Source organism: Carcharhinus amblyrhynchos, chromosome 15 (assembly GCF_965287045.1).
Source record: "Carcharhinus amblyrhynchos chromosome 15, sCarAmb.v2.hapA, whole genome shotgun sequence".
Lineage (NCBI taxonomy): Eukaryota > Metazoa > Chordata > Chondrichthyes > Carcharhiniformes > Carcharhinidae > Carcharhinus > Carcharhinus amblyrhynchos.
In genome coordinates this window covers 47718480-47790568 of record NC_137338.1, presented here as the reverse complement: position 1 = coordinate 47790568, position 72089 = coordinate 47718480, and the positions used below count along the sequence as shown (strand labels likewise).

Here is a 72089-nt window from a genome sequence, read left to right as displayed (position 1 = left end):
TTTGCCTGCCACCCTTCTTAAACAACGGCGTAACATTAGCCGTTTTCCAATCTTCCGACACTTCCCCGGAATCCAGCGACATTTGGAAAATAACCACCAAGGCATCCACTATCACCTCTGCCATTTCTTTCAGAATCCTCAGATGCATTCCATCCGGTCCTGGGGACTTGTCCACAATCAGCCCCTCCAGTCTGTCGAGCACCGCCTCTAGTAACAATAATGTCATTGAGACCCTCTGGCCTACTCCTACTCCTATTTCTTATGTACATTGAATTAGGTTTGGAGTCAGCATAGGAAGAAATGATAGGGAAACATGGGTTCAGGGTAAATGTAGGGGCAGTGAACTGATTTTTGCAATTTTTGAAATGATTTTCTTGCACCTGTTGAGGTGAAGATGGGAGATATGTGGTTAAGGAGGCCATTGGTATTGGATAAAAGGAGCTATGGATTATTCTAATTCTCCAGGAGTAGCAAACAATTTTGTGGACTGAGTACTAGAGTTTATTCAACTTGTGGAAGAATGGCTAAGCTGTTTGTACAGCTGATAGTCAAGCTTATCATTCTTATACAATTTGGGGGCATGAAGAAGGCCAAAGCAAGGAAAACACTGGGATGAAAGATCATAAACTTTAATGGCAATTAAGGTACCCAAAAGGTTGAACAAATTAGGTGCAGAAGTATTGCAAAAATTATTCAAAAGTTAAGATTAGAGAATAGCCCAGAAGAGAACCTTTTCCAGGATGGATACAAAAGCAAATAGATTGGAAAGGGGATGGGTGTGGTGAGGAATACAAAGCTTTATTGCAGGTAGCTTTGACGGTGAACGAGGCTGTGGAGTAGAGAGGCCACAGGAGTTGTTAACTTTAAGGTTGTGGCTGTAAATATGAGTAGGACAGTATATAAAATGAGATGTGAAAAGGAGGATTGAGTGATGAAGTGAAGGGAGAGATGTGAATTCATTCCTCAGTCAGAGGCTGAGGGAGGATATTTTGGAGAAACCAGGTGGCATTGGAGAACGCTTTTAGACAGGGAGGATCATCATGAGAAGGAAGAGAGACTAAGATGAGTTTTTGAGGACTGCATTGTGACCATAGTTATATGTATCTAATGTAATTACGTCAAGATCTTTGTACACTAAACTCACACCGTACTGTAAATTGTGGGGGGGGGGGGAGTAAATTAGAGTCTGAGAAATGCTTAGTTAAAGGACTATGACCTATTTTATGCCTGAAATTGAGATGCAAATCAATGATTTTCAATTCAGCAAAGTTTCTTTAAAATTACTTGAAATCTGCAGTAGCCTACAAGTTGGAGCTGTTTGCCCACTTTAACAGATGGGACTGTAAATACGTAAATTCAAATCATGCTGCTTGAAAAACAAATATTGTGTTAGAGTTGATTCACTGAATTAAAATAAAAACAGAAAACACTGGAAAAGTTCAGGTTTGGCAGCATCTGTGAAGAGAGAAAGCATTAACATTTCAAGTCTTTACAGGCTCAACATTAACTCATTCTCCACAGATGCTGATTGACACGCTGAGTTTTTCCAGCTTTTTCTGTTATTTCAGATTTCCCAATCTGCAGTATTTTGCTTTTATTTAGTTCCTAAATTACAGCTTTTGCTGAGAAAGGTATGAGACATGTTTTTTTTTAAAGAGTTGGGACTTCAAATAATAATTCCCAATTAAGTCAATCCATTGAAGGGCTGTGGAAGAGATGTCTCTTTAAAATAAAAGGAGTCTATGTTTCCAGGCCCATGTTTAGTGGCATAATATTGAAACTACTTACTTGACATGAAAATAGCTTTAAGTTAAAGTTTGTTTATTAGTCACAAATAGACTAACATTCACACTGCAATGAAGTTACTGTGAAAGTCCGGTAATTGACACACTCAGGTGTCTGTTTAGGTACACTAAAGGAGAATTTAGCATAGCCAAAGCACCTAACCAGCACACATTTGAACTGTGCAAGGAACCCAGAGCGTCAAGAGGAAACCCACGGAGAACGTGCAAACTCCACACAGACAGTGACCGAAGCTGAGAATCGAACTCAGGTCCCTGGTGTTGTGAGGCAGCAGTGTGCGCTATTGTGCCACTTCACCAGAATCATGAAGCAATTTTTACTGGAAAAGGCTTGCTGAAAGGTGGAATCCATTTGTGTTAAATTGAAATCAGATCTGTGGAAGAGAAGATCAAATGTGACAAGCTAGATTGAGACTTTGCTTCTTGGAGGCTCTACTTAATCTATTTAAGGTCCTTCTCAGATTCCAAGATGGATTGCATGAAGCAGGACATGTCTGTTATCTTGGCTTGGATATTATTTCATTGCAGTTGATAAAATATACTGACACCAGATACTATAAAGAAATGACTTGCATTTATATACAAACATAAAGACTATGAGCAGCAATCGATTGTATGACCACATAGATCTACTCAGCCATTTAATATCTGGCTGATTTGCTTCAACTCTCATTTTTTCACTGACTTGCTTTATCCCCATGATTTCATGACACCCTAAAAATCTGTCTTTCTCGGGCTAAATCTACACTAAGATGGTGCATCCACAACCTTCTGGAGCAAAGAATTCCAATGTTTCTCAATTTTTGAGAAGAAATTGCTCCTCAGCACTGAATGATTGACCCCTTATGAGGCTGTAGATCTGTGTTGTAAATTCTCAGAGGAAATAAACTCATAGAATCCGCACAGTGCAGACAAAGGCCATTCGTTCCCACCAAGCCTGCACCAACAATCCCACCTGGGCCTGCAAACCTACATATTTACCTTGCTAATCCCCATGACACTAAGGGGATATTTAGTATGGTCAATCAACCTAACCAGCATATCTTTGGACTGTGCCTACCCTGTCAAGCCCCTTCAGAATATTGTGTGTTTTTAATGTGATGATCTCACATTCTTCTAAGCTCCAGGGAGTAGACACCCTTTTTACTTAAGCCCTCATCACAAGAAAAACCTCATCCCAGGCACTATTCCAGTAAACCTTTGCTGTACCACCTCAAAGGCAAGTGTGTCCTTTAGATTTGGAGAACAAAACTGTACAGTACTCTTGTGTGGTCTCACCAAAGCTATATACAATTGTAGCAAGACCTTGGAGCCCAATTCCTGTATAATTAAGAGAGGTTTACTGCATGGAAACAGGCCCTTCGGCCCAACTTGTCCATGCTGCCCTTTTTAATGACTAAGCTAGTACTAATGTCCCGCCCTTGGCCCATATCCCTCGAAAGCAATCTTACTCATGTAACCGTCTAAATGTTTTTTAAAAGACAAAGGGGAGAGTTACAGAACAAAGAGGTCTAGGGGTATATGTTCATAGCCCATTGAAAGTGGAGTCACAGGTGGACAGAATGGTGAAGAAAGCATTCAGCATGCTTAGTTTCATTGATGTGATACCCGTGACTCCACTTTCAATGGGCTATGAACATATACCCCTAGATCTCTTTGTTCTGTAACTCTCCCCAATGTCCTACCATTAACTGAGTTTGTTCTGCTCTGGTTTGATGTACCAAAGTGCATCACCTTGCGTTTATCTAAATTAAACCCCATCTGCTATTCATCAGCCCACTGGTCCAATTGATCAAGATCCAGTTGCAATCTGAGATAACCGTCACTGTCCACTATGCCAAAAAAAAGACGCAGTTGACGCCTTTTGTGCTTGTTGGACACCGCAGGGGATGGGGTGCATTATTGACCTGAATAATCACATTTTAATTTGATGCATCTTAAGTTTCCTTTGTACTTTTGTTTTTGTTAGGGCTGTTCCCCTTTTGGGGAGCTGCCCCTTTTACTTTGTCCTAATTTAACTCGAGTTTGTTTAATTGGTTTGTCCTTAAAAGAGGACCAATCTTGGTGTCATCTGCAAATTTACCCATTAACCAATTAATTAAGGCCAATATGTTATTTGCCTTCCTAATTGTTTGCTGTACCTGCATGCTAACTTTGTGTTTCTTGTACAAGTACAAGCATGCTAATATGTCGCACTCCAAATTACATGTGCCCTTGCATTTTGACCATTTTTATGGCATCACCTTGAATGCCTTCTGAAAATCCAAGTATTCTTCATTTACTGGTTCCCTTTTACCCTACTAGTTATGCCCTCAAAGAAAAATTAATAAACTTATCAAACAGAATTTCCTGTTTGTAAAACTACGTTCATCCCGATAATACTATCATTTTCTAAGTGCATTGCTAAGACTTTCTTAATAATAGATTTCAGCATTGTCGCAATTGATGTCCAACTAACTGGCTTGTAACTCCTTTTGCTACTCTAGTGCCATTCACAATCATAGGAACTTCTCAGTGCTTTACAGCAAATTAATCACTGTTGAAGGAAATAAGCACTTAAAGCACTGATGTGCAACCTAGGCCAGTGAGTGGGCTGTATGAGTGTCTTCTTCGTCTCCTCACTGGGTCACAAGATTGAAATCAGACTTGTTCACTAACCATGTCCCCACATATAAGATTAAATATGTTTAATACATGCCAAAATATTTCATAAGTTATAGAAAATGTTTATTTATCAATTAATTGTATTCTCATCAACTTCAAATGGTTAAAAACAAAATTAATATTTACACTTTGAAAGCACAAGGAGTGCATAGCTCTCAGCAAGCACCTCACTTCACTTGCCCTTGCTTTATGGACGGCACGGTGGCACAGTGATTAGCACTGCTGCCTCAGCTCCTGGGATCTGGGTTCAATTTGAGCCTTGGATCACTGTGGAGTTTGCATGTTCTCCCTGTATCTGCATGGATTTCCCTTGGGTGTTCCTGTTTCCTCCCACATTCCAAAGATGTGTGAGTTAGGTTGATTGGCTGTGGTAAATTGTCCCTTAGTGTAAGGGGGAATTAGCTGGGTAAATACATAGAGTTACAGGGATAGGATCTGGGTGAAATTGTGTCGGCGTAGACTGGATGGGCTAAATGATCTGCCCTATGGGTTATAAGAACTAGGCACAGGAGTAGGCCATCTGGTATTGAGCCTGCAACACCATTCAGTAAGATTATGGCTGATCTTTCCATGGACTCAGCTTTACTTACCTGCTTTAAATTTCTTTACTGTTCAAAACATTTACTTTGCCTTAAAAATATTCAAAGTAGTAGCTTTAACTGCTTCATTGGGCAGGGAATTCCACAGATTCACAACTCTTTGGATGAAGAAGTTCTTCCTGAACTCAGTCCTAAATCTACTCCCCCTTATTTTGAGGCCATGCCGCCTAGTTATGGTTTCACCAGTCAGTGGAAACAGCCTCCTTATATGTTTCTTTAAGATCCCCGCCTCATTCTTCTGAGTTCCAATGAGTATAGTCCCAAACTACTCAGTTTTTACTGTTAAGCCAACCATGTCAACTCTGGAATCAACCTAGTGAATCTCCTCTGCAACCCTCCAGTGCCAGCATATCTTTTCAAGTAAAGAGACCAAAACTGTACACAGTAGTCCAGGTGTAACCTCACTAGCATCTTATACAGCTGCACCATAACCTCCCTGTTTTTAAACTCCATTCCTCTAGCAATGAAAGATAAAATTCCATGTGCCTTCTTAATGACGTGCTGCACCTGTAAACCAACTTTTTGCGATCCGTGCACAAGGACATCCAGGTCTTTTTGTCCAGCAGCATGCTGACAGTTTTTTCCATTTTAATAATAGTCCATTTTGCTGTTATTTCTACCAAAATGAATGATCTCACATTTACCAACATTGTACTCTTTTTGCAAGACATTTGCCACTTGTGTAAACTATCTATATCCCGTTGCAGACTTTGTGTCCTCTGCACACTTTGCTTTATCATTCATCTTAGTGTCATCTGCAAACTTGGACACACTACACAGTTCCCAACTCCAAATCATCTATGTAAATTGTAAACAATTTTGGTCCCAACACTGATTCTTGACGCACACGATTAGTCACTGATTGCCAACCAGAAGAAAAACATTTACCCCTATTCTGCTTTCTGTTAATTAATCAATCCTCTATCCATGCTAATATATTACCTGTAACACCATGCACCTTTATTTTATGTAGCAGTCTGGCGTGGCACCTAGTCAAATTCCTTTCTGGAAATACAGATACACATCCACTGGTTCCCATCATTCATATTGCTCATAATGTCCTCAAATATTCCAGTAAATTAGTTAAACATGACCTGCCTTTCATGAACTCATGCTGCGTCTTTCCAATGGGACAATTATTATCTGGGTGTCTCGCTATTTCTTTCCTGATGATAGATTCAGCATTTTCCCCACTACACAAGTTAAGCTAACCAGCTTATAGCTACCCTGCTGTCACATTTGCTGCATTCCAATCTGCCAGACTCACCTCAGAGTCCAGCGAATTTTGGTAAATTACCACTAGTGCATTTGCCATTTCCCCCATCATCTCTTTTAGCACCCTGGGATGCATTTTGTCAGGGCCATGAGACTTGTCTACCTTTAGCCCCATTAGCTTGCCCAACACTATCTGTTTCATAATAGTAGTTTCTGAGTCCTCACTTGCCATTGTCTTCTCTTCAGTTATGAATATCATTTCAGTCATACAGGTAAGAAAAGAGCTATGCAAACAGTAAGCAACAGAACATGGCATCCCTGTGAGTGAGTAATGATCAACGAAATGTTTTGTGCGCTGCACTCAGAATCTAGATGAGCCAAAAGTGACTGAAAGGGTAAAATGCCTGAAAGATTCAGGAGGGATAATAAATTTTCATTCTTCTAGTCTGGCTGATGTATGTACAATACTGTTGGAGCTTTTCAGAGACTAAACATTAAACTCGACAAATTCCTAAAAACCTTTGAATTTTCTGAAATTTATGTTCCAGTTTAGGCATGGGAGTTTTTCTCTCTCTATTTCAATGCATTTTATTATATGCAGACGTTTGCTTCTCACAATAGTTACAGCCAGTGATCCCTGGATAGTCTTGCCAAATGGTTCTCACACTAACCAGATTAAATTAAATTTATGTTGTGATTTAACCTTCAGATGGGACATCTACAAGCTACAACATTAAGAAATTAATCCTTACAGAATAAACAAGGGAAGAATTTAACAACTGGCTAAATACCACAAGATTTTAGTGATTACAATATACATTTTAGTTAAAATGGGGTACACTTAATAGATATGAAAATAGGTCATCAGAGTTATCCAGCAGTCTGAATCATAAATAAAATAAAGTTGTTTTAGCAATTCAGAATATTATAGAGCAGCACTGTAGACACTGAATATTAATTAAAGCAGTGATCAAAATCTGAGTTTATTTCAATTGATGAAATTATTTAGGGATACACCCTTAGATTACTGAGAAGTCAACAAGTTTGAAACCAGGTTATTGGATAGATTATAATTTCAATATTGGCAATTAGCAATATTTCAAAATAAACACAAACTTGTCTTTATGGGCAACGTGGTTGAGTCTGTCCCCTGGAACACAAGTGTTAAATTCTGATATGATAGTAACCACCTTTTGGTAGCGGTTTATCATTCCGTTTGGATTGTCAGTTCAGGTTGAACTCACTTTGCAGAACATAGACAATATCTGAAGAGACTTTACTGTCACAGTTCTCTAATCTTGTACCTTTATGTGACTGGATAGTACTGCTTCAAAAGTTAGTTAAATATTTCAATCCATGCATTAATATGTTGTACTCATAGAGATAACCCTGCAGCTGCTTGGTAAATAATAAAGACCAGTCAACTAATAATGCTGTAATTTTTATAAAGACAAAGAAAAATCTCCCTCAAAGTTTTCTACAGATTGTCTACCACTGCTGAAAACTGATTACCCACTACTGAAGGCATGCAACAGCTACTTTAAATTTTAAATAGATTTTAGAACATTTCTTCAACAAATCTCAAAGCTACCCTTCCAGAAAGGTAAACTTATGTACAGGCACTGTTCTTACAGACTCAGACTCCCAACATGAGTCATGGTACAAGAGAAAAATGGAGAACGCTGCAGGAACTGGGTTACAGTACTTCCAATTCCAGGCTTGAAGGGCTAGGTGGCCTACTCCTGCTCCTATTTCTTATGTTCTTGTGTTCAATTCATTAGTCTTGTTTGGATTTGAACCAAATGAAACTGCTGAGAACACAACAGTTTATTTTGCTGTAGGCCTTGCCCATTTAGTCTATTTCAAATGAAATCATCTAGATCCTTACACTGCCAATGTCTAAGAAGAGGCTTGTGTCCTGATCTAATTTGTGAGTTCCTTAAACATAGCCTGTAATCATTTCCTTCTGTTTGTATGTTGAGCAGTTTTACCTGAGTTTAAGGATTAGAACAACTGATCCCTGATGTTTCTTCTTTTGTCCAAACACACTATGTTTTGTACCCATCAGGAAGCAGCTTCCAGGCACAGGGAATTTAAAGAGATTAAAGTAACGAGAGTCTTGCATTTATATAATGCCTTTCATGACCAGCAAACTCCTCAATGTGCTATCCCAATGTACTTTGAAGTACGGTTACTGGCCAAAATGTAGCAAATGCTTCAGCCAATTTATACACAATCAACTCCCACAATCAAGAATGTGATAATGTCCAGATAATCTGTTTTCCTAATGTCAATGGAAACAAATATAAACCAGGTTATCAGGATAACTCCCCAGCTCGTCTTTGAAGTAGTGTCTTAGGGTCTTTAACTCCACGTGGGAAAGCAGATGGAATGAATGTTGGTTTGAAGTCTAATTTGGAGGACAGCACCATCGACACAACAACACCCACATCACCAAACTGGAGTGAAAGCCTCGATATTTCCACTCAAATCCTAGGGCAGGACTTAACCCACAATCATAGAATCCCTACAGTGCAGGAGGAGGCCATTTGGCCCATTGCACTGACAATAATCCCACCCAGGCCTTATCCCCATGACCCCATTACCCTGTTAATCCCCCTGACACTAAGGGGCAATTTATCACGGCCAATCCACCTAACCCCCACATCTTTGGACTGGAAGGAAACTGGAGCACCTGGAGGAAACCCACGCAAACACAGGGAGAATGTGCAAGCTACACACAGTGACCTGAAGCTGGAATTGAATCTGGGTCCCTGGAGCTGTGAGGCAGCAGTGCTGACCACTGTGAGTGAGTTCATAGAAATCATAGAAACCCTATAGTTCAGAAGGAGGCCATCTGACCCATTGAGTGCACTGACAGCAATCCCACCTAGACCCTATCCCCGTATCCTCACATTTATCCCACTAACCTATATATCCTGAGACACTAAGAGGCAATTTAGCACAGCCAATGCACCTAACCCGCACATCTTTGGACTGTGGGAAGAAACCAGCGCACCCAGGGGAAAGCCACACAGGCATGGGGAGAACGTGCAAACTCCACACAGCTGGAAATCTAACCCAGGTTCCTTGGAGCTGTGAGGCAGCAGTGCTAACCACTGTGCCACCGTAAATTATCAATTGAGCCATGGCTGACACAAGACCAGGCAAAATCCAGGACAGCAGAAAGAACAGATAATAACAAATCAGACTGTGCAATGGGAAGTGGGTGAGCAGATTGGATTGAGAACAGAAAAAATATTTTGAAGCGTTTGAATTTCTACTACGTAGTAGAGAAGTTAGATGTTTCCTTACATTCATCAATTGGATTTTTATCATGGGGTTGTGATTGTGTATTATATGGAGCTTCTAGTAAATTCAAATTAGTTGTCAATGTAATTTTTTGCATACTTATGGGATGTGGACATCGCTGGCTAGACCAGCAATTATTGCCCATTGTTAGTTGTCTTTGAGAAGAAGATGGCAAGTTGATTTCTTGAACTGCTGCCGTTCCTGAGGTGTTAGGGAGGGAGTTCCAAGATTTTGACTGAGTGACAGTAAAGGAATGACAGTATATTTCCAAGTCAGGATGGTGAGTTCCAGGTATTTGTTGTTCTCATCCTTCTAGATAGTAATGGTTGTCAGGGACCCAGGTTTGATTCCCAGCTTGGATCAATGTCTGTGCACAATCTGCATATTCCCCCTGTGTCTGTGTGGATTTCCTTCCGGTGCTTTGGTTTCCTCCCACAGTCTGAAAGACATACTGGTTAGGTGTGTTGGCTGTGCTAAAATCTCCCTCGGTGTACCTGAACAGGTGTTAGAGTGTGGCAGTTGGGGAATTTTCACAGTAACAACTGCAGCTATCTGTGACACTAATATATAAACTTTAAAAACATGCCCATCGAAGACTTCTGTTTTCCCTTTTATGTTTGCTCATTTATATCATAATCATCATGAAATCTTGTCATACACCCCAACTTTTCTGCTTCATCTATCCATCACCGAGTGAGTTCTCACTTTAGTTACCTTACTTTTCCCTCTTGTGGGAATATACTTCAACTGTAATTGAATCCTCTCCTCTTCAAAGGCAGCTCATTGTGTCTTTACTATTTTGCTAGTTAATCTTTGATTCCAATTTACCTGGATAGATTTTTTCTCATCCCGCTTGGCCCTTCTCCAATTAAATATTTTCTTGTCCTTTTCAATAAATAATCTAAACCTTATTGTATTATGATTACTGTTCTCTAAATGTTTCTCTACTGACTTCATCCACTTGACCCACCTCATTCCCATTAGCAAATCCAGCAAGATACCCTGGTTGCGTTGGAAAGATACTGATCATAAAATTCTTTTGAACGCATTTCAGAAACTCTCTCCTCTGCCCTTTGGATTACTATACCAGTCTATATTAGAGTAATTAATAGCCCCATTATCACGATTACATAAATTTTTGCTTTTATAATTTTCTTGCAAATATGCTCTCCTATATTTTCCCCACTATTTGGTGGTTTATAGAATGTACCCAAGTCTTTTTTTATATTCACCTGTGGGACATGGTGTCATTGGTTGGCCAGCATTTATTGCCCATTCCTAGTTGCCCTTGAGAAGGTGGTGGTGAGTTGCCTTCTTGAATCGATGCAGTCTATGTGCTGTGGGCTGACCCACAATGCCATTAGTGAGGGAATTCCAGGATTTTGACCCAGCGACTGCAAAGGAACGGTGATATATTTCCAAGTCAAGATGATGAGTGGCTTGGAGGGGAACTTAGATGGTGGTGTTCCCATTTATCTGCTGCCCTTGTCCTTCAAGATGGAAGTGGTCATCAGTTTGGAAGGTGCTGTCTAAGGATCATTCGTGAAGTATTGTAATGGTAAATATTGTTTCTTAACTCAAACCAAATTTATTATGTCTTTGACCCCTCCAGCACTATAAAATTCAGCTTAATCAATATGGCCATACCTTTCTTTCATTCTCCATCTTTCATGAACACCTTCTATTCAGGAGTAATTAGTAACTATCTTGTATATTTTGTGACCTAGATCTTCACTATCGCTGTAACATCGCATTCCCACATGGCTATCAGTGCAACCAACTTTATTTATCACAATTCCTGCATTTACAGACACACACTGTAAACCCTTTTCTTCATCTTCATAATTAGGTGGGGTTAGATTATTTCTTACTCTAATGCTATCAATATCTCCCAATGCTACATACGCCTTGTTTCTCCTTTCTAATACTACACCTTGATGCCCATCCTCCTGTCAAGTTAGTTTAAACCCTCTCCAGTACTATTTAACTGTCCTGTGTGAATATTGGTGTCAGTTCTTTTTAGGTACAGACAGTGTGGCCTGTACAGGTACCACCATCCCCACAATCAATCCCATTTTCTCAAAATCAAAAGGCTCCCTAGGAATCTTACCTGCCTATCATCTCCACGTTATATACAACTATCTGCTCCATCTTTCTACTTCTCTATTCACTTGCCTGTAGCAATGAAAATTCTCTGGAGATTACCAGCTTTGAGTTCTCGCTTCCTTCTTTGCTCCTTAAAATCTGACTGACGGACTTCATCACTCATGTTGTTGGTACCAACATGGACCTCAATGTCTGTGTTCATCTCGCCTCTTCAGAGTGCTTTACAGCAGCTGAGTAACATCCTTGACCCTAGCACCATAAGCAATATTCCATCCTGAATTCACATTTATGATTGCAGAAATGCCAGTCTGTTGTCCTAAAGAATTCCCTATTATTGCTTATCCAAATCTCCTTCCCCAACCACCTATATGGTGAGGCAACCATGGTGACATGGACTGTTGCTGGTTGCACTCCCCAGAGAACCCAACACTCCAACTTCTGTTCAGAACCAAACAGCGGTTGGAGAGCAAGATGTTGTTACACCATCTTTCTTGTCTTCTTTGACTTTCTGGCAGTCACCAATTCCATCTTTGCCTGCATTCTCTTAACCTGGAGAACGATCCAGAAACATGCTACCCACAATGCACTGCAGTGAACCCAGCTACTGCTCAAGCTCCAAAACAAAACTCCTCCAGCTAATGACACTTGCTGCTCATGTGTTTGCCCAGGACAAGTTTCCACAAGAAATAGGATATGCATTTCAGGGCACTGAGGTGTCCTGTCATACCTTTATTTATCGACTAATTAAACTAACAGAAATAAGCTACAAGTGTATTGGAGAGTAATATTTTTAAAAAACTACCAGCTGATCCACCAATCAGTACCTTCCCATGTGCTGACAGCACTTTAGAAAAAAATTGTGCTCCCTGATGCTTGTGCTTCCTCCGGGCTCTGGCCATTCAGCTGCTCAACTCCATTAGTTCCATAGAGTTTGGAGATGAGTTTCGAAGGATCTCCTAGTGTTTTTACTTGTTTTTTTGTCCTTAGGGTTTTATCACACTGTTAATACCTTCAGTGATTCATGTATCTGTACTGTCAAAGCCCTTCATTCCCATAACTCATTTAGGCCCAGAGATGTCCAGTCAGTTTTTAAAAAAAAATCCTTCAACCTGTTAAAAAATACTTCCCTTTACTCATCTGCTTTCCTTACCATCAGAAGTCCACCTATGTACTCACTAAATATCAGACTTCCAAGAATCCTTTGGCATTTGTACTGGACAGTTCTTCACTAAGTAATCTCCCTCACTGCTGTTTTTTTTAAACTGACTAGACATCTCTGAGCCTAAATGGGTTATGGGAATGAAGGGCTTTGACAGTACAGATATATAAATCACTAAAGGTACCAACAGTTTGATAAAACCTTAAGGGAAAAAAACAAATAAAAACATTAGGAAGTTCCTACGAAACTCATCTCCAAACTCTGTTGCCTGGGCCTCAGCTCCTCCTTCTGTGATTGGATCCTGAACTTCCTAACCCACAGACCACAATCAGTAAGGACAGGCAACAACATCTCGTCCACAATCATCCTCAGCACCAATGTCCCACAAAGCTGTGTTCTCAGCCCCCTACTTTACTCCTTATACATCTGTGACTGTGTGGCCAAATTGCCCTCCAAGTCAATTTTCAATTCTGACGACGACACCATGTAGTGGGTTGGATCTCAAACAATGACGGGACAGAGTACAGGAGTGAAATAGAGAATCTGGTGAATTGGAGGTTGTCATCAACTTCAGGAAGCATAGAGAACATGCCCCTGTCTACATCAACAGGGACGAGGTACAGAGTCAAGAGCTTCAAGTTTTTAGATGTCCAGATCACCAATAACCTGTACATCCACTGACTCTGTCTACACTTCCCGCTGCTTTGGCAAAGCAGCCAGCATAATTAAGGACCCCACGGATCCCAGACATCCCCCCTTCCACCTTCTTCCATCAGGAAAAAGATACAAAAAACTGAGGTCACGTACCAGCCGACTCAAGAACAGCGTCTTCCTGCTTCCATCAAACATTTGAATGGACTTTCCCTACATTAAGTTCGTCTTTCTCTACACCCTCGTAACTGTAACACTACATTCTGCACTCTGTTTCCTTCTCTATGAACGGTACGTTTTGTATAGTATGCAAGAAAAAATACATTTTGCTGAACGTGAATACGTGACAATAATAAATCAAACCAAATAGGGCTTATAGAATCAAGGAGAAAATTTGTTAAATTTGTGAAGAAGTCTGCTCAGGCAACACTTAGAGAACTTGAACTCCTAGACTCCATATATAAAAGAAGGATATGGAGGCACAGAGTAGCACCTGCAGAGGGTGGATAGAGAAGTTACTGACTATAATTTTAAAGAATTGTAATGAAAGAAGGAATAGATAAAACAGGCCAAATGTTGTCAATGTACGGCATCTAATAGCATTTGGCAAACAAATTAACAAGGCATGCAACTAAATATCTCTTTGAACAATCTGATTAAAGGATTTTGAAACTAGAATAGCACAAGAACTGAGAAAGGAGTGGTGTAAATTAAATTAGGTGAATTCAATGTCAAATCAGGGACAGAAAGAAAGATTGAATTAAGAAAAAAGAGACAAAAGATTAAAGTGTTGTATAAAACATAGAACAGTACGGCACAGTACAGGCCCTTTGGCCCTCGATATTGTGCTGAGCTACGTCCAATCCCAAGATCAAGCTATCCCACTCCCTATCATTCTGGTGTGCGCCATGCGCCTATCCAATAACCGCTTGAAATTTCCTAAAGTGTCTGACTCCACTATCACAGCAGGCAGTCCATTCCACACCCCAACCACTCTCTGAACAAAGAATCTACCTCAGACATCCATCCTATATCTCCCATCATTAACCTTAAAGTTATGCCCCCTAGTAACAGCTACATCCAGCCAAGGAAATAGTCTCTGTTATTTCTTTAAAATCTCCAGCAATTAAAACCAGGAAGGAGACTCCAAACTTACAACAGTAATTTCAGTGTTGAAGAGGTTGTTTGGCATTAATTAATGCTTATCACATCATTAAGAGGGTATATAAAATTGATTGGACATGATTTAACTTGGTGGCAAGTTTATTTCATATGTATTGTGAAAATAAAGCAATTCACCTATTCTAGTAATGAGCCAGATAGTGAATAACATTTTTGTGAAGCTAATGGTAAACCAGTGCTATTTGGGCAGCAACCTTTAGATTTTTGTGTTTAACTGTACATGTGCCCCTTGCCCAAGGTACTGAACCTTTTGCTCATACATAATAATGATCGCCATTAGCCTCATTGTTATTTTGACAGGAAAATCTGAAATAATATATTTACTTAAAAACTAAAGTAAAATGTTATATTTTAACTATGCTATTAATGGACTGACATTGTAATGGGTGGTATATTTAAAATTGGATGATACGCCATGATTATGTGGCGAATCAGATTTTAGTCTCTGTATTAATTAGATGAAAGGTTAATTCAGATGATTTAAGTTAAACTATCAGTTTTAAACTGAAAAGTGAACTTTTATATAGTTAGTGGCAGAGCAATTATGGGCTGGTTCAGGTAAGAAAAACTCAGGCTACAGGGAACATTAAAATGTGCATGCTACATTATTATCTATACTTTAAATAAAGCATTGCAAAATACTTTGAAGTAATTGCCATTGTTAATTTTAATGGATATTATTGAAGACAAGGAGCAAATTTAACAATTGCTGGTTCAGCTAGCAGAATTAGAGATATTTAACATCTTAGTTTTCACAAGAAATCATTCAAGATTAAAAACTGTAAAACTTTCTGCTAAAGAACAAGAAACAAGCAAGAAACAACCTGCACCATGGTATAGTGGTATCATGCAAGATTCCCATTCTTGCACCCTGGATTTGATTTCCAGGTGGCATGATGGCTCAGTGGTTAGCACTGCCGCCTCACAGCGCCAGGGACCTGGGTTCGATTTCCAGCTTGCATGACTGTCTATGTGAAGTTTGCATTTGTCTGCCCCATGTCTGTTTGGGTTTCCTCTGGGTGCTCTGGTTTCCTCTCAGTCCAAAAAAAAGGTAGATTAAGTTGATTGGCCATGCTAAAATGGTTCCTTAGTGTCAGGGGGATTAGCTGGGTAAATCTGTGGGATTGTTGTTACTGCAGGCTCAATGGGCCAAATGGTCCCCTTGTGCACTGTAGGGATTCTATGAACATTTTGCAGACTTGTACACTAAGTTGTATATATAACAATATTTCTATACAATTATGGTAGTTTTTCCATTTATTAGATTCTAAGTATTTAATTTGTAAATATTGTATTAATTTTAGCCGATGCAGTCTGGACCTGAATGTACTGTATCTGTTTTTGCAGAGACTGAACTGAAGACATAGTGAGGCTTCTACATAAATTTGATTACACAATTTACTGCAGTTTGATTGTTAGACTTCGCTCATGTTAACTTGTACAACATAACTTGTAAAAAGTAAAGGCAAGGTTTGCTCATATAAAATTAAAGAGTTGAAATAGAAAATTGTTGAAACCCATGCAGTCCAGTTACATTACAGTGCTGAGACACCAAATGATTGAAGTCCATTCTGCTAAAGAGAAAAAGGTTCAAATGCCAGACCCAACAAATAGAGCAGTACTCCATGTTTGCATTGTTGTGCAGAATCCATTTGAGCACTTTGGCATTCAAATCACTCTTTAGAATCTTGCTCTTTAGAAAAATAACTAATGTCTATCTCACCAAATATTTGAAGCAAGCTTGTGACATAACAGCATTACATAAGTAGAATGTTAATTAGTATGTGACAATGTGATTTTTGCAGTAGAGTGAAACATCATTATTGTGCTCACCTCTTGATGGCTCTAATGGCAGTACTGGAGTTGGCAGATTACTGTATGAGGCAGATTTTAGCAGATGTTTCTAGAGAGCTTAATCTACACCCAATAGGTCAGTGTTACAGAATTACAGTAGATCTACAGACATTTAACCATAAATACAAAGTCCTTTTCATAATGAAAATTCTTAAAACGTATGAAGCTGTGATTTAATGGCTATTTTGAAAATCCATCTATAATGATGATTGCATGCAATACTATGCTAACACAAGAGAAAAACAAACTTTGCCAGGCTCCCTAGCGGTTTAAAGGTCAAAGTTCCACTTATTCCAGGATGGTCCCTGAACCGATCTGGGACCAGTGTTCCAGCAAAAAGGATAAATAGGGTGGTACAAGGAGTTTAAACTAGCAAGCTGGAGGGGAAGAGTAAAACTGCAGGAAATATAATGGTTAATGGGAAGCAAAGCAGCAGGTTGGCATGTGAGGAGGTTTCAACGACATCGAAAATCAGGAAAAAATTTAAAAGAACTCAGAATATGTTATTAATGGAGGTGTTAGAATTCAAAAAGATACAAAATATAGCATAAGAGGCACTTCATCTGAATGCTCGTAACATTCAAAACAAGGTAAATTAGTTGATGGCATAAATCATCGCGAATGAGTATGGCCATTAGAGACATGGTTGCAGAATGGTCACGACTGGGAATTAAATATCCAGGGGTATCAGACTGTTTGGAGGAACAGACAGGAAGGTAACAGAGGTAGTGTCGCTCTGATATTTAAAGATGACATCAGGTAGTGAGAGATGATGTGGGTTCTATGGAAAAAAAGGTTGAATCCATTTGGGTGGAAATTAGAAATAGTAAGGAGAAAAAGTTACTGAAAAGTGTAGTCTATAGGCCACCAAAAATAACACCATGGTGGGGTGAGAAATAAACAAATAACTGATGCATGTAAAACTGGTACAACAATTTTGAGGGATTTTAATGTGCGTGTCAGTTGGTCAAACCAGGTCGGTGAAGACAACCTTGAGGAAGAGTTCATAGAATATATTTGCGATGTCTTCTTTGAACGGTATGTAATGGAACCTATGAGGGAGCAAGCTATTGTACATCTGGTCCTGTGTAATGATCTTACAGTTAGGGATCCTCTCAGAAGAAGCGATCACAAAATGGTTTAATTTAAAATACAGATGAAGCGTGAAAAAGTAAAATTCAATACCAGTGTCTTGTGCTTAAACAAAGGAGACTACAATGAGAGGGGAGTTGGCTAAGGTAAACTGGGAGCAAAAATTTTATAGTGGGACAATTGAGGAACAGTGGAGGACGATATTCAAAATGATTTTTCACAGCGTTCATCAAAAGTATATACCAGTGATAAGGAAGGAACATAGAAAAAGAGATAATCAGCCATGGATATCTAAGGAAATGAAGGAGGGTATCAAATTGAAAGAAAATGCATACAAAGTGGCAAAGATTAGTGGGAAACTAGAGGACTGGAAAATCTTTAAAGGTCAACAAAGCCACAGAAGAAGCTATAAAATAAGATGGATTATGAGAGTAAATTAGCTCAGAATATAAAAACAGATAGCAAAAGTTTCTACAGATATATAAAATGAAAAAGAATGGCTAAAGTAAACATTGGTCCTTAAGAGGATGAGAAGGGGATGTAATAACTGGAAATGAGAAAATGGCTTAGGCATTGAACAGGTATTTTGTGTCAGACTGCACAGTGGAAGACAAATAACATGACAAAAATTCATGACAAGAAGCAATGACAGGTGAGGACCTATAACCTATCATTATCACTAAAGAGGTAGTGTTGGGCAAGCTAATGGAGCTAAAGGTAGACAGGTTCCCTGGCCCTGATGGATTGCATCCCATTCCATCAGGGTACTAAAAGAAATGGCGAGGGAAATAGCAAATGCATGCGTGGTAATTTACCAAAATTTACTAGACTCAGGGATGGTTCCTGCAGATTGGAAAACAGTAAACACGATGTCATTGTTCAAAAAAGATGAGTAACTATAGGTCAGTTAGTTTAACTTCTGTAATGGGGAAATGCTTGAGTCTACCAAGGAAGAAATAGCGAGACACCTGGATATCAATTGTCCCATTGGGATGATGCAGCATTGGTTCATGAAAGGCAGGTCATGTTTGACTAATTTGTTGCAACTCTTTGAGAACATTATATGCGCAATGGACAATGGGGAACTTGTGGATGTGGTGCATTTGAATTTCCAGAAGGCATTTGACAAGATGCTGCACCAAAGGCTGCTGCAAAAGATAAAGGTGCAGTGTTATGGATAATGTATTAGCGTGGATAGAGGATTGTTAACTAACAGAAAGCAAAGACTATGGGTAAATGGGTGTTTTTCTGGTTGGCATCAGTGACTAGTGGTATGCCTCAGGGATCAATACTGGGACCACAATTGATTATGATTTATATAGATGATTTGGAATTGGGGAACCAGATGATACTAAAATGAGTGGCAGAGTAAAATATGCAGAGGACACAAAGTCTGCAAAGGATTTTGATAGTCTAAGTGGGCAAGGGTCTGGCAGTTGGAGTACAATGTTGGTAAATGTGAGGTCATCCTTTTTGGTAGGAACAATAGCAAAATGGACTATTATTATATTCTGGTTTCTCTTGATCCTATAAATATTTTAAACGTTAAAAAAATTTGCAGCATGCTGTTGTGCAGAGGGACCTGGGTTTCAAGGTGCAGCCGGTAATTAGAGCGGCAAATGGAATTTTGTCCTTCATTACTAGAGGGATGGAGTTTAAAAACAGCAAGATTATGTTGCAGCTGTATAAGCTGCTGAAGCCACACCTGGAATACTGTGTAGTTTTGGCCTCCTTGCTTAAGAATAACCTGACACTGGAGGTGTGCAGAGGAGATTCACTAGGTTGATTCTGGAGTTGAGGGGGTTGGCTTATAGAGAGAGACTGATAGACTGGAGCTTTAGTCATTGGAATTCAGAAGAATGAGGGGGGATCTTATAGAAACATAAGGAAATAGATAAGATAGAAACAGAGAAGTTGTTTCCACTGGCAGGTGAAACTAGAACTAGGGGGCATGGCCTCACAATAAGGGGGAACAGATTTAGGACTGAGTCGAAGAGGAACTTCTGCACCCAAAGGATTGTGAATCTGTGAAATTCCCTGCCCAGTGAAGTAATTCAGGCTACCTCATTGAAAACTTCTAAAGCCAGATACATTTTGAAACAGTAAAGGAATTAAGGGTTATGGTGAGTGAACATGTAATTGAAGCTCAGTTCACAAAAAGATCAGCCATGGTCTTATTGATTGGTCTACCCCTAGTTCTGTCCCAGGTTTTTTTCTGTGGTGTGTTAGCGGATTGTAGCTGCCATCACCAATGAAATTTGCCAACTTCCACTTAATTGCTATTCAGTGACATTGCTCCCCCCTCCACAACAACTGTACGAGTTGAAATATATCTTTGGCAGGATTAGCTTGGGTGACACCTTTTACAGCCAAATGGATTTTACAGCCAACATGCACTGTCAAAAATCACACAAAGATGATTGGGTAATATACAGGAGTATTTTCAGAACTATATTCCAGCATCCTGTTAATGTCTTGAGAAGAATGAGAGAGATTTTACAGAAAAAGGGACAAATGTCATCTCTCAAAAAAGGCCCACATGACAAATGTATGTCGTCCAAAAAAAAGGAAATGTGAGAATTCTGGATTTTAAAGTATAAATATAACTTTTACAAACTGAATTTTTCAACATGCCAGCATGCTTTATGGGATGGAGACTAATTTCATGAAAAATTGTTTATATTAAGTCAACTATGAGTTAAATGCTGAAAACAGAATAACTTTGAAGCACATTATCCCTGATATATTTTGATGCAGGAACAGACCCCTTTAGCTTCAAAAGCATGTGCAAAAAATGGCCTATACACATCTCCATGACATTTGCTGTGTTCAAATACATTATCAGTGTTCAAATGTTACTCAGCAACAACGTTGTATTTATATAGCGCCTTTAATGTAATAAAGTGTTCCAAAGACACTTCACAGAGGCATTTTAGAACAAAATGTGATATTAGGGCAGATGAAGAGGTAGGTTTTCAATTAAAAAAAACTGTAAATTTGTACAGCACTTTTCACAATGGAACATCCAAGTGTTTTATAGCATATTAAGTACTTAGAAGTGCAGTCAATGTGGGAAAAGTGACAGCCAATTTGAACATATGCTGTCAGAAACAGCAATACAAAAAAAAACTAGATAATCTATTTCCCAACTTTGAGATAAATATCGGCCAAGGCACTGAGGTTAACTCCCTTGGCTCATCATTGAAATAGTGTTCTGGTATCTTATATGTCCACACAGAATAACAGGCAGTCCCTCTGTTAAATATCTGATCAAAAGAAGGCACCTGCCAGAACAACACTCCCTCAGGACTGCAATGGAATGTTAGCTATGATTTATGTGCTCAAGTCCTAGAGTGGGTCTTGATTCCACAATCTTTTGAATCAAAGGCAAGTGTGCTAAAAAAAAAGTCATATTAGCAAGGAAGTCAAAACAGCAAGTGTTTGAGGAAGATATCGCAGAGCCAAGTTTCAAGTAGATGAAAGCAAAGCCACCGATGGAGGGGTGAATAAAACTGGGGATGATCAAGAAGCCTGAATTAGAAGAAATTAAGATTGTAGTTCTGGAGGAGATTAAAAAAATAGGGAACCAGTCCATGGAGAGATTTGAAAACAAGGATGAGAACTTTAAAATCAAGGTATTGCTTAATCAAGAGCCAAAGTAGATCAACAAACACGGGATGCTGAGTGAATGGCATTTATGTGCAGAGTTTTGAATGACTTCAACGTTAGGGACAGTGAAATGTAGGAGGCCAACTAGAAGAACGTGGAATTATCAAGTTTTATAAGGTAACATATTTTGGAAACAATTTTGTGACACTTTTACCATTTATTACATTTCCAGGTGCTCCGGTTTCCTCCCACAGTCTGAAAGATGTATTGGTTAGGTGAATTGACCCAAATAGGCACCAGAATGTGGCAACTAGGAGAGTTTCACGGTAACTTTATTGCAATGTTAATGTAAGACTTACTTGTGACTAATAAACAAACTTCACTTCAATATGCAACCTAGATCACCAAAATTAATTTTGGGGGAGATTTTTGTACATTCAGGCTCTAATGTGTTCCTTAGATTCTATATGTAATATCCAGAACCATCTATTCCAATCAATTCAATAGCTTTTATTCCAACTTTAGGACAGGACGTTAGAGACAAGTATTAAAATTAAACTTACTTTCTGCAGTATAATTGTTGCCTTTTAATATGTAAAATGTCAATTCTATTAATGATAAAGAACTTTGGATCTTTAATTATCCAAAGCTAGAGCTCCCCAGATTAAAATAAGATAGAAAAAGCAAGTATTTGATAAGTGTTGGGCTCATAACTCAGAAAATAAAACTGAGTAGTTATTAGTAGAAGGGAAAACATGAAAAACAAAATAAGAGGGTAGAGTCTGAGAACAGAATACCACATAACAAAAGAGAGCCCATGTCCAAAAATGTGTAGGTTAGGTGGACTGGCCATGCTAAATTACTCCTTGGTGCCCCAAAATGTCTAGGTTAGGGTTATTATTAGGTAAACACATGGAATTACAGTATAAGGCTGGGTAAAATGCTGAGTTGCTGCAGACTCAACAGAACAAACGTTGTTCTTCTGCACTGTGTTTTAACATTGTAGATGACGAAATCCCCCAAAACAGTGAAAAGGTACTCAAAAGGGTGGGTCAGCTCGGGATCAAAAATAAAATCTTATCAAGTACAGGGTTTGATTAAGGTTTTACATGGTACTTTGCACCTGTTTATGAGAAAATGCTGCAAATGTCACAATGAGGTACTAGTGAAATTGGATAGGATAAACAGCTTTGCAGTGCTTAAATTTGAAAAGCCACACTGTCTGGATGGTATGACTGAACCATTGAAATCCAAAGGGTCTCGTCACAATCTTCTAATTTTCCTTAACTATGGAAATGGCACCAGAAATCTGTTTGGAAAGAAAGCGAAGTATAAAGCCAGTCATGCTAGATCAATCAGCCAAACATTGGCTGTGGAGAAGCTTTTAAGCTATGAATCAAACATAAAATTCATTAGAACTTGGAAAGAAGGTAAATTGTGTTTGCCTAATCTCAGAGTTCTTTGTTGAAATAACAGTTAGGAAAAATAATATTTGAATAGTACAGGATAGACCAATGAGCAAAACTGAAGCTCATGGGATTAAATGAGAAATGACTATATGAATACAAAATTGCTTAAAAGGACATAAAAAATAGTGGTGAATGAAAACAGAAAGAAATGAAATACACAGCAGGTCTGGCTATCTATGAATGGAGAACCCTAATTAACATTTCAGATTGATGACTTTCCAAAATTCGCACCCCCCGCCCCCACCGGCCCCCAAAGCAGAATTGATGAAAAGTCGTTGACCTAAGTTGTTGGTGCTGTTTCTCTCTCCAGAGTCTGCCAGCATTGCTGAGTATTTGTGTTTTAACTTTGTATTACTGCAACCAGGACAGTTGTTTTGTGGCAGCAACAAAATGTAAATTTCTTCTAATTAAAAAGAGCCAATCAAGTCAGAAATATGAAATACACAATAGGAGTGAAGGCCAATTTCCCCCTCAATATTATCTGAAGGGTGCTACATCTACTGAGGCTGCATTTCATTTAAAAAGCAGCAGGTAAAACTTTTGTGATCATTAAACATTTATCCCATCTTTTATGTTATACATTAGAATAATTAATGCTGCATTGGTAGGACAATAGAACATTTCAGTTGAAAATAAAAATTAATACAGATATCACAAGTACAAAACAATGAATATTAAAGAATTTAGAATTGATTTTTAAATATTCACTTAATTATCTTACATGATCACTAATTAAACTTAGAAGTATGAACCATAGAAAACAGATTAATCAAATACTTTAGCTACCAGTTAGCTATGAGATGAGGATTTAAGAGGCATAGAAACTTTAGAGATGTTTTGCCAAAATGAAAAAAAAATGCGATGATGGAACTACAGTCAAGGGTAAAAGATGGTGTTTTACATATAGAATCTTCCTTAGAATGTTCAAGGGACGATACCTGCAGTAATCTGGACATTGTTTATTTCACGTTTTGCAATGTTTTTCTTATTTTATTTTCTGATCCTTGCATAACAAGGAAAAAACTTATTTCATTCTGCTAGAGTTTCACTGTAAGGTACTAACGGACTGTTACATAAGAATGATGGTAAGAATGCCACATGCTTAATGCAGTCACAGAATTAAAATGGTTCCTTTAAAGAGTGAAGCCACCTGGGACTGAAGGAATTTTTTTCCTTCCTTTTTATTGCCCATTTGTATAGTTTCATAACCCTACTTTATTCAAGTAGCTACTTTTGACAAGTGAGCCTTGATATCATGTGTTGACACTGAAAGATACAATTGAAGCCAATCTGTTCACCCATTTCATCGTGAGCAAAAAAAATACTGGCCATCCTTAACACAAAGTCACAGGTACCAATTGATTAGCTTCCCTGACTGAATTTAGCATAGATTGATCGATATGGCGAAACCAGTTGAACTCCTTGGGAAATCATGCAAGTTACAAAGAAGCATGTAAACAATTTGCAGAGACAAAAGTCACTTGGGAGAAAAGTAAAGAGAAACTGATCTCAGAATTTTCTGAATCAAAATCCTTGATCCTTGCATTCAAACACAGACACATATGGTCAGTTGCTGTCAAAATGTTATGGTTTTTGTGCAACTACTTGGCAGAGCAAACCTCCAACTGATAATCATATCCATTTTTGTTACTTCATATTAATCATAACAGGATTGAAACAAAGAAACATTAAGCACCGGATTATGGTAATCAGTCCAAGGTTTGGAGTTATTTTAAATAAGTAACACCATCAGAAATGCTATGTCCCTGTAAATTGTACATCAATGAAAAAAGTATTTCCACTCTATCCCAGACCTTCAGCCACCAGTGTGACATCTTTTAATTTTCATACAAAGCTATCCTTGTAATGAGTGAGAGATTAGCAATTTTAAAAGTATTGTGGTAGTTGAGTGTTGTGAGCTCACATCTTAACAGACACTGCCCATTCATTTCATTCAGGATCCTTACAGATAGCTGCCAAATAGATTTTTTTTCCATCATTCTGCATTGGATTTGAGCTCCAGATGTGAAAAGACAGATCAATGTTATTCTTTACTTGGGTGATAAAAAAGTTAGAATTAATTTCCAGATTGAAGAGTTAATTGAATTCTTGTAAGAAAGACCTAAAATACTGCAATTAAGTTTCATACTCAGCAAGGGTGGGTGTAAATGGAATGGAGTCTTGATCTGGCTTAAAAAAATGCCTCTTTACTTTCATATTATAATTTACCAAATACTCTGCAAGTACAATTGCTTGTGGTGCAGTCAGAAAAATTATATTTGAATGAAATAAAAGAAAGATGTGGGCTTAGGAGGGAAATATACATGAGTGATAAGGAGGGTAAAAACACACATTTAATTCTAAATGTCAAAACACTTTTAATGTTTTATGTTTACTGACTGCCAATGTTGACAGACCTGATTGAATGGAATTTTATTCTTGCTGAAAACACAACTTCTATTCAAATATAAATTAGATTTATCACCAGGAGATATTTGAATTTTTGCTTTAAAAAAATCACTTTTCCAAATTTACTGGCATGATACCAGAAGTTCTTTTAAACCATGTTTAAGCAGTATTCAACAGTATTTGGAAAATGCTAGGTACTGCTACAGGTAGTCCACTAGTCTTCTTCAATGATACCACTGTCTCCAGCTTTAATCATCATCGAGTGTTGGCTTTATCGTTACACCTCTTCTTATCTGACCCCAGCCAATTAAACTGCGAAAGAAAGTAAGTTGATTAGTCATGTGAAAGAAACAATGCATGTCAATAGTCAATTAAACTGTGGAATGATATTAACAATCGATTCTAATCTACTTTCTGGAAAGGATCACTTGCACGGTTGCCACCTCTTCTTGCTTTGCTCTACTCTCCCTAGTTCAAAGGTAAATTATACTGTCCCTACCAGTGTAGTAGGGACATAGGAAAGGTCAGTTAATTTAGTATAGAAAACGGAGGAGACCAGACCTTCGTGGTCTGTATGGCTTGGTACCATACTAGGTGGTGTATTTACCAAAGTAGTAGGGGACAAAAGCAATATGTGATTCCACAGAGCTTGAGCACTGCTCAATAAAGAGACACAGGGATGAAGCTTTTATCTTGTCCTCATCACAACAGATGCAAGAATAAAAAAATCTAAGAGTGCCTATTGGTTAGCAAGTCTGCTCTGATTGGACCTGGCATTGCCATTTTAATTTGATTTGATTTATTGTCACGTGTACTAACAGTGAGAAGTATTGTTTCTTGCACACTATACAAAGCATACCATTCATAGAGAAGAAAATGAGAGAGTGCAGAATGTAGTGTTACAGTCATAGCTAGGGTGCAGAGAAGGATCAACTTAATGCAAGATAAGTCCATTCAAAAAAGTTTAACAGCAGCAAGGAAGAAGCTGTTCTTGAGTTGGTTGGTATGTGACTTCGTACTTTTGTATCTTTTTCCCAATGGAAGAAGGTGGAAGAGAGAAAGTCTGGTGTCCTTAATTATGCTGGCTGCTTTGCCGAGACAGTGGAAAATATAGACAATGGATGGGAGGCTAGTTTGTGCGATGGATTGGGCTACGTTCACGACCTTTTGTAGTTCCTTGCAGTCTTGGGCAGAGCAGGAACAAGCTGTGATACAACCAGAAAGAATGCTTTTTATGGTGCATCTGTAAAGATTGGTGGGAGTTGTAGCTGACGTACCAAATTTCCTTAGTCTTGAGAAAGTAGAGGCATTGGTGGGCTTTGTTAACTATAGTGTCAGCATTGGGGGACCAGGACAGGTTGTTGGTGATCTGGACACCTAAAAACTTGAAGCTCTCGGCCCTTTTTACTTGGTCCCTGTTGAGGTAGACAGGGACATGTTCTCCTTTACAATTTTTAAAAATGTTTTTATTCTAATTCAATCAGGTCCAATTCAGAGTGTCAACAAGTTGAGACATTCCTGATCCAAGCTGACAAGACAGGGCTCTCACCACCTGTCTTGGGTTTGATCTACATGGTCCAAGCTGATTAGAGTAGGCACAGCTCCTCCTCCAAGGCTTGATCTAATTTGCATCTTAGCCAAAAGGCCGAGATGCCGCTTTTAAAAATTGTTTCAAATGAAGCTAAAATGTAACCTAATGACTTCAACCAAGCACAGCATGTCGATACTACACTTGATCTTAGCCAAAGTCGATGACAATCTCCATTTTGTTTACACTGAGGGCGAGATTATTGTTGCCGCACCAGTTCACTAGATTCTCTATCTCAGTCCTATATTCTGTCTTGTCATTATTTGAGGTCTTTGATTTTCAAGTCAGCAAACTTGAAAATCGAATTGGAGGGGAATTTGGCCACATAGTCTCAGGTGTACAAGGAGTATAGTAGGGGCTGAGAATACTGTGGGGCACCAGTGTTGAGGATGATTGTGGAGGAGCTCTGGTTACCTATCGTTACTGATTGTGGTCTGTGAGTTAAGAAATGGAGAATGCACCAGGGTATGACTATTCTAAGATTGTGATCAATTCAAAAAAGGCACAATCTCTGGACACGTTTTTTCTACTTGCAGAGGACAGGTCTGTGTCTTAATATACGTAGCTTTTAGCAACACTAGGTGATTAGCCACATTGTGAGCCTAACTGATAACAAACTGGGCATTAGTCAATTCCAGGCACACTAGATTGTTCAGCAAATAATATTCAATTGCAGAATCACATATAACATTATCTTCTGAGTTTTGCAAGCAGAGGCTGGTTAAGTACAAAAAACAAAGAAACTTACAGCACAGGAACAGGCCCTTCGACCCTCCAAGCCTGCACTGAGCATGCTGGCCAACTGAACTAAACCCCCCTACCCTTCCGGGGACCATATCCCTCTATTCTTACCCTATTCATGTATTTGTCCAGACACCCCTTAAAAATCACTATTGTACCTGCTCACACTATCTCCCCCAGCAGTAAGTTCCAGGCACCCACCACCCTCTGTGTAAAAAACTTGCCTCGTACATCTCTTTTAGACCTTTCCCCTCGCATCTTAAACCTATGCTCCCTAGTAATTGACTCTTTCACCCTGGGAAAAAGCTTCAGATGATCCACTCTGCCTATGCCCCTCATAATCTTGTAGATTTCTATCAAGTCGCCCTCAACCTCTATCATTCCAGTGAGAACAAAGTTTCTCCAACCTCTCCTCATAGCTAATGCCCACCATACCAGGCAACATCCTGGTAAATCTTTTCTGTACCCTCTCCAAAGCCTCCACACTCTTCTGGTAGTGTGGCAACCAGAATTGAACACTATATTCCAAATGCCGCCTATCTAAAGGCTCTATAAAGCTGCAACATGATTTGCCAATTTTTAAACTCAATGCCATATGCCTTTTGACTACCTTCTCTACCTGCATTGCCACTTTGTGACCTGTGTACCCATACACCCAGATCCCTCTGCCTATCAATACTCTTAACAATTCTGCCATTTACTCTATATTTCCTTTCTGTTTTAGAACTTCCAAAATGCATTACCTCACATTTGTCCGGATTAAACTCCACCTGCCATCTCTCCGCTCAAGCTTCTAACCGATCTATATATACCCTGCTATATATCCTCTGATGGTCCTCATTGCTATCCACAAATCCACCAACCTTTGTGTCATCCACAAACTTACTAATCAAACCAGTTACATTTTCCTCCAAATCATTTATATATACTACGAACAGCAAAGGTTGCAGCACTGATCCCTGAGGAAAGCCAGGTGTCACACCCCTCCATTCAGAAACACATCCTTCCACTGCTACCCACTATGTTCTGTGGTCGAGTAAGAAGTCTCACACCAGGTCTACATGACTTCTATGATGGAGCCAGTTCTGTATCCATCTTGCCAGCTCACCTCTGATCCATGCAACTTCACCGTCTGCATGAATCTGCCAGGAGGGACCTTGTCAAAGGCCTTACTGAATCCAAGTCGACAACATCCACCACCCTACCCTCAATCATCTTTGTCACTTCCTCAAAAAACTCAATCAAGTTTGTGAGACACGACCTCCCCTTCACAAAACCACGTTGCCTCTCATTAATACGTCCACTTATTTGCAAGTGGGAATAAATCTTGTCTCAAATAATCTTCTCCAAAAATTTCCCTACCACTGATATAAGGCTCACTGGCCTGTAATTACCTGGATTATTCTTGCTACCCTTCTTAAACAAAGGAACAACACTGGCTATTCTCCAATCCTCTGGGACCACCCTGGTAGCCAGTGAAGATACAAAGATTTCTCTCAAGGCCCCAGCAATTTCTTCTCTTGCCCCTCTCAGTATATCCCTGACGGGTATATATCAGGCCCTGAGGATGTGTCTAACTTAATGTTTCCCAAGAACCCCACCTCCTTTTTGATCTCAACATGACTCAAACTATCTACACACACTTGCCCAGTTTCTTCATCCACCAGGTCCTTCTCTTTGGTGAATACTGACGCAAAGTGCTCATTTAATACCACGCCCATTTCCTTTGGCTCCACGCACAGATTCCCTCCCTTGTTCTTGAGTGGGCCAACCCTCTCCCTGGCTACGCTCTTTATATATGTATGGCCCATATTCTACCGACTTCGAACATACAAAAGGATGTGCTGTTTGATATGATTCACCACCAGTCGTTGGGACATATGGCCTAAATATCTCGCATTGCATTAGTACTGAAGCTCATTCACCACATTATTCATTTCTGTGGTAGACAGCCATGTTTTTGGCTTGAAGGCAGCATCCTGTTAGTGAAAATTACTACTCATATTGCTACGGCATTATTAGCAGTGTGAAACGGATTGCTTAACTTGTCGCTCAAAGTTTGATATACCTTGAGTTTCCTGGGTAATTTGAAATAAGCTGTCAAGCATTGATGTAAAATGATGTATAGGACAAGCATTGATCTAATCAAGTGAGCTATTATTATGCAGGATAGCTTTGATGCACCTTATTTCAGTGTCAAGCTTGCACAGTGAGCAAATGGCTCGGGCCTATTTATGAGGACCATTAAGCACACAGCCCTGCTTGAAAGTAACAAAATTATTTTAGACTTGAGTGTAACAAGCTCCCATGTGATTTGTTCTCATGGTTCACTGTGTCTGTTAGGGCTGCCCAAGACACAGAAAAGCAGTGTTCAATTATGCCCCATTTTATCTTTAGAACAATTTTGTTACTTGCTTTCGACTTGAGTAACCAGCTGCCATGTGGCAGTTCATTGAGTCTATGTTAAGTCTGCCCAAGACAAGGAAAAGTGATGTCCAATTATGCCCCATTTAATCTTATTGACTGGCAATAAGATGAACTGGTCAAATGATTGAGCGAATTAACAAAGTAGTAACAAAGTACAGCACAGGAACAGGCCCTTCAGCCCTCCAAGCCTGTGCCAAACATGATGCCCTAACTTAAAAAATCTCTGCCCTTAATTTGGTCTGTATCCCTCTATTTCCTCCCTATTCATGTACCCATCCACGTGCTTCTTAAATGTTGCTCATGTGCCTCTTCCAACATACCCCTGGCAGCATGTTCCAGGCACCCACCACATGTCCCTTAAACTTTCCCCCTCTCACCCACGCCCCCTTTGTAAATGACACTTCCGCCCTGGGAAAAAGCTTCTGACTATTCACCGTCTGTGCTTCTCAATTTTACAGACCTCTATTAGATCTCCCCTCGGCCTCAATCTTTCCAGTGAAAACAATCCTAGTTTATTCAACCTCTCCTTACAGCCAACACCCTCAAGAGCAGGCAACATCCTTCTTTGTACTCTGCCCATAGCTTCCCTGTCCTTCTGGTGACTAGAACTGCACGCAATACTTCAAATGTAGCCTAACCATGGTTTGATGTAGCTGCAATATGATTTCTCAACTCCTGTACTCAATGTCTTGACTAATGAAGGCAAACATGCCATATACCTTCTTAATTACATTGGCCACCTGAGTTGTCACTTTTAGGAAACTGTGGACATGTATGCCCAGATCCCTCTATGTTAATGTTCCTATGGGTTCTGCCATTTATCATATAATTCACACCTAAATTTGATCCACCAAAATGTATTACCATGCATTTTTCTGGATTAAATTCCATGTGCCATTTCTATGCTCAAGTCTCCAATCTATATCCTGTTTTATCCTCTGACAACCCGACTCTATTGGCAACTCCACCAATTTTCATGTTATCTGCAAACTTACTAATCAGACTACCCACGTTTTCCTTCAGATCATTTATATATACTACTAGCAACAGAGGTCCCTGCACTGAACTCTGTGGAACACCATTAGCTACAGATCTCCCTTCTGAAAAACACCCTTCCAACGCTCCTCTCTGTCTTGTAAAACCAAACCAGTTCTGCATCCATCTAGCCAGCCCACCCCGGATTCAATACAATTTTAGTTTTTGTACCAGTCTGCCATGTGAAACATTGTCAAACACCTTACTAAAGTCCAGAAAACTACATCCACAGCCCTTCCCTCATCAATTTTGTCACCTCTTGAAAAAGCTCAGTTATTAACAGTGAGTAGCTTTTTCCACAGATACGGTGGAAAATTCCTTCACTTTGCGAAGACTACTCAAGGCAGTATCCATCAGCTTATTTCATAGTCAGCCTTTTCACTATCGTACTGTTCAAGAAAATCATATCCATTTGCACCACATCACTACATCATGGCAATATGGACATGCTACCATTTTCTGAATTTATATTAATTGAAGTTATAAACTTAGCAAATCTATCACAGCTTTAGTGATACCAGGTATATCAAATAGATGGGTGTTGCCATTAGATCTCTCTAGATCACGGTCTCACTAACACTTTTGTCTGTTTCCGCAAGAAACGTGTTTTTAATGGCTAAAAAATCTGCAAATGGATTCTTTACTATAGCGTACTGCAAGGTTACCTTCACTGGCCAATATGCCTAGGATTCCTACAATTCCACCTGCCACAAGATTGGCCTCATCAGCAACCTCATAAATAGGGCACGAGCCATTTGCTCAGCATGCAAACTTGATGCAAAAATAAGGCACATCAAGGCTACCCTGTAGCATAATGGCTACTCCAATCAGATCACTGCTTCGTAAACTGACAAATGAGCGTGAAGCCATCACTCAAGTGTCGAGTCTACCTGAAATTACTCTGGTAGCTGAAGTAAAAAGAATCTGAGCAATAGGTGAAACTAGCTGCTTCATTCTACTACTATGTAATAGCAACACAACTGATATTTTCCATTAACAGATGCTGCTTTCAAGCCAAAACACGTTCAGCTTATCACAAAATGAGGAAACATGGAATATGAATTTCAGTACTAGTGCAATGCCAGGTACACAGGCTGACTGTTCCAACAACTAGTAGATCATATCAACCAACAAGTCCCTTCGGCTGTTTGCAATGAGTGTTGACTGTACTCAACCAATCTGTGCTTGCAAAACACAAAACGTGCAACATTAGATGCGATTTGTGAATGGACACTTCTTGAACAATCTTAAGTGCGCTACGAATTACACTAACCAATTTAAGATTATCATTCAGCTCACTTACTTGTTAGAAACTACATATATTCACATAGAGAGATATGTCCTCTGAAACATAAAGAACTTGTCCAGGCATTGCAACTTTTTGAATTCAGAAAAAGAATGGGATGGAAGGGAAAATAAACACTTTGCCCAACCAGTCAGCATCTGCTTCTCATGCAGTAAAAATTATTGCTTTTTTTGAAATGTGGCACTCTTATGCCTGGCCTCATGTGTAAGACAAAAAGCTTCAACAGCATGTCCCTTTTCTCAGCAGCATCTTCAATAATGTGTTCTACGTGATTATTCTCAGTGGGATGCTTCGGACAGAATCAATTTGGAAACCATTAAAACAGATTTATGAAACTTATAATAGGAAGTTTAATTTAAGGTGTAAAATTTCCTTGAAATGTTTTAATACTTTTGCCATTTTATTTACTCACCGCCAATGTTTCTCTACTCTTCGGCTAAGGGCAATCTTTTCACCAACTTCTGTACACACTGGATTTGTGAGGACTATCTTCCCCAAGTCAGCTTTTACAGCACTGACTCTTCCTCCAGTAGAAAGGGATCCTATATTTACCATTAGCACCTCATTTTTGGACAGTTTTTGTACCTAAAGGGGGAGAAAAATACTTCTATGCTAAAATGCACAATAGTTTGCCACTTATTTGATAACTAAATGAAATTCCACTATTAAAATCTCATACATGATCCAACAGTCAATAATCTAATTGAATTTTAAATACAAAATCACAGGATACAGAAAGAAATGTTCATTTTAACTGCTGCAATGGAACAAGAAATGCCATTGCATTATTTATTTGTTTCTCCACTGATTTCGAGTTCTAGACATTATTAATCAAATCACATTTAATTTTCTAAACTTCATATACTAAGTTTGAAACATTCTCCCAAACTGTATGTTTTTATTACAGATATTCTATTTCAAAACATAGAACCATGTACAACATTGAACTCACCTTTGCTGCTTTCTTGTCTCCTTCTGTACGTACACCCAGCAATCGCCTAAGAAGAAAATAAGAGATTTCCAGCTCTGTGAAGATTTCTGGAAGAGCTCCCACAGCACCAAGCACCTGTCCCACCATACGATCGGCACGGCATAGCGTTGGGTCAATTTTTGTTCCAACACCTAAAATAAAGAATAACTAATATTGAACACTTTTTCATCTTGCTGGAGTTTTCCACTTCTAGTTACGAGTTGGTTTGAGAACTCAAGTGAAGCATTTTCCCCATGAGATTACTTTCTGGCCCCCAAACTATGGGAAAACATGCCTGCCAAATACAGTTGATTACCCAATGGTCTGAAGTAGCTTCTGGAGCGGTCCAACGGAGTGCAATTCTTTCCAGTCTGAGTTGTATTTAATTAAGACCAAAGAGATGAATAGTTGAAGAAATATATTTAAGTTTTATTGGAGCATTTGCCAGTATCCAATACTGAGGAATGTGAATAGTCAACCCTTTAAAAAGGCATTTACGAGTTCTGATTCAATTCAAACCGTTGAGAAATTTGAGGCTACCTACAGTTGACAATGTTCAGTATAACAGATACAAAACTAAAACCCAACTCCTCTGTAGTTAAGCTGTCAATATTCCATTGTAAATTTGTTAGGCCACAACATGCTTTTAACAGATATTCAATAGTGTGTAGCTGAATCAATTGTAATATGGGGGAATCATCTCAATCCCACTTCAAACAACAGGAAGGAGTATTACACTTTAAACAGACAAACTAATAATTGTACAGATTCTAAAACAGTTTTAAATATCAAAAAGCTTAACTAGCAGTATTATTCTAGTTTGCAGTTTTAAAATAAATCACCCTTCTTATTTTTAAGTTTTATTTCATTGACTTGAAAACCTTGAATCAAATCAGCTTAAAGAACAAAATATTTCTAATCAGATAACTTTTGGCTTAATCAGCACATAATTTAATGATAAATAATTAACACCAAAAGTTTTGTTTTATTAAGTATAATAAAGAGTAAAGGCGAATCAATACAATATACTTGCAAAATGTTCACTGCGCCATACATGGTGAATGGCCTTGTGGATGTTATCAGCAATGCTAACATTGACGCTTACAGGATTTTCATCAGGTAAAACCTCAAAATGAAGAGGCTCAAGTGAAACATCCTCCTTACCAATAAGGCCACCGGGTACTGCAAACTGAAGGTCGTTATGTTCTGCAAAGAGTGACACAATCTTTGAAAAGATGGGTTTGCACATCAGCTTCCCTTCATGGTCTTTTGACACAATACCAGGCCGAACTTCAAGTTCCTGTCCTACCTGCAGAAAGAATATATGAAACCTGCAGACTTTGGTATATAAATTAAATTACATTATAACTAGACTTGCATTGTCAAAACTATGCTGTCAGACAGATTTTGGTCAGAACACTTTTCATGCCAACTTCTATCTAACTATCCAAATCCTAAACGGATGATAATGGATAGGCAATGACAAACATTCAAGGAACGCATGGGGGAACTGCAACAACTCTTTATTCCTGTCCGGCACAAAAGCAAAATGGGTAAGAGGGCCAATCCAAGGAAGGAGCATCAGGATGGGCCAAGAAAAATAATGGGTTTGAGGATTGGGAGTAATTTAGAATTCAGCAAAGGAGGACCAAGGGATTGATTCTGAAGGGGAAAATGCAATATGAAAGTAAGCTTGCAGGGAACATAAAGACTGACACTAGGAGTTTCTATAGATAGATAGAGAGAAAGAGGTTGAAGACAAATATAGATTCCCTACAGATAGAAACGGGAGAATGTATAATAGGGGACAAAGAAATGGCTGAATAACTGAATACATACTTTGGTTCTGTCTTCACAAAACAGGATACAAATTAGATACCAGAAATGTTGGAGAATGCAAGGGAAGAAGTGAGGGAGATCAATATTCGTAGAGAAATGGTGCTGGGAAAACTGATGAGACCGAAGGCGGATAAATCCCCAGGGCCTGATAATCTACATCCCAGAGTACTTAAGGAAGTGGCTCTAGAATGCATCGGTGGTCATCTTCCAGGGTTCTATAACTCGAACTGTCTCTGCAGATTGGAGGGCAGCAAATGTCGCTCCAATATTCAAAAAGGAAGGTAGAGAGAAAACAGGGAATTATAGACCAGTAAGCCTAACATGGGTAATGGGGAAATTGTGAGGTTGTACCGAAGAAATAATGGCATGATGGGAAAATTGGTCAACTATTTGGTACAAAATAAGGAAAACTGATTCCGCATAACCTAAGACATGAATAACACCAGAGAAAGTCAAGACCTGATAAGGCTAACCCCGCATATCCTAGGGCTGTATGAATAAGACAAGATAAGGTCAGGGATGAAGGAGTCGCTGACCTCCTTCTGTTCTATCAAAGGACAAGATAAAGGTATGAATGATGAGACAGAGACTTCTAGGAGGTCAGCAGGTTGTACCATGATTTATGACATTGCATATGGAGTATAATGTTAGCAAGTGTGAGGTTATCCACTTTGGCATAAATAATAGTAGGAGGGATTACTATTTAAAGGGCGAAAAGCTGCAGCATACTACGGTGCAGAGGGACCTGGGGGTTCTTGTGCATGAGTCGCAAAAACCCAGCCTGCAGGTGCAGCAGGTGATCAAGGCGGCAAATGGAATGCTGGCCTTTATAGCGAGAGGGAGAGAATATAAAAGCAGGGAGGTCTTGCTGCAACTGTACAGGGTACTGGTGAGGCCGCAGCTGGAGTACTGTGTGCAGTTTTGGTCGCCGGACTTGCGCAAGGATATTTTGGTCTTGGAGGGAGTGCAGAGGAGGTTCACTAGGCTGATACCAGAGATGAGGGGGTTAGACTATGAACAGTGAGTAAACAGTCTGGGTCTGTACTCGTTGAAGTTTAGAAGGATGAGGGGGGGGGGATCTTATAGAGACATATAAGATAATGAAAGGGATGGATAGGGTAGAGGTAGAGAGATTCTTCCCACTTAGAAAGGATAGCAAGACTAATGGCACAGCCTCAAGGGGGGGGGGGGGGGGGGAGGAACAGTTTAGATCGGAGTTGAGGAGGAACTTCTTCACTCAAAGGGTGGTGAATCTCTGGAATTCTCTGCTCGTTGAAGTGGTGGAGGCTTCCTCACTAAATATATTTAAGTCACGGGTAAATAGGTTTTTGATAGACAAGGGAATTAAGGGTTACAGGGAGAAAGCGGGAAAGTGGAACTGATCCACTTCGGATCAGCCATGATCTTACTGAATGGCGGGGCAGGCTCGAAGAGCTAGATAGCCTACTCCTGCTCCTATTTCTTATGTTATGTTCTATTACTGATCAAATTCCTGAATAAGCTCTGGTCACACAAACTGATAATGATTATGTATAAATACTGAACTGATTCTTTATGTAAGCGCGAACTTGAGAAGGAATTAGCAACTTGTAACAACTGCTCTCCAAATTCAAGTTACTGCCAATATTGCATGCAGTCTTTCGTAAATAAAAACTAGTTATTTTGTTGGAATTACTTTTGTAATCAGTCAAGAAGCAGGAAAATTTCCACTTCAACAAAATAATCGAATCCATCATTAAGGACTTTAAGTGAAGCATGTAGAAAGCAGTGGCAGGATCAGACAGTCAGCATGGATTTATGAAGAGAAAATCATCCTTGACAAATCTGTTGGAATTCTTTGAAGATGTAACTAGTAGAGCTGCCAAGGGGGAACCAGTCGATGTGGTATATTTGGACTTTCAGAAAATGTTTGATAAAGTCCCGCATAAGAGATTATTGTGCAAGATTAAAGCACATGGGATTGGGGGAAGTGTACCAAGTTGGGTAGAAAACTGGTTGGCAGAGAGGAAATAAAGAGTAGGAATTAATGAGTCCTTTTCAAATTGGCAGGAAGTAACTAGTGGGGTGCCACAGGGATCAGTGTTGGGACCCCAGCTACTCACAATATATATTAATGATTTGGATGAGGGAACAAAATGTAACATCTCAAAGTTTGCAGATGATATCAAGTTGGGTGGGAGGGTGAACTGTAACGAAGATGCGGAAATCCTTCAGAATGATCTGGACAGGTTGGGTAAGTGGCCAAATCAACTGCAAATTAAGTATAATTTGGATAAATGAGGTTATTCATTTTGGAATCAAAAATGAGGGGGCAGATGACTACCTTAATGGCTGTAAATTTGGAGAGGGGAGTGTGCAGCAGGACCTGACTGTCCTTGTGCATCAGTTGCTGAAAGTAAGTAGGCAGGTGCAACAGGCGGTAAAGAAGGCAAATGGTATGTTGGCCTTCATTACGAGAGATTGTGTACAGGAACAGGGATGTTTTGCTGCAATTATACAAAGCCTTGGTGAGGCCACATCTAGAAAATTGTGCAGTTTTGGTCTTCTTTTCTGAGGAAGGATGTTCTTGCTCTCGAGCGAGTACAGTAAAGGTTTACCAAGCTGATTCCAGGGATGGCGGGACTAATGTTTGAGGAGAGGTTTATTAGATTAGGATTTTTTTACTGGAGTTCAGAGGAATGAGGGGGAGATCTTAGAGACTTTTAACTTCTAACAGGACTAGACTGGGTAGATGCAGGGAGGATATTGTGGGTGTGCCCAGAACCAGGGGTGACAAAATCTGAGGATTCAGGGTAGACCGTTTAGGACAGAGCTGAGGAGACATTTCTTCATTCAGAGTGGTGAGCCTGTGGAATTCATTATCACAGGAAGTAGTTGATGTCAAAACACAATGTATTCAGGCGGCGGCTAGATATAGCGTTTGGGGCAAATGGGATTAAAGGTTATAGGGAGATAGCAGGATTAGGCTATTGAGTTGAATGGTCAGCCATGATCGTGATGAATAGCGGAGCAGGCTTGAAGGACCAAATGGCGTCCTCCTGCTCCTATCTTCTATGCTTCGATTCCTTAAAAGGCTGAAACCTCAGTAGGGCAAACTTTACTTGAAATTTAATACAATTTTAATAGGCCATATTTCTGTATAATGGCTGAATAGTGGAGAAGGGTCCTCAAGTAACTTCCAAATATGCGCTTGTGACTAGACCTCTGGATTGGGGTCATGAAACAACTTAATCAGTCCCTTCCCTACATCTCGGGCACATCAAGGCACCTTTGTGGTATTTGAACTCTAAGCTTCATGCCAACTGAGTCAGGGTTTACATTGTATTATCAAGAAGACCACTCCAAATTAAATCCCATGGCAAGATTTGAACACAGTAAGAAGTCTCACAGCACCAGGTTAAAATCCAACAGGTTTATTTGATAGCAAAACCCACTAGCTTTTGGAATGCTGCTCTTTCGTCAGATAAGGGGGAGTTCTGTTCACAAACAGGGCATATAAAGAAACAAACTCAATTTACAAAATGATAAGATTTGAACCCACGGTCGCACAGCATTAAACTGGGCTTCGGGATCATTACTCCAGTCTTAGGTGGACTAGATGGCACTGACTTTCCAAATTTCAAAAGGGGAAGACATTTAAAAATTCTTAAGAATGATACCAGAAAAGCAGGGTTATAGTTGTGAAGAAATATTCAATTTTTTTTAATCTTCCAGAATGGTAGTAGACAATTAAACAGCTAATTGGAAGAAGGGGTTCCACAAATATTCTCATCCTCTACAACTGGGGAACCCAACACATCACTGTAAAAGCATCTGCAACCATCTTCAGCTAAAAATGCTGAGTGGAGGACCCATCTTAGTCCCAAGTATCACAGATGCCAGTATTTAACTAACTTGTTTTACTTCACATGATATCAAGAACTGACTGAAGGCACCAGATCCCACAAAGCCTGACAACATTCTGGCAATAGTACTGATGACTTGTGCTGCTTAACTAGCTACGTCCCTAGTCAAGCTTTTCAGTATGGCCACAACACTGGAAAATTGCCCACGTATATCTACAAAAAGCAGAACAAATCTAATCCAGCCAATTACCACCCCATCTATTTACTCTTGGTCACCAGTAATGTAACGGAAGGTGTTCCTCGTCACTCAGCTCCTGACTTCATTATTGCTTTGGTCCAAACATGGAAAAATGGAGCTGAACTCTACAGGTGAGGCGAGAGTGACTACCCTGACTTACCTACCTAATCCCATTTACCAACACTTTGCCCATAGTGTTGAATGTTATGTTATGTGCCAAGTGCTCACCCAGGTACTTTTAAAGGATACTGAGTCTTTAAAAGCATGACTGGTACTGCACAATGGTTAGCTGAGCAAGCAGCACAAAGCTTCTTCTGAGAAGCAGATGCAGCAACTAAAAGCTCATTACTGCCACTAGCAGGAATTTGGAGGTACTGGAGACATTTGAAAAACACAAGTTAGCTTATAATAGAGGAATTGAAAACTGAAAAGTAACAAAATTTTATTAGGTTACAGCAACAAATAAATGGGTTCCATACCTATACAACTAATTATTATTCCAAAACCCATCTGAGATGACCACAGTCTCACTCCACCCCAATCCCATTACTTACTTTGATTAATATTTTATACCTTAAGTACTCCTTTCAGAATGCTGCCACCAGCCACACCACCTTTTAAATCATCTACTTCACAGCCAGGCTTGTTGACATCAAAGGATCGAATAACTGCATTAATACAAAGAAAAATGTAAAAGGAAATTAAGAATGCAATTTGCCTCAGCACCCCTCAAGACCAAGAGAAAAAGGAATAAAGTTTAAGTTTATTTATAGTGTCACAAATAGGCTTACATTAACACTGCAATGAAGGTACCGTGAAAATCCCTGAGCCGCCGCCACACTCTGGCGCTTCCTCAGATACACTGAGGGAGAATTTAGTATGGCCCATGCACCTTACCAGCACGTCTTTCAGACTGTGGGACAAAACTGGAACACCTGGAGGAATACCATACAGGCACATGGGGAACATGCAGACTGCACAGACGTGATCTGAGCTAAAATCAAACACTGGTCCCTGGCACTGAGAAAGCAGTGATAACCACCGTGTCACAAATGCCCAGGATTCCAAAGATACTCAATGGAAATTAACAAAGATTGATTAGTACTGGATTTAGCCAATGCTTTAATAAAATGCTACCAAAGTGAAAACAGCGAGCAGTAAAGAAAGAGAAGTTCGGGAAAATGACTAAGACAGCCAGGTTTGATTTTGAGGAACCTTTAAAAAGAAATAGTAACAAAACAAAAGGTTTAGATTATGCATTTAAGAGTGTATTGCTAAAACAGCTAAAGGCTGAGAGACTAAAGGTCATAGTGGGAATGGCAGTGGAAAAGAAACCCAAATCAGAAGAGTAGAGGGCAGGTATTGGAATGTCCCTTTCTTCTGAATTCTAAGTTGTACACCCTCATACTAACTTAACTGGGATATCTACTGTAAAAATGATTATAGTGAGATAGATATTCCTTTGATCAGAAAATTTATGTTAATCTATTACCAGGGTCACATATCTTCAAAACGAAATCTAGCACTTTTAGCAGAAGATTGTTTTTACATTACCATCGTTACCATTAGTAGTCCAGACCATCTAACTGCTATAGCTGAAGACCAGCTCAAACAGGAAAATAATGGAACAATAGCTCACGAGCTGTGACAAAAACTGAACCAGTTGGCTTGAGTCATCAGAACCAAATTTGATCCAGACCCTGATTAGCCTGCATGCTGTGCAGTGAGGGGTAATGTCACATGAAAAGCACGGAAAATTCAGCATTAGGAGGCCACACAATCCTATATTTCCTTCTGGTCAAATTGAGTCAGGCAGGCTTGAAAATCTTTTGCATATAACTGCTAAGAGTATCAAAACTAAACTTAAAATATTCAGAAAAATAGAATTTTGTTGGTTTGTTGTACTTTGAGTGTATACTTCCCCTGCCCCCGTCCCAGAAGGAACACAGTTCTACTAGGTTGTTTGAGCTTAAGTGGCCAAGAATAAAGCTTACCAGACCTACCACTGTAAGCTTTCCATTGCTTGTTGAGCTAGCATATTAAGTTGCAGAGTCATATGAAACTGAATGATAAGAATTACAGCTCCTAATGATAAATTTCAGGGATATGACAGGCTAGCCAATTAATCTATAGCACCTTGCTCATATGTGATACTAGATTATGGAGTCTGCTACAAAGGATGAACTCTTACTCCATCATGTGTCTCTCCTTGGGCTCGACTCAACTTCCAAGATTCAGTTTACCTCCTCAACTCCCTCATCCACAACAAAAAAGGTTAAGAATTCCCGTGTATTTTACATTGCCTGACATCACAGACGAGCTTGATTTTATCCTTCACACAATGGCAACAAATTTGATCACCAGCAGAAAGTCTAGATGACGTTTCCCTACCATAGTCCTGGAATGTCCTGGCCAATTGCAAAACTCTTACTGCCAATCCATTTGAAATCAGCTAACTTAATAAAGACAGGAGATCAAACGCAATGATGAGTAACATGCACAAATTAGCACTTTGAGATAATATAAAATACTAATGTTTAGAGGGGTGCTGCAATTATACATTGTCATAGTGTAAGGAAAGAATCTTTTTCAAATGAATTAGAAAATAGCAAGAAAACAAGTTCAATATTTGCACACTTGTTTGTAATTATGTATCAGATCCAGAAACCATCACAAATAATTCAATGTTTTAAAGAACAAGGTAAATAAAACACTTACCAATTAGCCTTGGTTCAGAGGTAAAGTCTCGGATGGGTACTGGAATTTTTTTTACAATATATTCACACACTACTTCAATGTTATATTTCAACTGTGCTGAAATTGGAATAATTGGTGCTCCTTCTGCAACTGTACCTGCATATCAAGACGTGAAAAGGCATTAAGTTATAAATCCAAAGAGAAAACAGTAACAAAGCAAACTTTACAGTCCAGCAAACGTCGCTGGTGGGAAAAACTTGAAAAATTGAAACTGAAAGAATAATGAGAAAATGTTGAATAAACAAAAAAATGATATATAACGAAGCATGGGCTAAGACAGTATGGATTTGTTAATGGCAAACCATTATTTATTGCTCAATGCTGTAATCCAAACTTTAGTAATTTAAGATATGTACCTTAATGAAATCATTACAATATTGTCCTTCAGCAATACTTACGTTTAAAGAAATCACCAGCTTCCCTCAATTGACACCCACTTCTACTAACACAGTTCCAAGTGTCAGACTCTAAAAATATTCCACCGAATTTGCAGTACCTCAATATGTTCAAATTAATATTAACTGAACAAATCTACGATTAGTTAATTATGTGGGCTACTTATCATGACACTTGCCTGCAGAATGATTTCCTCTCTAAACATGTTGTCTGGTTTGTGGTTCCTACTTTTCAAAAACATAGCCGTTTCAGTGATTCGTTTTGTACCCATTATAAGGATCATGTCCTAGTCAATTATCACCACTTGAAGAGAAACAATGGGGTTCGCCTGGTACACTCCTGGATGATGTTGTTTATATAGACTTTCAAGATGCATGTGACAAAACACCACATCATAGGCTTATTGGCAAAATTAACGCCCATGAAACTAAATAGATAGTGGCAGCACAGAAGCAAAACTGGCCAAAAAAAAAGTACACTGTAATGGTGAATAATTGTTCATTAGACAGCCAGTCAGCAATACAAGGCTTTTCAGAGTTATTAGGACCATAGCTCGTTTTGATAAATATTAATGATCTGGACTCACATATACGTTCTCCGGAGCAGTGTATTTGGTGGCTGTGGCTTTGGTGAGTACTGGATTTACTTGGAATCGCTTTCTGACTGCACTTCCGGTTCGCGGGGTTTGTGAGAGTGTAGTTTACTTCCGTACCGGAAGTTAGGCGAGGGGATTATCGGGAAGGGGGAGCGGGGGGTATAAAAAGGAGGTAGCGGCATACAGCGGGCAGCGTCGGGAGCGGGCAGCGGAGTGAGTGGGAGCTGAGTGAGAAGGGCTTTGGCTCGCTGGGCTTAGGCGAGGGCACGCTTAGAAAAGGCGAGTTGCAGTTTTCTAACTTTTGACACATACAGGAGGTTGGGACATGGCAGGGGCTATGGGGAGGAACATAAGCTGTGTTAGGTGCCGCACGTGGGAGCTCTTGGTGGCATCACGTCTCCCGAAGGTCCACACCTGTGTTAAATGTTTAGAGTTGCAGCGCTTGAGGGCCCAGGTCAGGCAACTCGAGGGGCGTTTAGAGGATGCGTTTCTGGTCAGGGAAAACGAGGAGATAATGTCTAGGAACCATGAGCAGGAAGAGGTCCCAAGGGCTGAAGAGCAGGATGGGTGGACGACTGTTAGGCAGAAAAAGAAGAAGAAGAATAGTCATGGTCCCCCGGCGTCCCCGGTGTCCCCCCAAGATTCATCGACAGGGGCACAAAAGGATAGGCAGGAGGGACAGAAGGGGGCTGGCAAGGTGATATTGGTAGGGGATGGGAGGGTCCAAGGCATTGACAGGAGGTTCTGTGGGCAGAGGCGTGACTCCAGGATAGTGGTCTGCCTCCCTGGAGCAGGGGTACAGGACGTAACGGAAAGGGTAGAGGGAATTTTGAAAGGGGAGGGGACCCAAGCAGAGGTAATAATGCACGTAGGGGAGAGGGACGTAGGAAGAAGGAATAGGGTAGATGTACGTAGGCAATTTAGGGAGTTGGGGTCCAAACCCCAAGCAGGACCTCCAGGATGGCATTCTCTGGGTTGCTGCCTAGTACCAGCAGGGCTAGGAATAACAAAATCATGCAGCTGAATGCATGGTTGAGGGATTGGTGTAGGGTAGAGGGCTTTACTTTTGTAGACCACTGGGAGGTATTTATGAGAGAAGGGCAACTGTATAGGAGGGATGGGGAGAATTTGAATGGGAGGGGGACTAGTGTCTTAGCAGGGAGGTTAGCTGGTGTGTTTAGGAATGGTTTGAACTAATAGGGAGGGGGCGGTGGGGATGTGACTGATAGCTCATTAGACACTGGGGCCAGGAGAGAGTTGGGTGAAAGGAAAATTATCAGGGAGGAGGTTCCGAGGGACACTGGTGGGTTGAACTGTGTCTGTTTCAATGCGAGGAGTGTGACAGGAAGAACGGATGAGCTTAGGGCCTTGATGTTTGTGAGGAAGTTAGATGTGGTGGCAGTAACAGAGACGTGGTTACGTGAATGGCAGGACTGGCAGCTGAATGTTCCTGGGTATAAGTGTTTTAGGTGTGACAGAGGAGGGTTAAAGAGAGGTGGAGGGGTGGCACTGTTAGTAAAGGAGAACATCACAGTAGTGCAGAGGGAGGACAATATGGAGGAGTTAGGGATTGAGTCGCTGTGGGTGGAGTTGAAGAATAAGAAGGGAGAGATTACGATGCTAGAGGTATACTATAGGCCACTCAACAGCCCGAGGTCAGTGGAGGAAGGTATCTGCAGGGGCATTTTGGATAGGTGCAGAAAGAATAAGGTGGTTGTAGTGGGTGACTTAAATCTTCCTGGAGTGGATTGGAGGGGGCCTAGAGCTGGGGGTACAGAGGGAGAGGAGTTTGTAAAATGTGTTTTGGAAGGGTCCCTAGAGCAGTATGTAACTAGCCCGACTAGGGAAGGGGCTATACTGGATTTAGTGTTGGGTAATGAGCCGGGGCAGGTGGTTGAGGTTGAGGTAGGCGAACATGTGGCTAACAGTAACCACAAGTCCGTCTACTTTAGGATAAAAATGGAAAGGGATGAGTGCCGTCCGAAGGGGAGGGTGCTGAACTGGGGGAAGGCGCGCTATAGCCAGATTAGGAGGGAGCTGAAGGACACTGATTGGGAGGGACTGTTAGCTGGCAAGTCCACGGTTGGCAAGTGGGAGGCTTTTCAGGGCAAACTGAAAATGTTGCAGGAAAGGCATGTGCCGGTTAAGCGGAAGGATGGGAAAGGTAGGATTAGAGAGCCGTGGATTACAGGGGGTATCGAAGACTTGGTCAGGAAGAAGAGGGAGGCATATGTTAGGTCAAAACAACTGGGTACAAAGAGTGCTATGGAGGAATATAGAGAGAGTAGGAGGGAGCTAAAGAGGGGAGTTAGAAGGGCGAAGAGAGGGCATGAAATGGCTTTGGCTGATAAGATTAAGGAAAATCCAAAGGCATTTTACTCCTATATTAGGAGCAAGAGAGTGGTTAGAGGGAAAATTGGTCCCCTTAGGGACAAAGGAGGGGAGTTATGTATTGAGTCGGAGGGAACGGGGGAGATCCTGAATGAATACTTTGCGTCGGTATTCACGAAGGAGAGGGGTTTGGTGTCGTGCAGTGTCTTGGAGGGAGCTGTAGATCAGTGGCAGGAAATATCCATTACGAGGGAGGAAGTGCTAAGGCTTTTAGGTAGCGTAAAGATGAATAAAGCTCCGGGGCCTGATGGTATTTATCCCAGGCTGCTTAGGGAGGTGAAAGATGAAATTGCTGGGCCTCTGGCGCAAATCTTTGTCTCTTCTTTGGACACAGGTGAGGTCCCAGAAGACTGGAGGGTAGCTAATGTTGTACCGTTGTTTAAAAAAGGTAGTAGGGATAACCCTGGAAATTATAGACCAGTGAGTTTGACATTGGTGGTAAGAAAATTATTGGAAAAAATACTTAGGGGTAGGACGTATGAGCATTTGGAGCGTTGCAATCTGATTAGGGACACGCAACATGGCTTTGTTAGGGGGAGGTCTTGCCTTACGAATCTGGTAGAATTCTTTCAGGAGGTGACAAAAACGGTTGACGATGGGCGAGCCATTGATGTCATCTATATGGATTTCAGTAAGGCGTTTGACAAAGTCCCTCATGGTAGGCTGGTAGAAAAGGTTAAGGCACATGGGATACAAGGGCAGGTAGCTAGGTGGATTGAGAACTGGCTGGGCAATAGGAAACAGAGGGTAGTTGTTGAGGGAACCTTTTCGGGCTGGAGGCCAGTGACCAGTGGTGTGCCGCAGGGCTCAGTACTGGGACCTCTCCTCTTTGTAGTATACATAAACGACTTGGAAGAGAGTGTACGTGGTGTGATCAGCAAGTTTGCGGATGACACCAAGATGGCAGGATTGGCGGATACTGAGGTGGAATGTCAGGTGATACAGCAGGATATAGATAGGTTGGTACATTGGGCAGATAGGTGGCAGATGGAATTTAATCCTGACAAATGCGAGGTGATGCATTTTGGAAGGAATAATGCAGAGAGGAGCTACGTGATAAAAGGTAGACTGATTAGGAGTATAGAAATACAGAGGGACCTGGGAGTGCAGGTTCACAAGTCTATGAAGGTTGAGACACAAGTAGAGAAGGTTGTGAGGAAAGCTTATGGAATGCTAGCCTTTATAGGAAGGGGTATAGAGTATAGGAGCTGCTGTCTAATGCTTCAGTTGTACAGAACGTTGGTTAGACTGCATTTGGAGTACTGCGTCCAGTTCTGGCCACCTTACTACTGGAAGGACGTGGAGACTCTGGAGAGGGTGCACAGGAGGTTTACCAGGATGTTGCCTGGCATGGAAGGACTGAGTTACGAGGAAAAGTTGGAGAAACTGGGACTTTTCTCCTTGGAAAGACGGAGATTAAGGGGAGACATGATAGAGGTATATAAGATACTGAAGGGAATAGATAGAGTCAATAGTGATAGGCTGCTCCCTAGATTGGGTACAATTACGAGAGGTCATGATCTAAGGGTGAGGGGAGAGAAGTATAATTTGGATATGAGAGGAAGGTTCTTCACGCAGAGGGTCGTGGGGGTATGGAACGCGCTACCGAGTAGGGTGGTGGAGGCAGGCACGTTGGACTTAAGGTTTCCTTAGATAGACACATGAGCGAAACAAGGATGGAGGGTTATAGTAGGGGGTATTAAATAGGGTCAGAGCCTCGGGAGACACTGGAAATGCAGACCGACTTGTTAACGTTTTTGTCTTTTTATTCCGCAGGTGGCGGTCGACCTTGTTGTCAAACAAGGGGCATGCACACAGTGGGTCGTGCGTGGGCTGCTCTTGGAGGTTCCGGGAGTGGCCTAGTACTTCTTGTCGGTGTGTGTGCTTGATCCTGGACCAGTAGATGGGCGCCGCAACAGCTCAGTGACTAGCACTGCTAGCTGTGCAGATACATGGATTCGGGCCTGTGTCCGTGGGAGTTTGCGCATTCTCCCTGTGGTTGCGTGGGTTTCCTCCGGGCGCTCCGGTTTCCTCCCACACCCCAAAGATGTGCTCTTAGGCTGACTGGTATACCAAATTGAGACTATTCTCCCCTGAATCTGGCTAAGTTAGAGGTTCCACTCGCATACACGCAGGGCAGGGTAGGTGTAGGAGGATGCGGCAGCGCAGGCTCGTTGGGCCGAAGGGCCTGTTTCCCGTGCTGGGTTGTTCTTTGTTCTTATCTTATATATAGTTTCAATGTTTGCAGATGGTGCAAAACTTGGAAACATATTAAAAAATGAGAATGATGGTAAGGCTTCAGGAGGACACAACTTGTAAAATAAGCCTGCAGTTGAAATACTGCTCCCAAGTCTTCCTACCAAAAATGCTAATTAAATGATACAATTTCAAGGAGTTCAAGGGGGGGCAGTCAAGAATACACAACAGAACCTTTGAATGTGACAGGACAAGTTGAGAAGACTGTTAAAGTACAAGATCATTTCCTTTAATAATAGAAATAGGGATATTAAGGCAAACAGATTGGACCAAAGGTGTTCAATTGTGGGCACCACACTTTAGGAACAATGTCAAGGTAGAAGAGATTTTACAAGTGCTAAGGATGAGGATCTTTAGTTATGTGGAGCAGCTAGTGTTTTCTTCCTTAGAGCAGAGAAGGCCAAGTGGAGATTTGGTAGGTGTTAAAATCAAGAATGGTTTTGATTGTGTGAATAAAGAAACTGTTTCTAATGGCAGCAGATTCATTAAGCAAAGGATACAAATTTAAAGTGACTAGCCAAACAACCAGAGGTAACTCAGTTAATTGCAGTCTGGAATTTACTGTCTGGTGAGATTCTACAGTGTACTCTGAAGAGAGTTGGATAAATACTTGAATCAAAAAACTGACATGGCTACAGGGGAAGAGCAAGTGTGATTAACTGAATAGTTCGAACAAACAGCAGACACAGGCCTACTTTGTCAAGTGATCTCCCTCTGCTGTCTCATTCTACAATTCATAAAATCAAACAAGTAAAAATTGTTAAACAAGTTTCATTTAGAGAAAACTTACCCTGAACAAAAGCAAGTATCTGTTCGTACTGTTCTTTTGCTTGACTTTCCTTTACAAGGTCAATCTTGTTCTGCAGAATCAGAATGTGTTTCAATTTCATGATTTCAATAGCAGCCAGATGCTCGGAGGTTTGAGGCTGAGGGCAAGATTCATTACCAGCTGACGGAAAGAATAAGAAGCAACAACAATAGTATGAATGTTGACAATTCCTAGCCCTTGATACTTTATTGTTCCACTTCAATATCCACTGGATTAAAATTTAAACTGGAGAAAAGAAGTTGGGAGAAAATAAACTAGGCACATGACATGATCGATGTGAAACGTTATATGTAAGCTTATCAGAGAAGTACTACATTTATCGATTGATAGGGCTTGGAAAGAAGCACATGTATGCAAAGATAATTTAAAATACCTCCAATACTGAACCTAATCAGCATTACCTCAGCTAGTGAATTAAATGCCTTCATAACCCCGTAAAGGTCACTGCAAATTAGTTTGATCCTTTGTTGCTTGCGATTCATATGTATGGAGAGCTGGGATTGGGAAACCTAGTTAACTTATTCTCTTCCTTAGCCAAGGATGCTGAAGCTAACTGTGGTGTCTGCATCACTGCACTGGCTTATTACCAAACACGACAAGATTCAACATCTACCAGACAAAGCACCCTGTCACTAAACCACCAGAAGAACTGTTAAATTAAATAGAAAGTGAACAAATATTTTATCATTTTTAAAAATTAGATGTCACCATGCCTCAGAGCTTGACTCACTTCTGTTAATCATGTTTGGAAATCCTTTAACAGCCACCTCCTCAAAATAAACTTACCCACCTGGCCATTATTAGACCAATCCTCACACACCGAAGGAACGCAGATTCTCTCTCTCCCTCTCTCAACTCAACAAGGCTTTCTGGTCTTCAAGGCAATTTAGAAAAGAACACCTGGGCGACACACTGACACAGCGGTTAGCACTACTGCCTCAGTGCGCCAGGCACCTGGGTTCAATTCTGGCCATAGATGTCTGCATGGAGCTTGCACATTTTCCCCATGTCTGCATGGGTTTCCTCTGGGTGCTATGTTTTCCTCCCACACAGTCAAAAGATGTGCAGGTTCGGTGGATTTGCCATTCTATATTGCCCCTTAGTGTCATGGGATCAGGAGCGTAAATACGTGGGGTTAAAGGTATGTGACCTGGGTGTGATTATTGTCAGTACAGACTCGATGGACTGAATGCCTCTATCTGCACTAAGGATTTTCACTCTAGCCTCTTCACAAAAATTCTATTATTCATAAATAAATAGAAACTGCTTTCTAATCAGTTTAAGTGCATTTGCCAAAAGAAGGATGCTGTTGCCTGATAGATTGATATAATGATCATCTAATTACAGCTTCTGCTCTCTAACTTTTTGGATTAAAAACATTGGCATTCTTCAGCATCGCTATAGTTTTAACTCAGTTACCCAACACAGTTTTTGGGAGCGTAAACCCAAATCTTCTCCACTCCTGACAATTTACACAATCAAAATAAAGGCATGGAATTGTGTTGAGACTGGTGAAGTAAGCTAAGACAGTGTTTTTCAGGGTTGCTTAAATAGTAAGAATCCTTCCATGGAAACTGCATTCAGAGTAGAATGCAGAAGAAATTATCATAGAACCAAAAACATTCGACAGGTGATAACTACTGTCATTGTCCCAATTACCTATTAATAGCAAAGCTGCATCCATGACAGCAGCTCCGTTCAACATAGTAGCCATCAAGATGTCATGCCCTGGACAATCCACAAATGACACATGCCTATAATAGAGGAAACAAAATTTAAAAACCCCATCATTTAGTACAGACTTTTCTCCCTTATATCATTCCATTGAAAAGTAAAAAATGGACAAGAGTATTCTTACATGTTACCATTTGACTAGAGAGACAAATGAAAAATCTGAAAGGTATGACTGAAGGAAAATCACAAACGTTGCCTCATACGTTATCATATTTAAAAATCATATCACTGCAACTTGGATGAAAGTGATAAAATCCCCAAGATGTTTCGCAAATTTCAAAGGAGTAATAAATGGCTTGGAACTATGAGCAAGATATTGTCAAGTTTCTTTTTAAATCAACATCACAAACAGTAACTTGTTCACGAACATTATCTTTAATGTTGAAAAATGGCCCGGAGTGTGATCTGACAATAAAAATTTTTTTTTTTTTAAATTTGTTTGTAAAATGTGTGCCACTGGCAAGATCAACATTTATTACCCATCCCTAATCGTACTTGAGAAGGTGGTGGTCAGTAACCTTTTTGAAGCGCTGTAGTATATCTCTCCAGTGTTCTTAGAGAGTTCCAGGATTTTGACCCAGTGACAATGAAGGAACAACAACAGATTTTCAAATGAGGATGATGTTTGTCATGGAGGGGAATTTGCAGGTAGTGTTCCCATGTGCCTGCTGGCTGATCTTGTTAGTGGTAGAGATCACAGGTTTGAAAAGCGCTTTCGCAGGAGCCTCATTTAGTTGTTCCAGTGCATCTTGTATATGGCACACACTGCTGTTTCTGTGCATCTGTGGTGAAATGAGTGACTGTTTAAGGTGGCAAGCAAGGTGCAAAGAGTGCAGGATGGTGTTGCCTGTGTGTCATTGGAGCAGTCATCCAGACAATTGGTGAGTGTTCCATCACATTCTTTATTCGTGCCTTCAAATGGAGAACAGGATTTGGGGAGTCAGGTGGTGAGTCACTTCTGCTGAATTCCCAGCTCTGACCTGTCTATATGGATTTCAGTAAGGTGTTTGACAAAGTCCCTCATGGTAGGTTGGTACAGAAGATTAAAGCTCATGGGATATGTGGTCAGGTAGCTAGATGGGTAGAGAACTGGCTTGCAAAGAGGACTGGCGTAAACACAGTAAAAAGTCTGACAACACCAGGTTTTAGTCCAACCGATTTATTTGATAATACTCAGAAGCTTTCGAGGGGACTGCCTCTTCGTCAGGTGAATGGAGAGGTCTGGCCTCAGACAGAGCATATAAAGCACAGACAGTTTAGAGATTACTGATTAAAATGCGAATCCTTACACCTAACCTGCTGTTCAAGACCTGAAGTGGCTGACAATGTGAGTGGAAGGAGCACTGATCACAGGTTACAGAGATGTGTATTGTCTCCAGACAGTACAGTAAGTGAGGTTTTGCAAACCCAGGCAAGTCACGGGGGTTACAGATGGATCTTGGGTTCATGTCGCACTATCTGTAACCCCCGTGACTTGCCTGGGTTTGCAAAACCTCACTTACTGTACTGTCTGGAGACAATACACATCTCTGTAACCTGTGATCAGTGCTCCTTCCACTCACATTGTCAGCCACTTCAGGTCTTGAACAGCAGGTTAGGTGTAAGGATTCGCATTTTAATCAGTAATCTCTAAACTGTCTGTGCTTTATATGCTCTGTCTGAGGCCAGACCTCTCCATTCACCTGACGAAGAGGCAGTCCCCTCGAAAGCTTCTGAGTATTATCAAATAAATCGGTTGGACTAAAACCTGGTGTTGTCAGACTTTTTACTGTGTTATTGCAAAGAGGAGTCAGAGAGTAGTAGTGGAGGGGTCTTTTTCTAGCTGGAGGTCTGTCACTAGTGGTGTGCTGCAGGGCTCGGTACTGGGACCTCTTCTCTTTGTAGTGTATATAAATGATTTGGAAGAGGGAGTAGGTGGTGTGATCAGCAAATTTGCTGATGACACCAAGATGGCTGGATTGGCGGGCAGTGAGGAGCAGTGTCTGGCAATACAGCGGGATATTGATAGGCTGGCTGATTGGGCAGATACGTGGCGAATGGAGTTTAATCCGGATAAATGTGAGGTGATGCATTTTGGCCGGAATAATGTAGGGGGGAGTTATATGGTAAAGGGTAAGCCCATAAGGAGTATAGAATCACAGTGAGACCTGGGGGTGCAAGTGCACAAGTCTTTGAAGGTGGCGGTGCAAGTGGAGAGTGTGGTGAAGAAAGCCTATGGTATGTTAGCCTTTATAGGAAGGGGTATAGAATATAAGAGCTGGAGTCTAATGTTGCAGTTGCACAGAACGTTGGTTAGGCCGCATTTAGAGTACTGTGTCCAGTTCTGGTTGCCTTACTACCGGAAGGACGTGAAGACTCTGGAGAGAGTGCAGAGGAGGTTTACCAGGATGTTGCCTGGTATGGAAGGGCTAGGGTATGAGGAAAGATTGAAGAAATTGGGGCTCTTTTCCCTTGAAAGACGCCAACTGAGGGGGGATCTAATAGAGGTATATAAGATTATGAAGGGTATAGATAGAGTAAACAGAGGTAAGCTATTTCCTATGATAGAGACACGTAGGACAAGGGGCCATGGACTTAAGGTGAGGGGGGGAAGAGGTACAACACAGATATTAGAAGGAGGTTTTTCACACAGAGGGTAGTGGGGGTATGGAATGCTCTGCCAAGTAAGGTGGTGGAGGCAAACACACTAGAGTCATTTAAGAGTAACCTCGACAGGCACATGACTGGGTTGGAGATGGGTGGATATAGGAGATTGTTTTAAATAAGGGTCATTAGCATTGGGGTGTCCCTGGTAATGTAAATGGATATGGTATGATAATAATGTTTTTTCTCTTTTCATTCACAGGTTTTAAGTCGGTCCACCTCGTGTCCAACGAGGGGCATACACGCGATGGGTTGTACTGGGGCTGCTCTTGGTTGTTCAAGATTGGCCTAGTGCTTCATGTCGTTAGCGTGCCTAAACTGGTCCAGATACTGGGCAAGACGACAGCTCAGTGACTATCGCTGATTGCTGTGCAGACGCATGGATTTGGGCCGGTGTCTGTGGGAGTTTGCTTGCGTGGGTTTTGTCCGGGTGCTCCGGTTTCCTCCCACACCCCAAAGATGTGCTGTTAGGCTGATTGGCAGGAATAAATTGTCCGTAAATCATATTCCCTCAATCTGGATGGCCATAAAACATTAGACAGGGGTCGTGGGTGGAGTAGGGGGACTAGTGGTGTTGAGATGGCGGCGCGGGCTTGTTGGGCCCAAGGGCCTGTTTCCCGGGCTGATTTTGTTCTTTGTTCTTGTAGCCATATTATCAATACAGATGATCCAGTTATCTTTCTGGTCAATGGTGACCGGCAGAACTGTGATGCTGGGAGATTCAGCGAGGGTGGTGGCAATGAAAATCAGGGAGAGATGGCTAGATTTTCTCTTTTGGAGACAGTCACTGCCTGTCACTTGTGCAGCACAAATGTTAGCAGCCACTTATCAATCCAAACCTGAATGGTGACCAGGATTTATGTATTCAGGCATAGACAACTTGATTGAAAGAAATATTAGATTGGGTGATCAAACACCTGGTTTAAAAGCTGGATTTGAAGGAAGCTCTTAAACCGGAATGGGGAAGTCAGAAAAATGGATTGCTGGGGAGGGAAATTTTGGGAGGAAAATTCCAGAACAAAGACTAGATGTCTGAATGTGAGGCGAGGCAAGGCAAAGTGAGGCCAGAATTAGCAGAGGGGGCAGTGCGCAGCAGAGAGATTCTAAGGTTGCAAGAGGTCACAGATGGGAGAACAAGATCATCAGGAGATTAAATAAGGAAATTAGTTTTTAAAAAAATTGCAGCATCAGGGGATTAGGAACGAAAGTAGGACAACAATAATAGGACTAATGTATGAATGAGACTTGGGACAGTACTGTATTGGATACATATACAGAGGTGAAAAATGAGAATGAGGCCCAAAACAGAGTTGGAAAGTTGAGTTTGAGGTGACAGATCCAAGTGGGGATTTGATGTAATGGTTGTAGTCAGGGCAAGAATCCATTGTGGAAAGGACTGGAAGGAGTGGAATTAAGTAACTGAACTCAGCAATAGAGCAAATATACTGTGATGTGCTGAAGGCTACAGAGGATGAGGCAGGTGAAAGAATATACCTTGCAGAAAGTGATGGTCATTTGTGATGAAGTCTGCTTCAGTGATGAGGACAGAAACCTGATTGAAACATGGAGTTGCAAGGAAGATCGTACAATGATACAACAGACCATTCATATCATCGTGTCTCTTCAGCACTTTTGTAGAGCTATCCAATCAAACCCATTTCACTCGCTCTTTCTACATAGCCCTGTAATCTTTTCCCTTAAGTATTTACCTAATTCTTTTTTTTTGAGTGTTACTACTGAATTTGGTGTCACCGCTCTTTGATACTGCATTCCAGAACAACTTATTCTATCAAAAAAAACCTGTTTCCTCTTGTCTTGGCTAATTCTTTTGTTAATCATTTTAAATCAGTGTCCTCTGACTCCTAGCCCTTCTTCACTGGAAACAGTTTCTTTTTATTTACTCTATCAAAACCATTCATGATCTTGAACATTTCTATCAAATCTCCAGTTACTGGCCATTAACATTTGAAAAGAAATCTGTACATCCAATCCACGGTGGCACAATGATTAGCACTGCTGCCTCACAGTGCCAGGGACCCAGGTTCAAATCCCGCCTTGCATCACTGTCTGTATGGAGTCTGCATGTTCTCCTCGCATCTGCATGAGTTTGCTCCAGTTTCTTCCCACAGTCCAAAAGACGTGCTGGTTAGATGCATCGACCGTGGTAACTTCTCCCTCAAGTTACCTGAACAGGTGCCGCAGTGTGGCAACTAGGGGATTTTCACAGTAATGTCATTGCAGTGTTAATGTAAGCCTACCTGTGACACTAGTAAACAATGGAACTACTCTGAAGAATCATATGGACTCAAGACATTAATTCGGTTTCATTCTCCACAGATGCGGTCAAACCTGCTGGATTTTTCCAGCATTTTCTCTTTATTTCCGATTTCCAGGGTCTGTGGTATTTTGCTTTTGTTCACTGCTACTCCTTAGTTTCTGTCCCTTCACTACTTTTGCATCCATGCTTCCAAGAACATTGACAAGTCTATGAGTACAAGGGCTTTTGCAAGTTCACCTACACAAGATCAACCAGCACTACTCCATCAACCTTTACCGCTATTTTAAATAACTTGCTTATATCAAATAAACATAATTTGTCTTTGACAAATCTGTGCTGACTTTTATTTATTTGGCCAAACATTTCTAAACGCCAATCAATTTTGTCCTAGATTACTGTCTCAAAGATATGCACAGATTTGCAAGGTGACAAGCTCATGGCCTTTGGGGAGGAAACTTTATGCAAGGTTAGAGCAATCGATGACCATCTTTTTGAGCAGCTAATGACAGGTGACTTGAAAGGGAAGTGTCAGTACCCAAAACTAGAAAACCATTTACAATGTCACAGACCTAATAGGGCATTTGCAATAATTAGAAAAACAAACATAAGACAGATAAGGAAAACTTTTACCTTATTCATAAATAACCTGTTTTTTATAAAAAAAAGCCATTAAAAGGAGCCAGTTTTAAAACTAAAATACAATCAAATTGCATATATTCATTTAATGTTGCAAACTAGCAATGTTGCCAGAAAATTTCAAAAGCATGCTGGCAAACAGGCACACTGCCTGAACAAAGCGGAAGCCTTTATGGGTCACCTCAGAGCTGCAGCCAGTAAAAAAAACTGCTGCAAAACTTTACCAGATGCAGTCAATGGAAATCAAATAATTGAAGGCAGAGTCCAAAACAATTCTCATTAGTGTGCAAGCGCTAGTGCTAAAGCTAAATCTTACTTATGACTTGCATTTAGTATGCACCAACCTGACTAGCTTGAAATTTCCTTTGGTTCCAGGAATATCTGAAGGGAATTCATCTGGTGTGTTGCTACCACATGACCTGTAACAGTCAGGCCTTGGACAAGTGGGGTCATCAAGTTTGTAAACCTAAAACAAATTAGAACTAAATGAGTACAGAAAAAGTTTGAAATTTTATAAAAGCCAACAACAATTAAAGCTAAGGACTAAATTTTGTAACTGAAATAAATGCCAACAAATTATTGACCTTATTCACAAAAGCTAGGCTATCTTTCATAAAATTAAAGCATGTAAGACTAATTTATCAACTGTGCATGTTCTATCAATTATTTGCACTTTGAATGACAAGGATGAACATGTCTAGGCTTCAAGTCACCCAAATTGCCAAACTCAAGAGGACGGATGTTTTTCCACGATAATTGCTATCTATTAGGCAGTTTACAGCTTCATAAAACAGAATACCTGCAAATGATTTCTTAAAGATACTTAATTACTTAAGGACTTCAGGAAATACAAAAATATATACCATTATCTTGACAATGTTATACTGAGGTGCAGCACAAAAAGTGTAATTTAGAAAAAAAATACATTTTTAAACAAACATGGTGATTTAACTGAACATGAATTCCAAAGAAATATTATGCACTGCTCTTCATTTCTTTTACCTTTGCATTGGCATATCCCAGCTTGATAGTAATATTTCTTTCCAGTTCATTTTTAAATCGGACAGTCTGAACACCAGAAATTGCTTTAACTACAGTGGACTTGCCATGGGCTACGTGACCAATTGTGCCTAAGGGAAAACAATTCATTGGAACACAAGTTAAGCTACTGTATGGCTATGTACACAATTTATTTGAAAATCGGAACTCAAGCTTAATCAAAAATAATAAAATTCCCATTTAGTTTATTAACTGAGTCGCCAAATCCAGTCATTGATCTCTTTGCCTCTTATTTACTGTGCCCATTTTCCTAAGCTCCTGTAAAGTTCCATGAGATTTTTAACATAAAAGGTTCTTTATGGCTTTAAGTTGCCAAATTTCAGATACCACAAAACTTTAAAATCTGTCCATTCAAACCCCCTTGTTGATCAGAGCACGTTTCTTTTGGCAGGCAGGACAGGGTACCCATGTCATTCTGTCCCATCTGAGTAATCTTCAGATTGCCCATTAAATTGGCCTAGGAATTGAACAAAGAGAGAAGAGCAACCTGACACCTAGTCTTGTAGATAACCAGCTCAACACAATGATGCATATCATCTCAGGTACCCCCTGATTAATTCTACTCACTGGCTCCTGGTCCTGGGCAAAATCTCACCCCTTCACATGAGGAGGGGGATTGCAATAGGAAAGCTCCTGAAGATGGTTTACATCATCCCAAGCCGACTCAATCTCTCCTAAGTCAGTCCTGCCATCCCAGGAATCATTTGCTGCATTCCCTCTTTAGCAAGAGTATTCTTCTCAGATAAGGAGATCAAAACTGCACACAATATCCCAGATGTAGCCTCACTAAAGCCCTGTATAATTAGAACAAAACATCCCTGTTCCCATACACAAATCTTCTCGCTATGAAGGCCACATACCATTTGCGTTCTTTACCACCTACATGCTTGCCTTTAGCAACTGGTGTGCAAGGACACCCAGGTCTCGTTTCACATTCCTCTTTCTCAATTTAAAGCCGTTCAGATAATAATCTTCCTATTTTTGCTACCAAATTGGATAACATCACATTTATCCACTGCCATACATTCACCCACTCTTCAGCTTGCCCAAATCACACTGAAGCATCTTTGCATTTTTCTCACAGTTCACCCTCCCACCCACCTTAGTGTCATCTACAGATTTGGAGATATTGCATTTGTTCTCATCTAAATCATTAGCATACATTGCGAATAGTTGGGGGCTTAGCACTAACCCCCATGGTATCCCAGTACCTGCCTACCATTTGGGAAAAGAACTGTTTATCCCTAATCCTTGTTTCCTGTTTGCCAACCAGTTTTCTATCCAACTCAATCCACTACCCCAAATCATGTGTTTTAATTTTAAGTGGAGCTTAAAGCCTTCTCGAAGTCCAAATAAACCACATCCAATGGCTCCCCTCTCATTAACTCTACTCGTTACAATCTTGAAGAATTCCTGTAGATTTGTCGAGCATGACTTCCCTTTCATAAAAATCCATGCTGAATCTGTCCAATTCTGTCACTGTTTTCCAGGTGCTCTACTATAAAATTCTTGATAATAGACTCCAGAATTTTCCCTACTACCAATGTTAGGCTGACTGGCCTATAATTTCTCCCTCTCTACCTCCCTATTTAAATAGTGGGGCTACATTAGCTACCATCTGTAGAAACCGTTCCAGAGTCTATAGAATCTTAGTAGATGCATTGGTGGTCATCTTCCATCTGTAGGGCCACCATTCAGTACTCCTGGATATAGATTATCTGGCCCTGTGTATTTATCGGCCTTCAATTTTCCCATTTCTCTACTAATACTGATTTCCTTCAGTTCTTCCCTTTTACCAAACCCTGTGCTCCCCAACATTTCTGGTATATTGTGTCCTCTTTCGTGAAGGCCAAAGTATGTATTTAGTTAGTCAGCTGTTACTTTGCTCCCCATTATAAATTTGTTTCTGACAGCAAGGGACCTATATTTGTCTTCACCAATCTTTTTCTCTTCAAGAACATAAGAAATAGGAGCAGGAGTAGGCCATCTAGCCCTTCAAGCCTGTCCTGCCATTCAATAAGATCATGGCTGATCTGTCGTGGTTCAGTTCCACATTCCCGCCCTCTCCCCATAACCCTTAATCCCCTCGCTTATCAAAAACCCATCAACTCGCGTCTTAAAAATATTTAGCGAGGCAGCCTCCACCACTTCAACGGGCAGAGAATTCCAGAGACTCACCACCCTTTGAGTGAAGAAGTTCCTTCTCAACTCCGTTCTAAACCGCCCCCCCTTTATCTTGAGGCTGTGCCCCCTAGTCCTACTGTCCTTTCTGAGCGGGAAGAGCCTCTCCACCTCTATCCTATCCATCCCATTCATCATCATATACGTCTCAATGAGATCTCCCCTCATTCTTCTAAACTCTAACGAGTACAAGCCTAGTTTATTCAGCCTCTCCTCATAGCTCAACCCCCTGAACTCCGGTATCAGCCTAGTAAACCTCCTCTGCACTCCCTCCAAGGCCAAAATATCCTTGCGTAAGTGCGGCGACCAAAACTGCACACAGTACTCCAGCTGCGGCCTCACCAATGCCCTATACAGCTGCAGCAAGACCTCCCTACTTTTATATTCAATCCCCCTCGCTATGAAGGCCAGCATCCCATTAGCTTTCCTGACCACCTGCTGTACCTGCAGGCTGGGTTTTTGCGACTCATGCGCAAGGACCCCGAGGTCCCTCTGCATCGTCGCCTGCTGCAGTTTTTCGCCACGTAAGTAATAGTCCTTCCTACCATTATTCCTACCAAAGTGGACCACCTCGCACTTGCCAACATTAAATTCCATTTGCCAGTTCCTGGCCCATTCGCCCAGCCTATCTAGATCCTCTGCAGACTCTCCACACCCTCCGCGCAATTTGCCGTTCCACCAATCTTGGTGTCATCAGCAAGTTTTGACACCATACACTCGGTTCCCTCCTCCAGATCATCTATATAAATGGTAAATAGCTGAGGCCCCAGCACCGACCCCTAGGGCACTCCACTAGTCACCAACCGCCAATCCGAATAGCACCCATTGACCCCCACTCTCTGCCTCCTATTTGACAACCAATCCTCTATCCATGCTAACACCCTACCCCCAACTCTATGCCCCCTTACCTTCTGCAATAACCTCTTGTGAGGTACCTTGTCAAACGCCTTCTGAAAATCAAGAAAGACCACATCCACCAGCTCTCCTCTATCCACCGCCCTAGACACATCCTCATAGAACTCCAATAAATTTGTCAGACACGACTTCCCCTTAACAAAACCGTGCTGCGTCTGCTCTATCAAGCAATTCCCCTCAAGATGCCTCGCTATTTCCTCCTTGATGACGGATTCTAACATTTTACCTACAACAGACGTTAAACTAACCGGCCTATAATTCCCTGCCTTTTGCCTGCCACCCTTCTTAAACAACAGCGTAACATTAGCCGTTTTCCAATCTTCCGACACTTCCCCGGAATCCAGCGACGTTTGGAAAATAACCACCAAGGCATCCACTATCACCTCCGCCATTTCTTTCAGAACCCTCGGATGCATTCCATCCAGTCCTGGGGACTTGTCCACAATCAGTCCCTCCAGTCTGTCGAGCACCGCCTCTCTAGTAACAATAATGTCATCGAGACACTCCAGTCCTACCACCTTTCCATCGCTAACACCTGGCAAATTATTCACGTCCTCCTCCTTGACGACCGAAACATAAAAGTTATTCAAGACCTCAGCCATTTCCCCATCCCCTACCACTAAGCCCCCCTCTCATCCTCTAAGGGTCCAACGTTCACCCTAGCCAGCCTCTTCCTTTTTATATATTTATAAAAACTCTTGCTATCCTTTTTTATATTAAGCACTAGCCCAGCCTCATAGTTTCTCCTACCCTTCTTTATCAACTGCTTTGTCAATCTTTGTTGACATTTAAACCTCTCCCAATCCTCTTCTCGCCCACTACTCTTAGCTACTCTAAACGCCTCCGCTTTTAATTTAACACTTTCCTTCACCTCCTTCGTTATCCACGGCTTATTACCTCTCCTCCTACGGTCCTTTTTAACCATCGGAATAAATTTCTGCTGAGCACCAAGAAAGATCTCCTTAAAGATCCTCCACTGCTCCTCAGCAGACCTACCTTCCAACGCACTCGCCCAGTCAACATTCGCCAATTCTTCTCTCATCCTACCGTACTCCCCTCTGTTCAAACAAAGGACGCGTGTCTGGGAACCCACTTTCTCCTCCTCCATCTGCACCAGAAACTCCACCATACAATGATCACTCTCCCCAAGTGGATCCTTCACCACAAGGTCCCTAATTCTACCCGCCTCATTACATAACACCAGATCCAAGATAGCTCGCTCCCTCGTCGGCTCCAACACACACCGTTCAAGGAAACTATCCCGGCAGCATTCCAAGAACAACTCCTCGAGCCCACCGCGTCCAACATCGGTCGGCCAATCAATATGTAGATTGAAATCCCCCATATTTATCGCCGTTCCATTCCTGCACGCCGCATTTATTTGCACGTTAACAGCCTGCCCCACCTCCAGATCATTATTTGGGGGCCTATAGACGACACCCACCAGCGTCTTCCTCCCTTTGCTGTTCCTAATCTCCACCCACAACGATTCCACTTTCTGCTCTTTGGTTCCTATATCATCCCTTGCTACCACCCTGATGCTATCCTTAATCAGCAGAGCTATGCTCCACCCCCACCCCCCCGCCTTTCCTCCCGCCTATCCTTCCTAAACACTTGAGACCCCTGGACATTCAGCTCCCAGTCCCTGTCACCTTGCAGCCACGTCTCTAACGGCCACCAGATCATATCCATTTGTGCTGATCTGCGCCACCAGCTCATCCACTTTATTCCGAATGCTTCGTGCATTCAGATAAAGTGCCTTCATCCCAGCCTTCACCTGGACCCTATTTGCCAGAACGCCACCAACCATACTCACGCCCCCTACTCCCTTTATTATTGGGACATCTTCGGCCTCTTCCCTTACCTGTACTCTCTCCTTAGCTTTAGACCCCGTAATGTCACCTACCCTCGCACCCTCCCCCCCCCCATTAGTTTAAAGCCCTGTCTACAGTCCTATTTACACGATTCGCCAGGACTCTGGTCCCAGCACGGTTCAGACCAAACCCATCCCACCTGAACAGGTCCAATACTGATGCCAATGCCCCATAAATTCAAACCCATTCCTCCCACACCAATCCCTGAGCCACCCATTCACTTCCTTAATCTTATCAACCCTACGCCCCTCTGCACTCGGTTCAGGCAGTAGTCCAGAGATAACCACCTTGTCAGTTCTACTTTTTAATTCCATTCCCAGCTTTTCATACTCCCTCCCCAGATCCTCAGTTCGCATTTTGCCTACGTCATTGGCACCCACATGTACCACAACGACCGGATTCTCACCCTTCCATTCCAGGTTCCTCTGCAGCCCAGATGCGACATCCCGGACCCGAGCACCAGGCAGACAACACATCCTTCTGTGCACTTTGTCACTGTGACAAAGGACAGTGTCAATACCCTTAACCCCACTATCCCCAATTACTACTACATTCCATTTCACCTTCTCTTTGCCTATGTCCTGCGTCTGCATCACTGTACTGTGTGCAGTTTGCTCACCAACCTCACCTCCCTCGTTCTCGTCCACACTGGAAGAACCTCAAACCTGTTATGCAGGTTAAGGGGCTGAGGCATCTGCTCTCCACCCTCCTTCCTCCTCTCAGCAGCCCCCTCTTGTTCCTGACCCTTAGAGTTAGCCAGTCTAGGGGGGGTGGATGTCACTTGCACCCCATTGACAATGGCACCCTCTCTCCCCCTGATGAGCATCAGTGTCTGTAGCTCAGAGGCCAGCTCATCTACCTTGAGCTGGAGCTCCTCCAGCAACCTGCACTTACTGCAGACATGGTCACTGGGAAGGACCCTGGGGTCCACCAGCTTCCACATCATACAGAAACAACACATCACATGCCCCTCCATTATTCACTGTAGTAGTATTGAAAATTTCAACACGAACTTACCTGGCCCTTTTGCTCCTAAGCCCTAATAGCTCACTCTGCTTCCTGCTCCGACGCAGCCCGCTGTCTACACCAGGCCTCCTTTTAAACCTGGCGCTGTTTTAAAGCCTGCTCCCCCACAACTCCCTGCTATCCACTCCCTTAGAATTCTTAAAGCGGTAGATACAAAAAGCCCACAAAAATGCTTTTAAATGATTTAAACAGTTCTACAAGATAAGTTCTTACTACGAAAGTGCTTTAAACTTATTTAAACAGGTTTTTAACAGGTAATTTCTTATCTGTCTCTCTGCTCCTTCACTTGTCTGCTCCTCAGCAACTTGACTCTTATACTCTATTTTTCCATTCTTAACCTCTTGATCCTCCTTTGCTGAATTCTAAACTGCTCCCAATCCTCAGATCTGTTTTATTTTCTGGTTAATTTATATGCCTCTTCCTTGGATCTAATACTCTCTCTAATTTTCTTAGCAAATCATAGATAGTGCATCTTTCTCGCTTTCCTTTTGCTCCAGGCAGCAAAAAACATTTATTGTAGTTCACCCATGTACTCTTTGATCATTTGGGTCCCAGTCTTTGTCAACCTGCTGCTTTAATTATAATCCCATTTGGGCTTTTTCACTGACGAGATTTTGCTTTGATTAAAATGGCAAACTTGGGAAGCCAACTTCCACTGACTTTCTTCAACACTTAAGGTGCTTACAACTGAATAGATATTTGCCGTTTGTAGTTATGAATGGTACAAGGTCCAAGCAAAGTGAAGTGATTTGCTCTGGGAAAATATTTAGTGCTATAATTATCATTTCAGGTTGTCTACTGCAGTCACATAAAATTTACAGATGAGTAAATAATACTCAAGGTAAATCTTCAATCAAAATAAGAAATAGTGGTAAGACTTAATTTTGTTTTGACCTATTTCAAGGGATCTCTCATTGAAATATGTATAGTGGTATTTGCCCTTGTACTTTAACTGGACACATTTAAAATGTCTTAATTGAAATTAATACATAATTTGCCAAAAGAGTTCTGAAGTTATCAAAAGTGTTCAAGTGTTCCACAGACTGAAAAGATCAAATTCCACTGGCTGAAACGAGATTTGGTACAGATTCACAGCATAATACTTTCAAATTTTCCATCTTAGATGGCAGAAAAATTTGTGGAAAATGGAAATAATCATTAACTATATAATTTTATGGGCACATTCTCTGTGGCAATGCCTCTACTAGATTCTACTTGCCAACCAATCAGCATTCACTTCTCATACAGTATGAATTTGTTGTTGCCCCTGAACTTTCCAAATGAACTGTCCTGATAAGTGCAAAATAAAAAGCTTGAACAAAAAGTCACTTTTTTAGCAATAAAATTATGTATTACCAAATGATTATTTATACAATTAACATAGCTGATGAAAAATGACTTCTGAAATTTTCCAGGTATAACTTCCAACACAAGTCCACTCCACATAATACTGTTCAACACAATCTGCAGAATCTTGTTTTATATTTAAAGTACAGCAAACAGGAACTTAAAGACTTGTGATTAGACAAATCAGATGTTTAAAAAAATCATTTATCATAAAATTCAGCTTTATAAACTCAATTAACAGAAAATGTTTAGAGTACTTCTTCCTCAAAATCTAACTAACACATTCTGCTCAGAACAGGCATTGTTTCAAGTAGAAAATGAACATTTAGTTAATCAAGAATGAGTCAAAATTATTTAATAACTCACCAATATTGATGGTAGCTTGCCTGCTGATAACTTCAGGAGAAAGGGGTGTTAATTTGGCAACATCCTGTAAAATAGAAGCATTGCATCATAAACCATTAAACAATTCATGATTTTGCTTTTAGACAGATATGTTCATTAGTCTGCCATTCACACATGTTCTGGATAAATGTTTTTTTTTCTTCACCATGATTTTTCTTCTTCACTCTCTGCCTTCTGTGCCATGGCACATTATTTAATTTCTCCCACCCTTTATCCCAGACCTTCACTTATGTTCTTCCTCCCACCCTCCCAACTTTCAGTGGCGTAAAACCCACCACATTCCTGCTTTCCCTCAGTTCTGAAGAATCATATTTGACTCGAGATGTTAACTCTCTCCACAGATGCAGCCAGACTGGCTATGTATTTCAGCACTTTCCATTTTATGTCTCCTTAGGCAACATCAGTAAAACACAACTTGCACATTACCCTCCGTCTTCTTCAAGTAAACCTGGACAAAATAGAAATCCCAATTTGGGATTCTAACTTTACAGCCGAGTGCTTCAGTTTGGCTGTTACCAAGTTTGATGATATTTCTTATTTATTCTTCCTATCTAAGCACCTAACAATTGGCAGCCAGCACATTTCCTACTACCTTTCATCCTTCCAAACTTATTTTTTCTTCCTCAGTATATGTAAGCATTTTCTGCAAATCACCAATATTTCAATTTGTCTACAACAGTTAAATGTAGATGGTTAGCAGATTATAAATTCAAGTCATATTTTGACAAAGAACATGAATGTCAACATACTAACAAAGGGATGACAATTTTGAGTTTCACAACAGTATTCAAAAATCAACACGTTAGCTGCCATTTTCTAAACATTTATGGACGGCACATTCATGTGAATGCGATTTACCCACTGAATGCAGTGACTGATAGAAATCAGGAAATTACAGAGTCAGCAATTCATTTATTACAGGAATTTTTTGGAAACTGACTAACTCCTCAAAATTAACAGAGCACACAAAGTGCTATAATTGGCAACTTTCAAATGGCACTTTCTTCTGGGTCTTCCACTTTTCCAAACAATTATCCCCAAATTATCTGCTAAACATGTAGAGGGTGCTCAGAGAGAGAGCAAGCTCAAAGAACAGTACCAACTGGCTATTGGGCATATTGCAGCATCTAACCTAAATAATTATTTGGGCCTTAATGTCAGTTGATTTGTTTTATTTGATGGCAGGCAATGGTGAAGTAGGATAATGGCTCTTTTTCCAGAACAGCAGAAGAGGAGGCTGAAAATTCTCCCCACTGATACACCGTTGGTAGTGTGATCCACAACCTGCCTAGATTGACAAAGAAGTTGATAAAGGAGGGTAGGAGAAGCTATGAGGCTGGGCTAGCATTTAATATAAAAAAGGATAGCAAGAGTTTTTATAAATATATAAAAAGGAAGAGGCTGGCTAGGGTGAACGTTGGTCCTTTAGAGGATGAGAAAGGGGAGCTAGTGGTAGGGGATGGGGATATGGCTAAGGTCTTGAATAACTTTTTTGTTTCTGTCTTCACGGAGGAGGACGTGAATAATTTGCCGGGTGTTAGCGATGGAAAGGTGGTAGGAATGGAGGGTCTTAATGACATTACTGTTACTAGAGAGGTGGTGCTCGACAGACTGGAGGGGCTGATTGTGGACCAGTCCCCAGGACCGGATGGAATGCATCCGAGGGTTCTGAAAGAAATGGCGGAGGTTATAGTGGATGCCTTGGTGGTTATTTTCCAGACGTCGCTGGATTCCGGGGAAGTGCCGGAAGATTGGAAAACGGCTAATGTTACGCCGTTGTTTAAGAAGGGTGCCAGGCAAAAGGCGGGGAATTATAGGTCGGTTAGTTTAACGTCTGTGGTAGGTAAAATGTTAGAATCCGTCATTAAGGAGGAAGTTGCGAGGCATCTTGAAGGGAATTGCTTGATAGGGCGGACGCAACACGGTTTCATTAAAGGGAAGTCGTGTCTGACAAATTTACTGGAGTTCTATGAGGATGTGTCTAGGGCAGTGGATAGAGGAGAGCCGGTGGATGTGGTCTTTCTGGATTTTCAGAAGGCGTTTGACAAGGTACCTCACAAGAGGTTATTGCAGAAGGTCAGGGGACATGGAGTTGGGGGTAGGGTGTTAGCGTGGATAGAGGATTGGTTGTCAAATAGGAGGCAGAGAGTGGGGGTCAATGGGTGCTATTCGGATTGGCGGTTGGTGACTAGTGGGGTGCCCCAGGGGTCGGTGCTGGGGCCTCAGCTATTTACCATTTATATAGATGATCTGGAGGAGGGAACCGAGTGCAGGGTGTCGAAATTTGCTGATGACACCAAGATTGGGGGAAAGGCAAATTGTGCGGAGTGTGTGGAGAGTCTGCAGAAGGATCTAGATAGGCTGGGCGAATGGGCCAGGAAATGGCAAATGGAATTTAATGTTGGCAAGTGTGAGGTGGTCCACTTTGGTAGGAAGAATGGTAGGAAGGACTATTACTTACGTGGCGAAAAACTGCAGCAGGCGACGGTGCAGAGGGACCTCGGGGTCCTTGTGCATGAGTCGCAAAAACCCAGCTTGCAGGTGCAGCAGGTGGTCAGGAAGGCGAATGGGATGCTGGCCTTCATAGCGAGGGGGATTGAATATAAAAGTAGGGAGGTCTTGCTGCAGCTGTATAGGGCATTGGTGAGGCCGCAGCTGGAGTACTGTGTGCAGTTTTGGGCGCCGCACCTGCGCAAGGATATTTTGGCCCTGGAGGGAGTGCAGAGGAGGTTTACTAGGCTGATACCGGAGTTGAGGGGATTGAGCTATGAGGAGAGGCTGAATAAACTAGGCTTGTACTCGTTAGAGTTTAGAAGAATGAGGGGAGATCTCATTGAGACGTATAAGATGATGAATGGGATGGATAGGATAGAGGTGGAGAGACTCTTCCCGCTCAAAAAAGACAGTAGGACTAGGGGGCACAGCCTCAAGATAAAGGGGGGGCGGTTTAGAACGGAGTTGAGAAGGAACTTCTTCACTCAAAGGGTGGTGAGTCTCTGGAATTCTCTGCCCGTTGAAGTGGTGGAGGCTGCCTCGCTAAATATTTTTAAGAAGCGGGTTGATGGGTTCTTGATAAGAGAGGGGATTAAGGGTTATGGGGAGAGGGCGGGAAAGTGGAACTGAGCCACAACAGATCAGCCATGATCTTATTGAATGGCGGGGCAGGCTCGAAGGGCTAGATGGCCTACTCCTGCTCCTATTTCTTATGTTCTTATCACCAGTCTCCTAGAATCTGCTGTTTTTGTCAGGTTTTTATGCCCCCCCTCGCCAACCATAGGTCTCACCAATTAAAATGGACAGTACCTTTGTTGGCTAAGATATGGTAATCACTAGCCATTAACACTAATTTGAAAGTTGCCAATTATAGCATTTTACGTGCACTGCTCATTCTGAAGACAAATAAGCTGAGTTAGTCAGTTTCCAGAAAATTCCTGTGAAAAATGAATTGTTGACTAAGTAATTTCTTGATTTCTATCACTCACAGCATTCAATGGGCAAACCACATTCACATGAATATGCTGTCCATAAATGTTTAGAAACCTATCATATTCGCTGGTCTCATTACTTTTTCATTTTCTCATCGTGTCTCCTTTTGTCTGATATGATGATCATTTATCAATTAATCGTCACCAGTTCTCCTCACCGTTTTACAGATCATCCTACTCCTTTTTCTCCCCTCCTTTTCTATCAATCTTCACTTTTATAAATTGTTCATATGTAAAATCTTCTAGTTCTGATGAATGGAAATAGCTGAAATGCCAACATTTTCTGTTTTTGTTTCAGCTTGTGATTATTGTTGCCTCTGTAAAGGTTGCTGAAGTTAAAGTTGCTAAGTGAAAGAAAGTTGTTATCTTGAGCATACAGATGCAGAGAATTATTCTATACCTCCTACACCCCACACCAGGCTGACCCGTCAATATGAGGACCAGATTAAGGCAGCAGTGAATGTCACTGTAAACATCTCACTGGACGCAGAAGTTAAAAGCAGCATATATTCAGGAATGTAGCCATCCACGTTTTTACATCCAGATGAAAGATGAGATTGACATTCTGATTCTCCATAGTGAGCCTCATATTTCCTGGGAAAGAGGCTTGTTTTGTTGCTCAAAATGTGGAGCAGTATTTTTTTTTAGCTGGCAAGTATTTGTCCAGTGAATAAGAGGGATTGCTATATATAAAACAATTCATTAAGGATAAGAAAGGAACTGATGGAAGGACAAGATGAGCCTCATCCCTTGTTTTCAAACCTCACCAGGTCTTGCACAACTATTTAAGGTTGAAGATCACTGAAGTTGTGCATGCAACATCTTTATTTTGTTGTGTGCTCCTGTGCTTCTTCACTATGGGCCCTTTTCGCCCAACAAACTTCTGCCCTCTAGGGTTTATTCCTCAGAATACTCAAGTCTTGCAAAATAAATGCTTAACTTGCTATTAGCATGATTCTAAAACTTTTTGTTTACCCACCCTTCCCATACTTGCCATCCACTTCACCTTTCTACTCTTTCAAGCACTGAAATGTTATTCTTCAAATGTATGAAGTACCACAGAAAATAAATTTATTTCATATTAGCAGGATCATTGTGGGATTCACAGGAGATCTTACTGAATCTACTAGAATTAGAGCCTCATGAAATCTGAAACTGGTATTTGTCAGAGAGCTGACACAATTAGCAAAGAATGACTACACTGCATGAAGCTCAGTTTGAAAGTAGGAGTTACATCCGGAGAATTTTGAAATTTAGCCATTAAATGAGTAGGATGTTCTAAGTATTCAGGAGATATCAGATAAAATTCTGACAAAAGTATCAAGGAGATACTTAAAATCAAAACCGGAAAGAAAATTCTAGTATTGTACATCAGTTGACAGATGGACAGAAATAGACCATTCAGTCCCTCAAGCATATCTATTCAATTAGATCATAAATGTTCCCAATTTACAAGTTATTAACAATCTCTTGATCTGACAAAAATTTAATTGATCAATCTACAACAATCAGCCAACTCTGGTTGACAAGTAACAATTGTGAAGCAACATTTCCTCAGAACTTGAAAGAAAAATCTGAAATTAAGCAACTGCTTTAATATAGATACATTAATATATTTTCTACTTTGCAAAGCAATTAAACACCAACAGCACTTACTGATCAAAGACAACCATTCATTAATAATAATTCAATTATTTTACAGGTTCAATATCTGATTTGACAAATGTAGAACAAATGTACAACTGATAGAATGATACAGCAGACAGCTAATTGGCCCATCATCCCTGTGCCAGCTCTTTGATGGAGCTGTTGTAATAGCCCATTCTACTGCTCTTTTTTAACTATCCTGCAATATTCCACCATCAAGTATTTATTCAATCCCCTATTAGAAAGTTGCTGCTGAAGCTGCTCCATTATCCTATCAAGCAGTACATGCGACCAAGGTACTTTAAACCATCAGTTTATGTCTATGTTCTCTGGTTACCTATACTTCAGCTACTGGAAACAGCTTCAAGACCATTAATGATTTAGAACACCACCAAATCTTCTATTAACCTTCATGCCAGAAAACAGCACAACTTCTTCAGTCTCCCCACATAAAATGCCCTGATACTATCCAATTAACTCTTCTCTGAATCCTCTCTAAGGCTATGAGAACTTTCCTAGAGTTTGGTGTCCAGAATTGAGCATGCACATTCCAGCTGAAGCAAAACCAGTGTTTTACAGATATGGTTGTTGCAGCCTTCCATCCACAAAAGATGACAGCCATGCAACAAACAACCCACAGTGATGGGGTGTCCTCACTTGGTTCACTGCTAAAGATCTTCCTTGCTTTTATATCCTGTGCCTCAGGGAGTAAAGCAAACTGGAAGGCACAAATAAAAACACAAAGTACTGGAAAAACTCAACAGGTCTGGCAGTGTGTGGAGAAAGAGGCGGAGAGTTAATGACACCACAGTGGCTAGTAATGTTGCCTCAAAGCACCAAGGACCTGTCAATTCCCAACTTGGGTCACTGTCCGTGTGGAGTCTGCACTGATTTCCTCTGGTTTCCTCCCACAACCTGAAAAGACATGCAGTGACCACGCTAAATTCTCCCTCAGTGTACCCGAACAGACACTGAAATATGGTGACTAGGGGAATTTCACAGTAACTTCATTGCAGTGCTAATATCTTGCTTGCGACATCAATAAACTTAAACCTGAACCGGAGGGGGGGGGGGGGGTCTCTCATATGGTTTTAACCCACTTTCCACTGTTACGCTGCTGCCTCAGATTTGTGCACATCCACCCTCCAGAGTTAAAGCCACCCCTATTACAACTTAGCAAGAGCTGGAGTACCAGTGGGCAGCAGCACATGGTCACTCCCTGTGCTATGGAGCTCGGTGAGCGGGACGGACAGAGACAGATCCCTCTTCAGAACAATGAGAACTGGCTCCCTTCGCACCAATGACCCCGGGCTGGGGATGCAGCAGACTTTTCGGGCGGCGGAGGTCAGGGGACATCCCCGGGCCGGCTGCAGCTTAGACAGCGTCTCCATCTCAGAGCCACAAGCTGCTGCTGCTCCCTCCCTGGGCCGCCGCTCAGCTCAGCCCAGCCCGCGTGTGAACCCAACGTGCACAGCTAGCTGTCTGAGCCCCTCTCCTCATCTCCCCCCAGCCAGCCGAGCCAAGCACTGACCAACGCGTTGAGATCCTGCCGAGCCAGGTGCGGCTGGCCCACGGTCACCCCGGCCTCGTCTCCTGTCATCCTGCCGCCCGGGCCCAACCGCCGCTCCCAGAATGATGCAACACTCCACCGACAACAAGTACAGGCCGCGCCGCAAGATGGCCCTTCCGGCGGCGGCAGAAAAGGGCGCCAGTGTCAGCGCCCCCACCCTGTGGGAGGACAGCAATACAGCAGCACCACCCGCTCCCCCCACACCACATTTTAAAATAGAAGCTGCCAGAATTAGTCAGCCTGAGTTATAAAGGAAAAGTTGGCCAGGTTTGGGCTTTATTGCTAACCATTGTGTCCCCTGTGAAGGTAGTCATGATGTGGAGATGCCAGCGTTGGATCGGGGTAAACACAGTAAGATGTCTCACAACACCAGGTTAAAGTCCAACAGGTTTATTTGGTAGCAAGCGCCACTAGCTTTCGGAGCGCTGCCCCTTCGTTAACTGAATGGGGAGTTGTGATCACAAACAGGGCGTATAAAGACACAAACTCAATTTACAGACTCTTCACAGACTCACATCATTCTAATCAGTATTCTGTAAATTGAGTGTGTTGCTTTATATGCCCTGTTTGTGATCACAACTCCCCTTCAGGGACCCGGGTTTGATTCCCAGCTTGGGTCACTGCCTGAGGGGAATCAGCACATTCTCCCTGTGTCTACATGGGTTTCCTCCTGGTGCTCTGGTTTCCTCCCACAGTTCAAGAGACGTGCTAGTTAGGTGCGTTGGCCATGCTAAATTCTCCCTCAGTGTACCCAAACAGGTGCCGGATTGTGGCAACTAGGGATTTTTACAGTATCTTCATTGTAGTGTTAATGTAAAGTCTACTTGGGACAAATAAATAAATAATATTCTTGAAACATAGGAGAATGAGGGGTGACCTTATCAAGGCATATAAAATCATGATCAGGATAAATAGGATGAACGCACATAGTGGGTGAATGTTACCTTCCTACC

At 41.2% G+C, this 72089-nt stretch overlaps 1 protein-coding gene across 1 annotated transcript; it reads right to left on the bottom strand.

Annotated features, from left to right (window-relative positions):
* Positions 1-21560: 21560 nt before the first annotated feature.
* Positions 21561-71207, bottom strand: eif2s3 (eukaryotic translation initiation factor 2, subunit 3 gamma). Its single transcript, XM_080203911.1, has 12 exons — positions 71098-71207; positions 64396-64459; positions 56630-56757; positions 55972-56093; positions 49996-50090; positions 48298-48456; positions 41831-41965; positions 39686-39780; positions 34355-34499; positions 33173-33342; positions 32633-32805; positions 21561-25435 (listed from the first exon to the last, which is right to left on the bottom strand). The coding sequence occupies exons 1-12, from the start codon at positions 71164-71166 to the stop codon at positions 25372-25374; spliced, it is 1419 nt and encodes a 472-aa protein (XP_080060037.1). The 5' UTR covers positions 71167-71207; the 3' UTR covers positions 21561-25371.
* Positions 71208-72089: the final 882 nt, after the last annotated feature.

Excerpts from the sequence above, each read along its gene's own strand:
- eif2s3 (XM_080203911.1), bottom strand. The coding sequence starts at position 71,166 with ATGACAGGAGACGAGGCCGGGGTGACCGTGGGCCAGCCGCACCTGGCT. Across the intron at positions 56,094-56,629 it reads TGGGATATGCCAATGCAAAG|GTTTACAAACTTGATGACCC; the intron begins GTAAAAGAAATG and ends AATTTGTTTTAG. Across the intron at positions 50,091-55,971 it reads GGAAATTTCAAGCTAGTCAG|GCATGTGTCATTTGTGGATT; the intron begins GTTGGTGCATAC and ends CCTCTATTATAG.